The sequence below is a fragment of the Megascapheus bottae genome, chromosome 13, assembly GCF_031878675.1.
Source record: "Megascapheus bottae isolate mThoBot1 chromosome 13, mThoBot2.hap1, whole genome shotgun sequence".
In the NCBI taxonomy this organism is placed as follows: domain Eukaryota; kingdom Metazoa; phylum Chordata; class Mammalia; order Rodentia; family Geomyidae; genus Megascapheus; species Megascapheus bottae.
In genome coordinates, this window is record NC_143521.1 from 46,821,935 (window position 1) to 46,893,229 (window position 71,295).

The following is a 71,295-nucleotide window of genomic DNA, read 5'->3' on the forward strand; positions in this document are numbered from 1 at the left end:
GTCCTGGACACAATCACCCCGGCCCTGAACCAGGGCAATCCAGATCTGGGAGCTAACCTGGACCTAATTTTTATTAAAAACAGAATAGGATTGTTTCTAAAATTGTAGCACCATATACATAACAGCAGCTTTACGACTCTAAGCATTCCTGGGTGTAGAGCTCAGAGGCCTGGAATGAATTCCCAGTATGCGCCTATGGTTAGACAGTCATCACCACCACCATCTGCCTGCCTTGCCTTTTATCCTTCAGCGCTGAAACACTGTCTTCTTCTCCAGTCCATGGACCCTCCATCCCCCTTTTGTCCCCATGAATGTTGCCTACAACCCAGACCTGATTTTATGACAGATTAATTATACCTGTGTCAGCTCAACATCAAACCACAGTAAGTACCCTTGAACAAGCAAGTAAGGACACAGCCATGGTCCCGTAGGTACTGTCACATTCCCCCTTCGAACTGAGGCCCCAGATACCACAGCAGAGACAATGCTCTGTCACGCCTGAAGACTGACTTCCTTTCTCACTATGGTCTAAGGTGGGGGCCCACCACTGCATTCAATCTATAGGAAAGTGGCACAGCAGTGGTGAATGGTATTTCCAGGCCTGGCCATTCCTGCTTTCTCCTACATTATTTCCCAAGTCACAGGTGCAAGGTAGCTGTGTCAAAAGATGAGAAGAGCCACACTTTTCAAGTCCCTGCTTGGATAGGGACTAGAAAATGGGTACCCAACCTTCATCAAACTGGAGCATGAGCATGAAACTCAACTGAGATAGATGTTCGGGCAGCTTTGTTAGTGCAGCTCAACCTGTCCGACCCTGTCTAACACAGAGAGGTGAAGGGAATAATCAAACACACAGGTAATAGCCATGGGAGTCAGGAGGCAGGTCCAGCTCCCTGACAGCAAATCTGGTAGTCTTAGGCTTTGTTCCTATTATCATCCTATAATTTGTATTGCTCTCAAACTATTTATTAGAGGTTAAAGATATAATTCAAAGAAAAAGAGAGACAACTCCAACTTCTGTAAAAGCAATTTTAGATGTTTTAATGTCTCCTTCTTTCTGCATATAATCAGATTCCCCCCTTCCCCCTCAAGAAAACGAACAGACACTTCTGCTTCAATTCAACCTCCCAAATGACAAAAATCCTAAAGAGCCTCCGGTACTCACACGAGGCAGATGTTGAAACCTATTCTTCAAGAGATGCTTCACCAGCGATTTATTTTCTGTCACAGTCTGCATTTTCTGTCCAGGAAGGGTGATATTTGGTTCACCTTTGCTGACTTTGCCCATTGACTTTTGCAGTAAACGTTTTCTGACAATTCTGGAAGTATCTGTTAGGGATCCCCTGATGCCCTCCCAGCAAAGCTGCTTTCAGCATGGTGACATTTCTCCTCAGCACATCACTCTCTCTCCCCTCTTCCTCCTCCTCACATGTCCTCTAGAGTGAGTGTGTGTGTGTGTGTGTGTGTTTGTGTGTGTGCCTCTTAAATGTGTTTTAACCAAATCCTTATTCTCTCCTCCCTCTCAGTTCACATGCATTATGCCATTCAGAGCAAGCCTTGCGCTGTGCTGAAGAATGTTTGTAAAACTTTGAAGAGGAAGAGAAAAAAAATTGTCTACTACTCAGGAGGCTGAGATCTGAAGATTGCCGATCAAGATCAAAGCCAGCTTGGGCACAAAAGAACCTGAGACTCTTATCTCCAATTAACTACTAGAAAATGGGGCTATGGCTCAAGGTAGGGCAGTAGCTGAAGAGCTCAGGGACAGCGCCCAGGCACGGAGTTCCCACGATCCACACACACACACACAAATGGTCCAGAGATAGAACATGACTCTGGGGACCTGGAAGCAGTCAAATAACGTTGAATATAGAGCAGAAAGCCAGGCATTGGTGCTCATACCTGTAATCTTAGCTAGATCTGAAAATCGTTGTTTGAAGCCATCCTGGGCAGATAAATCTAAGAGACTTTTTTTTCTAGTCCTACGTCTAATCTCTGTCCCTGAGCCTCTCTGTGCACTAGGCCAGTGCTCTACCACTTGAGCCACAGCCCCACTTCCAGCATTTTTCTGTTTATGTGGTACTGAGGAATCAAACCCAGGGTTTCATGCATGCTAGGTAAGCACTCAACCACTAAGCCACATCCCCAGCTCTCTATAAGATTCTTCTCTCCATTAAACTACCAAGAACTAGAAATGAAGTTGTGGCTCAAGAAGCTGAGAGACAGTGCCTTGGCCTTTGATTCAAGCCCCAGGACCAACACACACAAAATATACATATATACTACTTAATAAATTATATATGTGATTAATACATATGAATTCATTAATATTTACTAACATTATATAATAAAACATATACTTAACACATTATATACAATTTATTAATTATATAATTAATATATGCAGTATATTATAAGCAGTAACTGTGTATTGGTAATTGTAATACTATAATATAAAATATTAATACTGATTGATGATATAATATATATTAATAAGTTATATAATTATGAAGAACTAATATATATTAATATAATTTATCAAGTAGTTGGTTTTGTTAATTAAGTAGTTGAATTTTTTTTACATAAATATGTGTCATGCGATGTTGGGATATACTTACGTTGAAAAGTATTTCTTGCTCCTCTGAAGTGCATACATAACTAAACAGCCTGTATTGTCCAGTAACCTTATGGAGAGTAGCAGAAAAGGACCAAGGCCTAGGCTCAGAATGTTTGCCTGTTAGCCTTGCTCTGTCCCTTGTTGATGGGGAGAGAATGTTTTACCTCCCAGTCTAGTCTTCATTTCCCCATCTGTCCAATAAGAATGGACAAAGGCCTAATTGGAGAAGCACAAAAGGCCCGCATGTGTGCCTGATGTGCTGGAAGTGTTGGAGTAGACACAAACCAGGAGAGGGGTAGGCTTCCAGCTGCTTCAGATCATCTAATGCTGTCACATCTCTGGGAGTGCTGTGTTCTACTGGTGCTCTCTCAGGTTTCCTCATCTGGAAAATGCAGCTAATGACACTGCCTTTGAGCATTCCTAAAGCATTCCTAAAGACTGTGCCAAGCATGCAGTGCATGCGACCAGCGTAGAGATGGCCCAACCCACTTGAGCTCACGAGAGGCTTCTGAGAGGAGGTGCTACGTCTCCAGGTCTTGAATATGGGGCCTTCAAGAAGTAAAAAGAACAAAGGAGAAAATCTATCAGCTTCTACTGCAACGACCCCCTAAATAAAACCCACCCAACAACAGCAGAATGTCAATCAACATCGCTGACTATGGGAATGCTAAGTATTTTATAGGTCTGATTCAGTGGAATCAGATGCTTAGGCTAGTTCTTGGAGAGAGGTGTTCAGAATTTCCCCTTCCTCCAGATAAGGCCATTGAATCCCAGAGGAGTTGGGATCCTTGCCCAGGGCTTGAACTCAGGGCCTGGACACTGTCCCTTAGCTTTTTCCCTCGAAGCTGCCACTCTACCACTTGAGCGACACCTCCACTTCAGCATTTTGTGACTCATTGGAAATAAAGGTCTCAAGGACTTTCCTGCCCCAGCTGGAAAAATCCTAAGATCTTCAGACCTCTGCCCTTTGAGTAGCTACAGGTATAAGCCACTGTCCGTCCTGCCATCTAGTAACCTGCCTTCTCCAACAGAGCAAACACTCCGTCTGAATTGAGTTAAATTGAGTCACTGCCTTGAACTGAATTGCACCAAATCATATTAGATAGTATGACTAATAGTTTTAATAGACTGGGCTGCAATCTGGATGTCTTTATCTAGCAAATTAGTTTTCTTTCTGGGCTAGTTAGACCCCTGCCAGGTAACAGAAAAATCTTTCGTAGTACTGCAATCAGAAGGAATTTAGTCATTCAAGGCACTGTTTGCCCTGATGCTAAAGGAACCAAGCAGACAAATTTATGGTGAGATATTTTGTAAGGGATTGTGTGTTCATTAATCCTTTGGCTGGAAAGAGCCAAGTACGATACCATAGAAAAGATGCAAGAGATGGGCTGGGAGTTTGGCCTAGTGGTAGATTGCTTGCTTAGCATGCACAAAGAACCTGGGTTTGATTCCTTGGTACCATATACATAGAAAAAGCTGGAAATGGTGCTGTGGCTCAAGTGGTAGAGCTCTGGCCTTGAGAAAAAATCCAAGGACAGTGCTCAAGCCCTAAGTTCAAGCCCCAGGACTGGCAAGAAAGAAAGAAAAAAAGAAAATCCAAGAAAGGACAAGAGCAGCCAGTTATTTGCCTACTTCCTGTCCTCCAGCCTTCACTATTGCCTTCTCCCAGCCAAACATGTCCAAGATCAACTGCACTAGAGGCCAGACAGTCTACACCACAGCGGCAGAACCCTCTCACCATGGAGACACTGTAGAGCCAATGAATTCCAGAACACTGGACCATTTCCCTTTTTCTTTTGTTTCAACTTGGGGAAAACAACGTGGACATCAAGAAATGCTTGCCAAGGAGTTGGCCCTGTAGGGTTACAGATGGTCAAGAAAGGCCAGTGTCTGCTATTCTGTCAGTGGGTGTTAGAGGTGGTTCCTGCAGAGGGCATCTCGACAGAGCCCCATATTAATAGAGACTATAGAAAAGCTAACAAGGAGCCAGGCGCAGTGGCTCACACCAGTAATCCTAGCTACTCAGGAGGCTGAGATCTGAAAATCACAGTTCAAAGCCAGTCCGGGGAACTAAAGAACTTAAGACTCTTATCTCCAATTAATCACTAGAAAACAAGAAGTTGGACTATGACTCAAGGGGTAGGGTGGTAGCCTTGAGCTGAAGAGCTCAGGGACAGCGCCCAGGTCCAGAGTTCAAGCCCCATGACTGCAAAAAAAAAAAAGGGAAAAAAAAAAGAGAGAAGCTAAAAAGGGCTAGGCAGGGAACTAACACCGGGCAGCCCCAGTACGACGCATAGCTCTAGTATGACCTGCCACCGCTGGCATCTAACAGAGAATTTTAGATGATTGTGGTGTAGAGTCTGGCCTTGAAACCAGACAGGCCTTGAACTTGTATCCTCAGACAGATGTACTGCCATGTTGCTAAGGATGCTAGATGGTCTTTTTTCTTTTCAAATGTTAATGCTTTGAAGAGCCAAATCCATCTTCAAACAGAGCCGTACATTTAATGAAGTGTACTTTTTTGTTGGTCCCAGAGAAGCAGTTAGGAGATCAATGGTGAGTCCAATAGTCAATGGCATTTCAGAACTGAGAAATTCCATTTGTGGCCTTGAGTAAATTCTTTACTTTTCAGAATCCTAATTTTCTTATCTAACAAAGCACAGGAGAGCTGTAAATAGTGGAGATCTATATGTGGCTGTAGCACAGGCTGCTTGCTTGCTTTCATTCCTGCATAGAAAGTCAATTCTGAGTTTCAAATATGTGATCTGTCCGGTTGGTGTTTTGCTACAATGATCTATACACTGTGCTTGCATGGTCAGATGTACATTTTGGTTTCGGTTTCTCATGGTTTCACAGGAGAAACAAGAGAGAGAAAATGTAGAGGTTCTCTCTTCGTGTGTGTGTGTGTGTGTGTGTGTGTGTGTGTGTGTGTGTGTGTGTGTGGTGTGTACACTGGACTTAAACTCAGGGCCTAGGTACTGTCCCTTAGCATTTTTTTCCTCTTTTTTAAAGAATTTATTAACGTTGATTTTTACATCATATTTTCAATGACAAGTTTAACATACAAGTGTTCAAGGAGGGAATCTCTATTTACAATCACTGGGATTTAGTATTTAGTACTTAATCACAATCCCTTAGCATTTTTTACTCAACCACTTGAATCACAGTCCAGCTTCCAGCTTTTTGGTAGTTAATTAGAAGTAAGAGTCTCATAGACATTTCTGCCTTGGCTGGTTTCAAACCATAATCCTCAGCTCTCAGCTACCTGAGTATCTAGGATTACACTAGCATGTGTCTCTTCTGAATATATATATATATATATCTGTTGCCAATCCTGGGTCTTGAACTCAGGGCCTGAGCACTGTCCTTGGGCTTTCTCAAGGCTAGTGCTTTATCACTTGAGCCACAGCACCACTTCCAGCTTTTTTCTGTGTATGTGGTACTGAGGAATCGAACCCAGGTCTTTGTACATGCTAGGCAAGCACTCTACCACTAGGCTAAACTCCTGGCTCTCTTCTGTATATTTTAATTAATGCTGCACAAAACCTCTATCTTATATCTCTGCTTTCTGATAAATGCTGAACCATGGAGAGAGAGGCGCCATGCAGCCGCCACCAGGGTACACTCTTAAAGCCTAGACTTGTCTCCCATTTGCTAGACGACTTCTCTACATTAAAAAATGATAAGGAATTTGACTCATCTATGAAGTACATTTGTGACAGTTACTTGTTCTATTTTGACATCGACTGCTCTTTCCAGTTTATTCTTGGTGAGTATTCGTCAGCACGGCTATATTTCAGGAAAATATTCTGCTGCCTCTGAACCAATAGCTGGAATATCACTGGGCAAAACTATCCGAAGGCTCCATTCACATCACTCTTTGCTCTTTCTTTGACTCAAGCCAGGCCATGAGCAATGGTATAAAGTAAGCATTTGGATGATTCCGTGAATATGCATGCATTTAGGAATGGCCTTCCTGCACCCTCAGAAACATCACAAGGCCATTAGTTGTCTTAATCATATTTAACCTGACAGGCTAATGTGGACTAAGAATAAACGGGAAAACATGTTTGGATGAAAGACTTCAAAGGCAATGGCTGAGGGGGGGGCAGAGCTATATGAAATAGGCGATGACATCTTTTCAATAGAGATGTTCCCAGCACTTTTTGATGGGGGAGGAGGCAGCCATAGGGGAAGACAGAGTCTTTTCGGTAGACCATTTCTCTTTTGTTTATGCCACTGTGATTAGGGTTTTTCCATTGTTTGCTATGGAGGTTTTGGGTATATTTTAAGAGTTGATTAAACCTTTGGGAACAGAACAAAGCAAATCACTGAGAATGAAGATGGGGAGGATGAAGTGGAGTAATGGAGTAGGTGTGTGTGTGTGTGTGTGTGTGTGTGTGTGTGTGTGTGTGTGTGTGTGTGCGCGCGTGTGGAGGGAGGGGAGGGAGGGAGGAAACTGAGGTTTCTAATTGGCTTTAAAACAACAGAACCAATTGTAGTGGGTTGAATGTTGCCTTTTTTCAAAGGCTATGGAGGCTGTGAAGGTGACCTTATTTTGGAAAAGGGACTTTGGAGATATAATTAAACAAAAGATCTTAAGGTGACATGATTCTGGATTGGGTTGTGGCCTTATATCCATCCAGTGGCAAATGAAGAAAATAGCAAGGGGAGTTTTGAGAGAGAAAGCCATATGAAGATGGAAACAGACATTGAAGTGATGCTACCACAAGCTAAAGGATGCCTGCCAACACTAGATACTGGACAAGGGAGTGAAAAATTCTTTCGTGAAACTAAGGGAAGGATTACAACTTTATTTAATGACATCTTGATTTTAGACTTTTGCCCTATAGAACTTAGCTTCACAATCTAAGTGTGTGATTAGCTAGCTCAAGAAGGATAAAAGTTTACCAGATTACTCAACCAAAAACCAGGACACCTAACCAAAGCAGCTGGTGAACTTGAGCCGTGCCTCCAGCCCCTAGAAAAACAATTTTTATAGCAGGATGTGGCTTAATTAAAACAACTTCTTGTAAGATTGGTGGCTGCATTTAAAATGGTCGTCCTGATGTGACGCAATCACTTGGACAGAAAAGATTCTAACTCCTGCAAAGGAGAGGAAAAACACAGAAAGTCAGATCCTCTGGACACCAAGGAATAGCAGACTAAGTAACAGAACCATTACAATATGTCACTTAACGGTTTAGCACCTATATTGAAAGTGCTTTTGTAACTTCTCATTTGGTTCTCAGGACCTAATAACAGAGGCCTGATTCACCCTGTTTTGCAGTGGAGGCACGTGAATCTCTGCAGGTCAAGTCTACCCAGATGGTAAGTGATTGGGCTGGAACCCTCCAGTCAATTTTCTTTCTTTCTTTTTTTTTTTTTTGCCAGTCCTGGGCTTAAGCTTAGGGCTTGAGCAATGTCCTTGGATTTTTTTCTCAAGGCTAGAGCTCTACCACTTGAGCTTCAGCACCACTTCTGGCTTTTTCTAAGTATGTGGTACCAAGGAATCAAACCCCGGTCTTCGTGCATGCTAGGCAAGCACTCTACCACTAGGCCAAACTCCCGGCCCCGTCCAGTCAAATATTTTAAGTGCTATTTTATCACTGCTGTTTCCACAGCTGACAGCTTGGTTCACTGTCATGTGGACACTGGAGAACACCTGAACTCAATCATAGCAAATGCATGGTATGCAGTTGTTTAGGCACATAGTCTACCCATGTGTAAGTAAATGAGTGACCTGTCTGCCTAGGTACTGCACCCCGTTAGGGCAGGTTCCCTCTGTTCTGTATTTGAGCAACCCATTGTTTAACAAAAGGTAAAGCCAATTGTGGTTTAGAAAAGAATGAATGGCTTAAATGTATTCATTCACTTATTCATTCAGACTGTCTGTGGAAGACTTACCATGGCTAGGTGCTATGATGGGGAGTGAGAGAAAGGGAAACACAGTTCTTTCTCTTAGAGACATTCACATGGCCAGGAAACCCGGCCCATTTTGATGGCTGAGAGAAGACCTGGGACTCACAAGATCTAGAACCAAGAGGTACCTAGGGGGCAGCGTCTTCATGGGAAGGGGTCAGCTGTTAAGAGACTCAGGAGCCTGCTTACTGCTTACCCTTCACTTGTGAGGTTGGGGATGACATTAGTCTTACTTGGAAAATGAGATAAACCTGTTATCAAACAGAAAAACCCAGTTTACCCTCATGAGCCCCAAGTGGCTGTTACTTTCAGCGCATCCTTTTCTTGCAAAACAATAGGGTCACTTTTATTCATCATCAGAGATCACCGCTTTGCCAGAATTACAATACAGGACCCATTGGAATCTAATCTCTGTGCCCCAAAAAAGAGGCCCCCCCTTCTCCACGTGACACAGGTGTGTAGCTGTGTTGTGAGCTGGGAACAGGGAGGGACCAGAATGCTGATGATAAGTTAAGGAAATGGGGTGGGGGAGGTGAGGAAGATTCATGGATTTATTTTCACACTACACCCTACTGCCTTTAAATATACACACCCTAGGGCTTTTCGCTGGGGGAGAAAATTCCCTCTACACATTGAAGAATGGAAATGAGAATAACTGTAAGGGAACTAAGTTTGCAAGTAAGGTAAGCTCCTCTATACCTATGTGTGTTCTAAGTCCCCACAACATGGGGTTTGCATTCATTCATTCATCTTGTAAACGTTTGGGGGCACAGAGAGGGTGTGTGGTGGAAGACAGTAGTGGCATGAGCTATCCATCATGGCTGGAGTCTCATCCCTCTGCTGGAAGCTGAATTTGCAATGCCACCTTTCTCACCAGATCAGTAATATATTTGCCTTAGACTAGAGCTTTTGCACACACTCCCCCCTCCCTAGCTTTCCCTTGTTCTTAGCATTTATTCCAGCTTTCTCCCGGCCCAGCCTGTGCAGGACACTTTCCATTCACTCTGGGGTGATGGGATAGATGTGGTCTTCCCTCCCTCTGTCCCTCCCTTCTTCCTCCCTCCCTTCCTTCCTTCCTTCCTTCCTTCCTTCCTTCCTTCCTTCCTTCCTTCCTTCCTTCCGTGTGTGTGTGTGCTCTTATTTGCCTTTTTTTTTTTTAAACTCAAGGCTGGTGTTCCGCCACTTAAACCATACTTCTATTTTTGGTGTTTTTTTTTCTTTTTGTTATTCAATCAGAGATAAAAAGACTCACGGATTTGTTTTCCAGAGCTGGCTTTGAACCTTGAGCCTCAGATTGCAGCCTCCTGAGTAGCTAGTGTTACCAGCATGAGCCACCAGCACCTGGCCCTGAATTTCTTCTATCATTGATTCATCCAACACACAGCTGAGAGGCTGTGATGTCGTGGACCTGTGGAGCCCACTGGACTATGACAGTTAGTGGGGCATCGGAGGCCATGAAATGGGCCCCTTTAGGACCATATAGTCTCAGGGCCTTCCACACACTCCTTCCGGGGTCTCAGCACCAGTCAAACGTCCTCTGCAAGGCCTTGAAGACTAAACAGAGCACAGCATGGCGAGGTCACTGTGTCCAATGAGTGTCACAAACATTACACAAATCCGTGTGCAAAGGAGGGCACACTGTGTCCTCAGGAACAGCATGGGGGGTGTGGTGGGGTACCATTTTTGATAGCGCAGGGACTGGAGGGACAGGCAAGGCCTCGTTAGAAACCAGGCCTTGGAGAGACAATGAGGATTTAAAAAGGGGTGAACTGTGGCTGTGTAAAGGTGAGTGACAGATCATTCCCTGCTCCTACCAGGGCATGGAATCCCATGAGGTCTCAGTCGCCAGGGGCCTGAGAGAACCAGAAGCTGACTGGATATGTGGGCATGTTCCCGGCTTCTCAGCCTACCCACGGCTACAAAGTTGTCTCTGAAGTGCTCAATGCCCTCTTCAGCTTGAGACAGTTCTGGCAAGGGAGCTTGGAGAGCCAGCCGGGACAGTGATGGCCAGGGTGTGCTCCTGTGTCTCTCCTGTCTCCCGGGAGTTGGTCATCTGTGTGGGGGAGAGGACAGCCTTTCCCAGAAATGGCTGGATTGCAACCTAATTATCCCTGGAGCCATGAGTGTGATTCCTGTCACCAGGAGCTGGGAAACAGGTCAATGGCCAGGACAGAATGTCAGAATGTGCCGCCCTAGACAAGCAGCCAGCCTTTCAGGCTGCATTTTTCCCTACTTCAGGAGCCACTCGCCTTTGGGCACAGAGACTCTGGTACACTGTGCACAGCATAACCAGTCTCCTAGGCAGGAGAACAGGATGTGGTCCTGGTTCATGTACTCACACCTCCTCTCCCTCCCAGAGACTGTCCTCCCCAGACGTGGTGATCACTCAATCCCCAGCCTTCTCCATCTCAGCTCTGAGTTACCCTGGCTGCTTCCTCTCCTCTTACATCCCGGCTAGTAGGCCTTTTTCTCTGCAACACCATCACCCTCCTTCTCCTCCAGAGAGTCTATAGCCTCCATTCCCAGCTTGTTGAGATGGTATCTCTCTAACTTTTTGTCCTGAGCTGGTCTTCAACATGGATGGATCATCTTGCTCTCCAGAGAAGCTGGGATCACAAGCATGCAGCGCTGCAGTCATTACTACATTTGTTTCAGGGACTTCTATGCTGTCTGTATTAATCTGTTGGTGTAGTACATGCTCTCTACTGGAACCAGAACTGAATGCTCTGCAGTCTTTGCACCCTGTCTTCACCCAGAGCTCACCACATTCAAGGAACTGAACAGAAACATATTGGAAGTATTCAATAAATAAATACTGAATTATGCAACCAACAGTAAGTGATGTAATTCTATGAGAACAAATGCTATCAACTCCTGTTGAGTATCAAATTCCCTGGAAGAATTACTGCCACTGTACTCATGATGGGTCCAAAAAGTCCTGGACTCCTCCCCTTTAATGCCCACCCATCAAGGCCAAATGTCCCCTGCTGTTGGCCACGTACTGGAAAAATCCCAGCTCAGATGGCTTCTTAAGGATGGACTGGCTATGCAGCACTTGTAGTTGAGTCCCTCGTTGGTTATCCGCAGGAGTCTATTCTCTCAGGGGACTGGGGAGAACTATGACTGAGCATGAGGCTCGACTATTTCCATCAGCCTTCTAACTTTGGGCTGCATGGGAGGGATTTGTGGTTTGCCTTGCTATCAGATGGCTCCCATCCAACTTGCTTTCTCTTCTCTTTTTTCTGTGGGTGCTACTCCTTATAACCTTTCACTCTTACTCCTGGCTCAGAGTCTGCTTCCAAGAAATTGTAAACATGTCTCCACTGTTTGCTAGTGGACAGAAGCAGTCCAGAAAAGAGCCAGCAGTTGGAGGGGTCGTCTTTGTAGAAGCCACATTCACTTGGGGGGGTAAAGAAACGGAGCATCCTATTGTCCAATGACATCAGCGTTGGCCTAGGGCCATCAGAAGCCATTGCTAGCAGCCTGTCCTTAACCTGAAAGGGATACAGAGAGTCACTGGTTGTTTTCTAGGGAATTCAGCTGTAATTACATTGTCCAAAATACTATAGTAAAATCGATCAGAGAGCATGCTATTCTTGTGGCAAACTTTCTGATTTCCCAAATGAGTCTAAATCCAAGACATTATTGATGAATCCTATTATTCCTCTCAAAAGATGAAACATAAAAATAAATAGTACTGTCTTCGATGGCACCCCTCGGGGAGCTAGAAGAGCGAGGGCTTTGGAGGGCATCTAGGGTTGGGGGAAGAGATTCTCCAGCTGGCCTTTTTCTGAGCTCCGATATCCAAGAGTGATCCTAACTTTTCCTCTCTGTCCTTTGTAACCTCTAACAACTCTCTTGGTTCCTGGGGACTCTTGCCTCCAGCCACTTCTCATTTGTGCCATGAGGAAATGTATACCCAGCCTCCATTGTGCCACCTTCTCCTCTCACACTCAGCTGGAGCCTTCTGGGGCATGGCAGTTCAGGTATGTCTGAGTCTTCGAGACCCATATTCTGAGGGCATAAAGAATAGTCACATCAAATACTGCTTTTGGCAATTTTTTTGGTTATTGTTTTCAGTACTAAGATTTGAACTCAGGACCTTTGGCTTGCTAGGCGAGTGATCTATCACTTGAGTTACCCCTACAGCACCTTCCCTTTCTCCTTTTTTTTTCTTTAGTTTGTTTGCAGAGCCTCATGCTTTTGCCTGGGCTAGCCTCAGACCTTGACCTTCTTTCTTCTATTTCCTATGTGGCTGGGAGTCACTATGCTGGGCTTTTGTTTTGTCTTCTTTTGGGTCTCACTATACAGGCCCACCTAACTCAGTTCTCTGCCACCACCTTTCAAGTTCTGAGATTCCATAGTAGCATCATGTCTGATTACTCTTGGGTAAACTCTAACATCAAAGATATGTCTTCAAAAAGACTTGGAGGTGAGATAGGTGAGAATGGCTGGATTTCTGCCCTCTAGAACCTTCAGGAGGCATTGACACCTCTCCCTCCCTATCAACTTTGTTGATAGAATGGGAGAACTCTGTCTCCCATGGTCGTTGGCACTTTAACATTAGCTGCTGTGTCCCAGGATTATTGTGAGCTGCAGTTGAGGTTCCCGGGGGTGTGGGGGAGGCCTTGTAAACTGTTCAACTGCTGTGTGACTGTCAGACACAACCACTGAGCTTCTCTTCTCCCTTCATGGAGGGTTATACGCTCAGCCCTGTTCACTGATTGGAAAAGAAACACACGGAACTTTATAACAGTGAACAAGCTTTATATGGTCTGAGGCAAGATAGTCAGCTGGGGCCAAATAGAATTCATGACTGACTGTCCTCTCTTTGGATGGATTATACCTGGGTGACAAGTTTCAGGCCAATGGACAGACACATCGTTGCACTTCCTTAGATGATGGGTTATCCATTCTCCTGCCAAATTAATGGTCTTCAGGAGTCACATAAATTCGAAACTCCAAGGTCATTGCAAAGATGGAGAAGGAGGAGTCCTGAGGTATGTCGTGGGCCTCTGTTGTGCAGAGTGTAGAGCAGTGGTTGGGGGGCACACAGTCATGTCTCCTCCTTCCTGTTCTCTGGTGGCTCCTGAGGTTCTGCCCAGTTGTGGGGTATTATGAATGGAAGGGTACAAGATGCCCATCTGGAAGGCTGAAGGTGGCGGGTGACACATTGTCCTCAGGGCATTCCAAATCTCAGCAGAGGGCGGGCCCCATAGGCCCCAGAGGGAGACTGCCTGTTGAGCCATTAAACAAGGCTGTTCAGATGGTTCCTTTCAGATGGAAAGTCCCGTTCTTGGGGCTGTGGAAGGGAGAAAAAACGGAGAGCCTTGTGTGCTGGGCACAGATGAGTCTGATTTCCGTGGGTATGCCTTAAGCTTCTTGAAGAAGATCACTTCTATCCATGCCAAAATTTATATCTATCCATTACAACATCCATTAACACTACTAATTTAGGGCTCTCAACAAACCAACTAGCTAGCTTACTTAATCAATGTCTTCAATTTATTTTATTCTAGCTAACCGTGTAGAGTGATGAGAATTGCTCTCTCTCGTCTGTAGATGGGCATTTCCAGATGCACAATGGAACTGGGGTTCAAGCACGGACCCTTTATTACACACCCCCTTGCCAGCAGTAGATTCTGAAGGGAAAAATGGGGGTGGGGAGACTGGGAGATAAGCTCTACCATTTTCCTGTAAGACTCAGGTGAAGAGGTAATCCACAGAGCCAGGCCTGCTGGGGGCCATGGAAACCTTGATCCGTTTTCTGATTCCAGGAACTTCTGTTTGCCCTACCTGCATGGTGTTTGGTTCTATGTTCAAACACTGTACCTAGGAAGGGGGAGTCCACCATGTAAGCTGGCATTAGAATTGAGCGTGAATGCATATCATACACTCCCCTCAATGCATCATTGGATGGAGTTCTGGTAGGCTGAACAGATAGTGTAAGATCATAGGAATTCTCAGATGCCAAGAGACAAAAAAAAAAAAAAAAAGTCCCCAGCATCAGCCTTGAGTAATGAAGAGGAGAATAAAAGCTAATGTCTTCAACAGTGAGCAAGAGGGTGTAAGATGATTTCTAATGGAAACCACTGGATTCATTGTGGTTTGTGCTGAGGAAAAGAGCTAAGAGGATGGTCATGAGCCTGCTAGAAGTTTGTGGCCAATCTCTGTTTATGCTATAACATCTCTTAAAGTGGGCTTCTTGCTAAGACTATTCACAAAGAAAAGCAATGTAACTTTCCACCAAATTATTACATCAACCTCTAAATGTGAGCCTGTCAACAACACATTTTATGCAGAAACCTGTGTTTCCTCTGCGAGATGGACATTGCTCACAGGCCACTGTCTGTAGCGTCACCGATGTCTTTCTATCCATACAACTGAATGAAAAAGTCAAGTATGTTCTCCCAGAAGAAAGAACACAGCTAAGGGCATTGTCTTAGAATAATGAAGAAAGGAGATACAGTGATTCATAAAATAAACTGGCAGCTCATGCCTGAAATCTTAGCTCTGCAGGAGGCTGAGATCTGAGGACACAGGTTCAGACAACTTTGGCAGAAAAATCTGAGACTCTCATCTCCAATTAACCAGTAAAAAGCTGAAAGGGAAGGTGTGGCTCAAGTGGCAGAATGCCAACTTTGAGGCAGAAAAGAAAGCGAAGGGAGAGCCTGGGCCCTTCCTTCAGTTAAGCCTTAATGCTGGCACCAAAAAAGTGACTCACAGAATGATTTGTATATTAAAGTAATGCTAACAGATTAGCTACTTTAACAAAGTGCAGCATTTCAAAATAAGTACAAGAAGAGAGACAATAAGGCTAACAATCTATAGCAAGTCCAGATTGAACGGTGAAAATAAGTCAAGACAAACACAACATGGAAACTCAGGGTGGAGAAAACCAGCAAAGACGTATCTTGGCTCCTTGAGAAAACAAGTGGAATAGACACAACTCTGCTAGGGTTGTTCCATAGAGGAATAGAAGGGACATACAAAGAGAATGGGGATCAGGGCTTCAAAATCTCTTTAACAAAGGGAGTGGAAAGAGCGTCACAGAAGAGGGGAGAGAGGGAAAAAGATGTGGAAGTAAATGTGGAGACCCTGAGGTCTGGCTGTGGGTCTCATTGTTCTATACAATCTCTGCCTGTGGGGATGGCCGAGCAGACGAGTTAGGATTCCTTTGGGTGCAATTGACTAAAACCCAGATTTGGACTAGTCAAGCAAAAAACCAAAACAACACAAAAATAAGAAAAAAAAAAACCAAGAGCATGCATTATCTGGCATAACTAAAGAGTGGAATTGGTGGCTTGATTTGGTGCTGAAACAATCCCATCAGTATCCTCTCTTGGGTATAGTCCTGTCTCTATATGCACTGCCCCTCAAGCTCACAGCAACACAACCATATATATATTGAGAGAGAGAGAGAGAGATTGCCCCTCACTAGTCCAAGATAAAGCACTATCAAGAAATTTTGTAGACTTGCACATTTGCTAGTTAAGTGGATAAGGCTTCACCATGGTTAGGAGAATGGAATGTTCTGGAAAGCTCTAGTTTTAATAACATGCAAGAGAAGATGAAGGTGGTCACCTACTGAGCCACATGAACTGAACCATGTCCTGCTATCATGATGTGGAGAAAAATCCCACAGGGTTCCACTACCCCGGGGTGGGGATGAGGCGGAAAAGGTTACCAGGGCCTGAAGGTCTTTGGTGTGACTTGGGAACGTGAGTGAGACATCTACAGGCAACCCTGCAAGAACTCAATTGAATTTGAGAGGTGAATTAGAAGCAGCTTCAGAACGAGTGCCAGCCTGTGGTACTCACTGAGTTTCTGAAGGAATCAGTGACAGGAAGCCAGAAGCAGCATCTAACCAACCACAGGAGTGACATATTGAGGTGATGTGGTCAAAGAGAGATTGGCAAACACTCTGGGGAGGGAAGAAAAGGCCAACCTCTAGGGAATCCAATTTGTAGTCATTCAAACCAAGTGCCTTTGAGGTTTGGATGAATAACTTTCCTTCAGTGGTTACAGTGAAGCCGCAGAGCCAGAAGTGTGAGATGAAAGAAAAGCTTTCAGAGCTTATGGCTCTGACCAGAAGGTGGGGCTGGGGTGAGAGCTGAGCTGAAAAGTTGGGAGAGAAAAATTAATAACATGATGATACCTCTGAGATTCTCACAAGATTCAGAGTTCAGCTTAAAGATGTGAAAATTACTTGTGGTCTAAAAATAGGTCCTCAACTCACAGTATTCTGAGAATCACAGTCTGGAAAGATTTATAATGTTCTTTGCATCTGACAGGTATTTTTTCTCTAATGTTAGGATTCCTAAAATGTCAATCAAGCAACATTGCGTTGAGAGCTTAGGGGAGAGATTCAAGGCATCACTCAGGCTGGGAAGATCTCCCATAGTACCATCCTCATATCATGCTCCTTTAGCAGCTGGCCCAACATGTGCACGTGGATGTCTCAAGGTCATTTGAAAGGCAATATCTCCAGCTCTTCTGCCACACCTTTTTCTCTTCTAGACTTTCTCATCTTGAAAAATGGTGCCATCATTCACTTTACTAGCTTTAACCAAACCCTGGAAGGCAGTCTAGAGACTCTATTCAACCCCCCCTCCCCAACCCAACCCAACCCACTAGTGAGTCCCACGGTCTCTTCTTTAGGATGAATCTTGAGGTCTCACCAGTTGGGTCTGGCTGGTGTCCAGCGTCTCTCTCCAGGACTGGTTCAACTCATGTTCAATTTGGTAATCAGAAACAAGTGATTAAACAGGCCACTTCTCTGACTCACATCCTTCTGTGGCTCCCTACAGCATTTTGCACATGTTGGACAGGCTCCTTGCCTTAGCTTGTTAAATTCTGCATGATTCTACACCTTTTCTCCCCCCCACTCTCATCTTCCTCTTCCTCCTTTCTTTTTCCCTCCTTCCCTATACCTTACTCTCTCTCTCTCTCTCTCTCTCCCTGTCTGTCTCTGTCTGTCTGTCTCTCTCATTTCTCCAACCCAGCCCTCAGCCATTTCTCATCCCCAGCCTTTTCCTGTGCTATGCTTTCTGCCTACCCTACTCCTACTTTGGCCTTTGACTACTTGTTTAGTCTCCTCTTGATTGGCTGGTTCCTTCTCTTCCAAGAACTCTCAGTGAAGTTCTCATGCTGTTCTTCCCTTCTTTTCATGGCCTCTGTCATCATTTCTGATTGGACATTCATCTGGTCATCCTTTCTATGGAATGTATGTCTCCCATGAACGTGGGGACCATGCCCGTTTTTGTCACTGCTTTATGGGTGCCTCACACCTGACCCATGAGTAGCCAGCTTGGTATTCTGAGCTAGAAGCACGTGTTCTTGTATCAGGTCGAGGTGGACTGAGACCTCAGAGAAAGCCTACTCTGTCCCACCCATAGCAAGACATCTCCAGACTTAGCTAGAGCATCTGAATGAAGACCTGCTTATGTTCAAAAACTACTCTGATTTCCTGGAAACAGATTGTATCTCTGATGGTCTATTAAGGGCTTTTTTTCCCCTTTTTCTTTTTAAGCTGCTGAAGATCTTGGAACCAAACCAATCTGCATTTCCACTTTTACATCTTAATTTATAAACTGCATTTTATAATTTACAAGCACTCACTTACTTAGTGTCACTAACAGAGGCGAAACAAATAGCAACCTTGCCAGTTCGGCTACTCCTGCCTGCCCCCTCCTCCCCCCTACTCTAGGACCAGCTCAGTTGGTCCTGGCTGGGAGACATAAGGACACAATTATGCTGATAACCCTCCATAAGGACACAATAATGCTGATAACCCTCGGTTACAGGGAGTGAGAGAATGCTTGTGAAGGTGCACTTGTAACACGTGGAGGTGGACCTGCATCTGCCCCTCTGAGAGTCTTATGCCAGGGACTTCTGCAGGATGCCAGGCCAGGGGCTAGTGACATTGGGGTGATGTCACTCTTGGTTGTACACTCTGGAATGTAGCAGCATGCCTACCTCTACCATGAAATGCCAGTAGTTCTACCCGCACTGTGACAACCACAACTATCTTCACCATGGCCAAGTATCCTTTGCATTCCCTTACATGGAGGATCTGTACCCCCAACCTTGGTTAAAATAAGGTATAGGAAGCTAGGGATCAGAGGCCCAAGTCTGTAATCTTACCTACTCAGGAAGCTGAGATGTGAGGATCACAGTTCAAAGCCCCCCCCCCCAAAGTCTATCAGACATTTATCTCCAATGAACCATCAAAAAGTGGAGGTAGGACCCAAGAGGCAGAGCACCAGCCTTGAGCAAAATAATAGTAATCAGAACAATCATAAGGTCAAGCAAGAGGGTAAAGCCCTGAGCTCAAGTCCTGCCACCTACACAAGATAAAAGAAATACAAATAAAAAAAAAAACAAAAACAAAGGGAGGCCAGGTGTGGCTTATGTGGTAAAGGTACATGGATCATCCAGCAAGCAGGAGGCCCTGAGCCTGTTACCACCACCCAAAAGAGATTTTCTTTGATGTGCTATTAGTCCTTGCTTGGTTCTACTTAGGTGAACTCCTTGGGTCAAGGGCGGTACAAACTCAGGGAATAGAAAAGGACTAGAGTCCCCACTCCAGCTTGCAGCCCTCTCCTGCCACACCATTTACTACTTAAACCCCAGGCAGGGACGGAAGCCCCCTGGGCCTCTGGGTCTCCATCAGTAAGTTGCAGGCCTTCCTAGAGGCTGCCTCCACAGCTTTCATGGGAAGATGAGCAGTGTCCTCCCCAGGCGTGCGTACTCGCAGTCTGTGTCTCCCGTGGTTCCGTGGGGTGGGTGGCTTGGCTGAGTGTGGGGAAACTTTCAGTCAGCAGTGGCAGCCGTGGGCAGGGCCCAGCGCCGTGGCATGGAGAGGGGCGGCCTGGGCGCTGTGGACTCTTGGCTGGACCCCAAAGCCCTGACAAATGCCAGCCAGAAGGTCCCGGTGGGGACCCTGGTATGTATGGGGGGGGGGCACAGCCACATCATTTCTCCTCTCAAAACGAATAAAGACTGCCCAAATAAATAAATAGACATAATCAATAAATGAAGTCGTGGGGATGAAGCTAGTTCTCCCTTGTCCCTACTTTTTTTCTGGGGGGGGGGAGTCACGTTGGGGACCCCATGGCAGGGAGTCCAAGGGTAAATCACAGATCCCTGCGGACCTGCGCGCCCCCCGCCCTCCCCAGGGTCGCCCTGCCCTCGGGCCCCTCCCCCAAGGTCACCCAACTTTTCCCTCTCCGCCTCCCCCGCGGGCGGGGCGGGCTCCCCGCACGCCTCCTCCATTGGCCAGAGCCGGCTGCGGGCCCGAGTGCTGATGTCAGGCCGGCGCGGGCGCGGCGGGCGCAGCGGCCCAGCAGCCCGGGCGCGGGTGGGGGGGCGCCGCGTGGGGGTGGCGGCCAGCATGCGCTCGGCTGCGGCGGCTCGGCCTCCCACACCCGCGGCGCCCGCGTCCGAGCCAGCGGCGGCCGAGCGGAGCGGCGAGTGGCGCGGCAGCGGCGGCCCCGGGTGGGAGCGGCGGGGGTCGGGACCCGGCGGGGACCGGGGGCCCCGGCATGGCGCTGCGGACGGGCGGCGGCGGCGGCGGCGGGGCGCTGGGGCTGCTGCTGCTGCTGCTGGGCGCCGCGTGCCTGGTCCCCAGGAGCGCGCAGGTGAGGCGGCTGGCGCGCTGCCCCGCCACTTGCAGCTGCACGAAGGAGTCCATCATCTGCGTGGGCTCCTCCTGGGTGCCCAGGATCGTGCCCGGCGCCATCAGCTCCCTGTGAGTGGGGCCCCGGCCCGCCCCGCGCCCCCACCCCCTTCCCCACTCCAGCTCCCCGCTTCCTCTCCTGGGCGTCGGGGTGGAGGAGGGAGGGACTCCCGGCCCCGGGGAGTCTCGGTCCGCAGTCGGGGTTCCCATCACAGTGTTTCTCCGTGTGGTCCGCGGGCCACCTGCATTGGGCACTCCCTCCCGGGGGAGCGTGCGGCGAGGGAGTCTCCGCGCCCCAGGCAGCGTTTGGCACCCCGCGTGTGCGTGCGTGTGTGCGCGTGTGTCTGTGTGTGTGGAGGGGGGTTCTGGCGTGCGTTAAAGTTTGGTGTGTGGGAACAGACCGACGTGTCCGGGTGGAGAGCGGAGCCGAGGCGGGGGAGGCCCGGAGGCCGGCCTCCACTGTGCGCCCCGGGCCTCCTCTCTCCACCCTGCGGGGCGGGCCAGGGGCAGGCCAGCCTGGCCGCACATGGCTCGGAAGAGGGCGACACAGAGGGGCTTGGCCGAGCCCTGGGACTTCCCCGGAGTCCGGCTCATCCCAAGTGTGGGAAGTCCCCCCGACTTCCTGCCCCGAGTTCAAGCAGCTTTCTGCGCCCCCCCCCCCACCCCTTCCCACAGGACTTCGGCTGTTTTTTTTTTTTTTTGCTGCTGCTGGAGGAGCTGACCCGAAAGGCCTCCATTAGTATTTGGTGATGTTCTAAGGCCATTTCTTTACCCCTAGGGATGAGGTTCCTGCTAGATGGTTCTGATGTCCTGGAGAAGTGCTGCCCCCCCCCCCCACTCCCAGCTATCTGGTTAGGATCCCTCACCGCCCCCCCCTCCATGACATTGCTTGTGCTTTCTCTGGGAAACATCAGGCCTGTTTGATTCTCACTATTGTCAAGTCTAATGACATGGAAGAATCCAGAAATTCTATTTCCCCTTATTAACTTCTTAAGATCAGCAGCGGTTGGATGAATCTACACGTTCATGGAAATAAAAGTGTTGAGGTCCTGCAGTGGTCAGAAAGGGTAAGGGAGCCCGTCCCCTCCTCCCTGCCAGAAATCTCACACAGCCAAACTTCTTGACCCACGTTGACCATCTTACCTCGCAGATGGCACCACTTCTTACCGCGCACAGTTCAGGTTCAGGTGTCTGAGTTTCTCCCCCAAGGCTTTCACGGTGCATTTAATCAGAAGTGCTTCGAATGTCTTTCAGAGATGTGTTCCCAAAGGGGAATGTCTATCCTACCCTAGAGTTTCATTGGCCAACATTATCGTTGTGTCTGCACACACAGAATCTTGGGCAGAGGTGAGGCAATTGTCCTCCTGTAGTGAAGCTCCCGGGATGGATTTAAGCTGACTGAGCTAGTCTGTGGAAGGAGCCAGACTGACCATACAGGTTTCCGTTAGCTAGACTAGTTTTTATATCGATTAGGTGCATTGGAGAGTGGCTGGTCTCTTCCCCTCCCCGAGCCGTGTGGGCCTCAGACCAGCCAGGAAGAGAGTGAAGTTCCAGGTGGAAGGTAAGGCTGCTGCCCACCTCACCTGGAGCTTCCTGAGAGAAACCAGGGCCTTGTTTTCTCCCTGTAGGAGCCTAGTCAATGGAACGTTTTCGGAAATCAAGGACCGCATGTTTTCCCATCTGCCTTCCTTGCAGCTTCTGTGAGTATGAGGAGGTCTGTCTGTAAAATGGGGGTCCTGAAAGGTGGTCCTCAGAGGGTGGGCTCTGCCCCTCTTTTGTCCACACAACCCCTCTTTTGTCCCCCCAGTCAGTTGCTGGTTTGCCTCATGTTGTCCTGGACAAAAGGTTAAGGCTCATCTTGGGACACTTTTTCTTCCAGGACTTTGCTGTAGATCCCAGTTTTCATTGGGAAGTGATTGAATTAATCACATCCAGGATGTTACCTCAACGAACTCTTGCTCAAGCATTTCACTTTAAAAGAAACTTACATTTTAAAATGTTAATATTACTTTGGAGACAGGAGTGTTTCTGGTTTACTGAGTACTTAAACAAGCAGCCTACTATTCATTGATTTGCATAATTTTAGTCATTAGCATATCACCCCCTCCAGGACATATTTTTATTCTCTCATTGATAGGAAACTGGTGCTCAGGAAAGTTAGGTTATTTGCTCAAAACCACAGAGGCAGGATTTGAGACCTAGGGCCAACAGCCACACTCTAAACTACTCTGTTCCAGTAGTTTACATTTGCTGACAAAAAGAGATCTCTAACTGGGCACCGGTGTAATCCTAGATACTCAAGAGGCTGAGATCTGAGGAACTTTGTTTGAATCCAGCCCAGGCAGGAAACTCTGAAAGACTCTTTAACCAGCAGCAAACCTAAACTGGAGGCATGGCTCAAGTGGTACAGCTCCAGCTGTGAGTGAGAAAGCTACTTCAAGCCCTAGTACTCGCACACATAGGAAAGAAGGAAGGAAAGAAGGGAGGATAAAAAAGTCCCAAAGCACTTTTCAAAACCCAATCAGTGACAGGTGGTCTTGAGTATATATCAAAGTCTGTTTGTTATGTTGGTTTAAAATATTTGATATGAAATCATAATGACAGCAAGCAGTGAGCTACAGAAAAATGTAGAGACATACAGATCACTACTTTTCAAAAACTTTCTGTAGATAGTTTTGTTACTGAGGTATTGCATGCATACTTGTAACATCACGCTTACCATTTTAAAATCAGAATTGTCTTAGAATTGGAATGATATTAAAATATACTTTCTATATAGTGGTAGGAAAGAATTTTAGGTAATATTTTAAAATACTTTGGTGAAGCAGAGTTTTGTTGCATAGCTCATCCTGGCCTAGAACTCTCTTATGTAGAACAGGTAGCCTTGAACTTGATATTTCAGCTTCCAGAGTGATGGGATTAATTATAGGAATACAGGACTACAATTTTGTCTTAAGTGATGTCTACAGAGATTACATTGAGTTTTACCAAAGGAACTTAAATGATAGATAGAGAGCTGCAGTGATAAACGGTCTTTGGAAGCGCTCTAGCATTTGAACCATACCTCCAACCCTTATCAAACTTTTATTGCTTTCCTTATCAAACTTTTACTGCTATTTCTAATGAGAATATGAAGTGTGATAGAAAGGATTAAAAAAATTTTGTTTCTGCCCTAGCTATGCGACTTTGTTTCAGTTACTTCATTTGTCTGGGCTTAACTTTCTATAAAGATAGAGCTGGATTCAATCATTGTGATCGTTGATTCCATGCTTGTTTGTGTCAGAATGCACACACTGGCTGTTTAATTTTGCCTAGCATGAAAATGTTTCCAAATAACAGTTATCAGTTCATATTTACCAAGACCCTCAAGTGAGAAAGAAGTAGAACATGGAAAATGAGCAGAAAATCTATCTCAAAGGAATTCACTCCCTGTGGCCTCTATCCATAGTAGTTTGACTCTGTGGGATCCTGCTGACTTGTCCTTGGGTTGAGAAGGGTCCACTGCTGCCCAGAGTCTGAACATAGCAAAGAAAGAAAACAGCTTCATGGGAAAACTCCACCTTACAGCTCGGCATTGAACTCTTGTCTTATTTTCAGGTTGCTAAATTCAAACTCATTCACGGTGATCCGGGATGATGCCTTTGCTGGACTTTTTCATCTCGAATACCTGTGAGTGGTGTGGTTTGTGTGTGGGGTGGGGGGAGGGGAGTGTGGGTTCATAGTCTCTCGTTCCTTTTGCCTCTTTTGAGGGAGCCAATTGAGAAAAAAACCTTTAAGTGGTACTGACCTTCGGTAGTCTATTTGCTTATAAACACATTGGGACAGGAGAAGGCTGGAGACAAATTGGGAGAAAGGAAACAAAGAAGAAAATGTGCTCATTCATTCTCCACTGACACTTAATTTGTCATGTAGTGAGCAGAATTGGAAATTGCATTGGGTATTTTTACCTCTCCTAACTACGATGGATTTGCTGATCATCCAGAAATAGAGAAGGAAGGTTCTGAGGGTTACTTATTTTTAAATGAAGTTTCCTATTTAGGGATGAAACCATGTGTTTTTAATTCAGCTATCTCACATCCTGCTTGTGATTTCTGCTGAGGGTCTAATCAGATTTTTTTTTTTCTTTAAAAAGAGGGGAAAGGCTGTGTGCAGCTGGGGGTTCAAAATCCCAATTTAATTACATTATTGGATATTTGCTATTTGTTTACTTAATTAGAGTCATCTTTACAGGTAAAGCAATTAGTATTTCATTTTCTAGAATCAATCCTTCGGTGATTTTCTTTGCCTGCTACTTCAGGGGTTCAGACAGCAGGTAGCTTCTGCGAGAGTTTATTTGTGAAATACTACCTTAAGATGTTGTCGCTCAAAGACTTGGAGACTTGTTTTTATAAGCTGATTTGAAAAACAGATGTCTTTAAAATGTATTTGTTGGTTAAAAAAAAAGGAAAAAAGGAGGAGAAAGGAGGATGGCGTTGTGGCTTAGTGGTTGCCTAGCACATACAAGGTTCGGGGTTCCATCTCCAGCACACACCACACACACACACACACACACACACACACACACACACACACACACACACACACACACACACACGTGTGTGCGTGCGCGCGAGTGTGCCCGTGCATGCACACAGATATGGGTAAAATATCATTGTCCTGTCTTAGATGTGGAATCCCCACCCTCCCCAGCATTGATTAGCCTTGCTCTTGTTTTCACGTCAGTCTGTCTCACTTTGCTGTCTTTTCCCCCCTCCAGCAGCCCTTCCACCTTTGTACTAGTAAGTTTGTAATTATGCTAATCCTGAGATCAGATAGGATTTCCTTCCTTAACATTCAGAGGGCTTTGAAAGCCTTGTCTCTGCTTTTCTTATCTGAAGTCAACAGGTAGAGGTAGGAATTCTAGACACATCCTTGGCAGAAGAAAGCTCTCTGCTGATTTGGGGCCTTGGGGATGGATGTCTCTGCAGGATGTCTTTCTCCACAGTAGACATAAATATGCACGTTCTCATAATCCAGTACTGTGACGTGGGCTTGATGTGCAAAAAATACTACAGCTGCAGGGGCTAAAGCTACTAGCATCTCCCAAAGCCCGTGCATGGCCACAGTGGTAACAGAGCAGAGCTGTGCATTTTCCTTTGTAGGAAGGTCAATCCTACAGGCCAGGGTATAGGTGGTTACCAGTTTATACTGAAGTCTAGTTCCTGAGACACCATGTGCCAGAAAGCATTCAGTGCAAGAGTTGCTCCACTAATGGTGTCTGTAGATGTGGCCCAGATGCTCCTTTAGGTCATCTCATCATAGGCTGCCTTACCTTTGGTTTAACCCTCTGTGACTCTAGGGAGAATTTGGGTGCATTTGCATCTTATCTCATGTTCCTAATTTGTAGTTTGGCAGTGCGATTGATGTAAGATTCAGTGTTCAAGCTGTATGCCATTTTAGTCCAGAGAAAAGAAAGCCAGCGCCTGCTCAACTTTCCTGGTGGCATGGAGGTTTTCAGATCCTTGGTGCCTCATTATCATCTGCTCAAAAATCAGGCTGTGTGGGATAGGGATTCTGTGAGGGTAAGGTTGCTGGAAGCCAAGTTTATTGGAATTCTCCTTCATCAGAACTGTAGTATAGCTGGGCACTGATGGCTCATGTCTGTGAACCTAGCAACTCAGGAGGCTGAGAGCTGAGGATCGCAGTTGGGAGCCCACTGTGCTTACAAGTGTGTGAGACTCTTATTAACCACCAAAATGCCTGGTGGGGGAGTCTTTTGCCTCTGTGTGGCACATCCTGTTCTCCCCAGATGTTTGTCCCCATGTGACAGCTCTGAATTTGCATATGACCATGCTGCTGCTAGTGGTGGGGAGGGGAGGCAGATCAAGGCACACACATATGCAGGTATCTTGCACACACATCAGTTCTTTTGTGGAATTCGTTGTGGCTTAGTCTTCCAAGACTCTCTAATTCCCCGTTGCTTTTACATGTCACTCTCAAAGCATGCCAGGCTCATTTTGAGAGCTATTAAGCAGGGGACATTCTGTTGAATTATTCTGCTTTCCTCCTCAGGTTCATTGAAGGGAACAAAATAGAAACTATTTCCAGAAATGCCTTCCGTGGCCTGCGGGACCTGACTCACCTGTAAGTCCTGTCAACACCCTTGTAAGTCCTTTCATGTGAGGGGCAAGAGCTAGCTGCCTCCTTATGATTGTTTTCCTTGATATTTCCATATGGGGAGCATTCCTTGAAGGAAACTCACATCCCAGAGGTTCTAGATCTTTCTACATAGTTCGAAGCAGTATTGCAATCCTCACACTGTTGGTGTTCTTCTATCTCTGTCATACTGCTTTGAGCTGGGACCCAAGGGGCCTGGCTCCAGGAGAAAGTGGGAAGGAAGCGTAGGTCTCATGCCCCCTTGGTACCCACTTGGTACCAGATGTGGGGCTGGGTGTGTGGAGTTCCTTCTCTACCTTGTGTGATCGTCTGTGAGTTCCATCTCACAGATTTGGGAACTGAGGGTTAACTGACTTCCTGAAGAATGTCAGCTAGAGGATCACAATCAGGAAAAGGTAGAATAGAGATGTCTTTGTGCTTTTTCTCATTTGAATGCAAATCACTTTTTCTTTTATGTTGGATTAATCTTTGGCTTCAGCTAAGCTCTCTGGTTCTTTAATAGCTTTCCGGAGACAAAAAAATTTAAACAAATTGATTTGAATTGACATATCAGAACAAAGCAAGTACACACATTGAGCAAATTTAGAAAACTGGAAGAAATTGTGGCTGTGTTTATGAAAATGCAAAAATAGTTACTGTCTCGGTGGGAGTAATTTATTAGCTAGGATGCGGGCTCAATTTGCATGATAGATATTTTGAGTCTGAGTCAGATAACATGGCTCCTCTCCGTGGCTGTCCTGTCTGCAGTAAAGAGAGAACTGGCAATTGATCTGCTTTGAAGGTGGGTGCTAGGCAGGGGCTGTGGCATCTTTGGGCATCAGCCTGACTATACAATGTGGACAGAGTCCCTTGGTCAACCTGGCACAGGTGTCTGCCACTGTGCATAGCTACATTGGGTCCTGGATGGCCACCAGACAGAGGCTCTGTCTGAGTTGGAGCCTGGAGTTTGGAGTGTGAGGAGGTATCAGAATGATGGAAGAAGCCCAGGCACTCTCACCAATACCGTCCATGTGGGAGAATCTTAGTCCCCCTGATAGTCCTGCTCTGGGTTTTCTTTTCTTCCTATAGAAACTTTTCTTCACAACCTGGAGTTTTCTTCACCAAATCCCCACATTCTTGGGAGGCTGAGATTGTTAAATTTCGAGTCCCTTAGACTTGAGTTCAAAGCCCTAGGGCCATCATTTATGAATCTCGTATAGCTTTTCTGAGCTCTAGTTTCCTTACCCTTAACATAAGGATGGTTCTACTGACTGTACAGACTTCCTGTGCAGACGGGTTGGTAATGCTGGTTTGAGAAGTGTCTGCCCACATCCTGCCGTACGTGCTCAAGGTGTGGTTATTCTCTCCCGCTGCTCACTAAGGAGTCTGAGCTTTCTCTCCTGGGCTGCTGAGTAAGTGTAAACCACTTGGCAGTTGGGGAGGCCAGACAGTGGCTGCTGAAAGGACAGCTGGGGGTGTCTGGAGAGGAACAGCTGAGGCCCAGTAAGTCTGTTTCCCAGAAGTCAGGAAGAAGAAGGGGCTTTGTTTGTGAGCAAAAGCACTGAGCAACCTGTGAACCTAAAGCAAAGTCCACATGCCTGGCTGAGCTAGTCCTTTGGTAGGAGAGTATGAACGTGCAGGTATTGCGCATGTTCGTGGAACCCCTCTCTGCCCCCTGGCTCCTGGCAGCACATCGCCATCTGCACTAGACACATGGGTTGATCTTGTTTCCTGGATATTAGATTTCTCTCCCAAGAGTGTGGAGTGCTCCATGGTGGCCAGAAGGGCCTTTGCACCCTCCCCTTAGTGCTGTTCTCCTCCTGGGTCCAGCCCAGGTCAGGTCAGCAAGACCTGCTGTGATTCTCTGTAGATCAGAAGCTTCCTTCTTAAGCGGGTTTCCTAGATGTGCTCCACTTTTCCAGAAAAATTAGCAACTTTCAAACCTGTCCCCTTTAGACCAGAGATGTGTTTAGTAATGGAAATGTTTATTGCGTTTGCTTAAAGTGTTCATTGTCCCCCTCCTTTTATTAAAGTCATAGTCAGAGAAAGCCTCAGTTCTAAACTTCATTCCTATTCTTACCTGGAATGAAGTATCTGACTTTTATGAACTTTCCCAACATTGACAGAACCCATTGCACTCTGTAAGGAGACAGATCTGTGTCTGGGCATTCAGGGAAGGAACCATGCCATTCAGAAACTAAGATGTAGGACATTTGTTTTCTAGCGGCAGGGAGCTAGCTGTTAAGTAGTTTTAGAAATGAAGTAAGTGCCATGAATTTGTGGACAAAGTGAAGTCAAAGGGGCGATGGTGAGCACTTAGTGGGAGGGCAGGCAGCCATCTAAAAAGTGTGGTTCTCTCAACTCTGAATTGTAAACTTGGAGTGACTGCTCGGCCTCCTGCCTTTGGCTCTTCAGTGTATTTTCTCCAATGAGCCCCCATTTTAAGCTAGATTGTGTGTTGGGGGCGAGGAGGGGATGTGTGGTTTCTGATACTGGAGCTGGAACTTAGCATTTTTCATTCAAGGCTGGTATGCTACTACTAGAGCCACAGCATCATTCCTGGCTTTTTCTATATATGTGGCACTGAGGAATCGAACCTAGGGCTTTGTGCATGCTAGGTGAGCATTCTACCATTAGGCCACACTCCTGGCCCTACTAAATATTTCTAACCGCTAATTAGCCACAACCTTTTATTGTACTTTGCTTTTGAAAGTACAAAAAAAAAGTGTCACCATCAACCAGAAAATGTTTCTAAAAGCTACTCTGAATATGTTCAGACTGATTTCATTTTCAAGTTATTATTATTATTTTATTTTATTTGCCAGTCCTGGAGCTTGAACTCAGGGTCTGGGCTTTTTCAAGGCTAGAATTCTACCACTTAAGCCACAGCACCACTTCTGGCATTTTCTGTGCATGTGACACAGAGGTATCAAACTCAGGGCTTTGTGCATGCCAGGTGAGCACTCTACCACTAGGCCACGTTCGCAGTCCTTCAAGTTATTTTCAAATACATAAAAATATACCATTTAACATGAGAAAGAGAATCAATATATGTGAAGTAATGCATCTTCTATGTGGTGAATATAATGTAACCCTTCTATTAATTACAATAAAAATATATGGAAAAAAGGATATCATTTAAGCTGGGCACTGGTGGCTCACACCTGTAATCCTAGCTACTCAGGAGGCTGAGATCTGAGGACTACAGTTCAAAACCAGCCTGGGCACGAAAGTCCATGAGATTCTTATTTCCAATTAATCATCAGAAAACTGGAAGTGGTGTTGTCGCTCGAGTGCTAGAGCACTAGCCTTGAGCTGAAGAGCTCAGGGATAGTGCTCAGACCCAGAGTTCAAGCCCCACAACAGACCCTGCCCCCCCAAATATGTAACATTTAGAAAAGAAAGTAAAAAAGTACATAGAATTCCATTTTTATCCACTTGTGATCACCCAGATAAGAACGTATCTAACTCAAAAACGGAATTTCTCCATACCCAGTTGATAACCTTGAAGCAAGAATACTTGAATAACAAATAGGCTCAAAGACCATGTCTAGCTAGCTGACTCCTTACCACTTCCATGGTCCTCCTTGTGAGATTACATCTGAGGACACTGTAGACCACTACATTCACACATATTTGTTCTCTTTTGCTGCTGATACCCATGCAAATAGAAGGAAACAAGCAGATGTCAGTTTCTGGGGTAACGCACATGGGCACGAGGTGCCAGGGGAAATTACAGACCTGCTGTACATTGTTTTGGTACTTAGCCTCTCTCTACTTCAGCCCTGCACTGGGGCTTCCTCCCATCTCAGCAGAATGATGACAGGCAATGCAGAATCCCCACTCATCACACAGAGGAGCCGCTTCTTGGAGGTGGGGAGTGGACTGACGTCTCAGAAAGGCCTTCCACACCGAAAACAGCCATGCAAAATGGCTTCTCATTGAGCTTCACTCATGGACAGAGGAAACTGATCATAACCAGTGGTTGTCTGAACATTTGTTTCATTATGTCATCTCTAGAGGTTAGATTCGAGCGTCTGTGTAAAGAAGAGTCCACAGAGTCATGAGGCCTAGCTAAGAGAATTCACTTAGATGGAACACTAGGGAATGACTTGGCACCAGACTGCATCTTCTGCTCTCACTGTTGGTGCTTCATTCTCCTGTCCTACAAAGGTTGACTGAGAACTTGTTGTGTGCTGGCACTGACTTGTCACACGTTGTGGACAGACCATCGTCTCTGTCCTTCTTTGGCCCATATCTAGAGAGAATCCACAAGAAACAAACACAGCCTACACTGGCGGCTCACTCCTAAATCCTACTTACTAAGAAGACTGAGATCTGAGGATCCAGGTTCAAATCCAGACTCTTTCTCTCCACCTAATCCCTACAAGTCGGAAGTGGAGGTGTGGCTTATGGGAGAGTACTAGCGTTGAGTGAAAAAGCTAAGGGACAGTGCCTGTGTGCTGAGTTCAAGCCCTGGTACTGGTGTGCACACATGTGTGTGTGCTCACACGAAGATAAGCAAATAGAAAAGTCCGATGTGCATGTGTCCTCTAATGAAGATCAACAGAACAGGGAATAGGAGAGAGGCGCAGAGGTCAGGAAAGGGTAATGCATGACGGAGGGTGCTGTTGTCTCTCTAGGAGAAGAGCTGAGGCAGAGGAGCAGGACAAGGCATTGAGACTGTCTGAGGTGGAACCAGGAGGGTCGTGTGGCTGGATATGAGTTGTGGGCGATGAGCCATGGTAGAGTTAGAGCAGTAGCCGAAGGATCTAGACAGCATCCATCACCAAAAAGACTTGGACTTTTGTTTGAAGAAACCTAGGAAGCCATTTGCAGTTTCACAGATGGACACAGAGTATGTAATGAACACTGCTTTAAGAACAAAACCAATCAGCCAGGCACCAGATACTCCTAGATACTCAGGAGGCTGAGATCTGAGAATCACAGTTCAAAGCCAACCTGGGTAGGAAAGTCTGTGAGATTCTTCTTTCCAATGAACCAACAATGACGCAGGAGTAGAGCTGGATAGAGCACCAGCCTTGAGTGAAAAAGCAAAGGGACAGTGCCCAGGGCCTAAGGTTACGCCCCAGTGTACCCATATTGGGGGCAACACACAATCAGAAAGCTTACAGAGTAATCCAGTATCTATGTTATCTTTTCCTAGCTCAAATCATGTTTTACAGGACTGATGAGCAAAGCCAGGAGCTGAACTCCACTGGGATCAGGATGTTTAGAGCTCCATTTAAGCTATTAGCTGTATTTAAAGGGACTTCAGAGTGACCAGGCATGAAGATAATAATCACATTAAAATGTGACTTTCTTTTTCTAGTTCTTTGGCCAATAACCACATTAAAGCACTACCAAGGGATGTCTTCAGTGACTTAGACTCTCTGATTGAGCTGTAAGTAATGAAATTAAGTTTGCTTGTGCTGTCACTGGGCCCCAGTTAATCATATATTTCAACCCCCTTGGCTTCTGTACTTCAATAAAAATCAATAAAGTAATGTACCCTGGGAAGCGGCTGCGTAGGTTTTGTTGGGTTGGATTTGGCTATTTGATGCTTAGCATCACGAGTCCAGTAGCAAATCAAGCTCTCTTGGATGGGAAGTCCCACACTCCTAAACACTGTGTTTCTTCACTTTAGCATCTGTTGTTTACTTCCAGCTGGACATAGTTTATGGAGATCTCAAAAGGTGCACTTGTGAACACTGTCTCCCTGTAATTTCCTATTTTTAGGAGGACCACCTGGAAGGGACTGACGTTCTCTTGTCCCTCCCAATTTTTACTATAGCATGGGAACAATTTCAAGAGAGTTTGGAAAGGTATTGACAAGCCATTTCCGAGAGCGCTGTGTATGCCATGCAGTTCAAATCAATGAGAAGCGGTTGGGCAGGAAAATCTGAGACTCTTATGGCCAATACATTTTTTAAAAAAGGCTGGAAGTGGAGCTATAGAAAGCTAACCTTGAACAAAAGAAGCTAAAGGATAGAGTCCAGGTCTTCAGTTCAAGCCCCAAGACCCACGAAACAAACCCCAAACTCCCAAAAAGCTGCAAGTAGGGCTGTGGCTCAAGTAATAGAGTGGTAGCCTTGAGCAATAAGTCTTAGAGACAGTGCCCAGGCCCCAAGTTGAAGCCGTATGTCTGGCGTGAACATACACACACACATTCCACTTTTAAGAAGTTTTAAATGAAACAGGATATAACTTCTCGTAGTGTTTCATCGCACTAGCTGTGTCTTATTTCCCTGTGTACATATTTCTGTTTTGTTTTCTTTTTTTTTTTTTAGAGATTTGAGGGGTAATAAATTTGAATGTGACTGCAAGGCCAAATGGTTGTATCTGTGGCTGAAGATGACCAACTCCACAGTATCTGATGTGTTGTGCATTGGTCCGCCAGAGTATCAGGAGAAGAAACTGAATGATGTGAGCAGCTTTGATTACGAATGTACAACTACAGGTAGGCAGAGCCTATGGGATCTAAGAAGGCTATTTATTTAGTTGGTACTGGGTATTGGACTGAAGGCCTGGTACTTGCCAACCACGTAGAGTGTGAGCTCTTTGTGAAGTCCTCTTTGATTCTCTCCGCTACCTTCTTTTGCTGGGATTTACATGCAGTTCCCTTGTCTGACCCCAAAATGGGTGTTTAGAATAAAGATTTTGTTTTTCTTGTGGGGGAAAGTGAGCGGAGATGTATTGTTTTCTTCTCTTTTTTAAATTTTTATTTATTTTTGCCAGTCCTGGGGCTTAAACTTAGGGCCTGGTCGTTGTTCTGAGCTTCTTTTTGTTCAAGGCTAGTCTCTACCACTGAGCCACATTCCCAACCTGGCAGAAATGTTTACTACACTAACAGGAATGAATCAGTGTGGTTAGGAAAACAGCTCAACCATTTTTGATAACAACCCTGACTTTTGTTTTGACTGTATCAAATTCAAATTCCTTAGAGCTTTGTTTGTTTGTTTTTATGATTTTTTTTAAGATCATAGCATAAACATGTGGATTTGACAGAACATCTTCAAATCAGTAGGCATCATGGAAAGGCAGTGCCAAGAAATCTGAATTGTTTTGTTGCCAATGTTCTCTGGATTCAGTAAGATGTTATTTATTGGAAGTTTAATGCAGATTTTTCCATCTATAAATTACTTTCATTGTGCCCTGTAAGAAGAGCTAACTAGATAGATTATAACCCATGACAAACTAGGAAGTATAAGTTGGAAGGTAGTTGTTAAAGAAAAAAATCCACACCAAGGAAAAACTACAAAGGAAATTTGACTTTGTTTTCCTAGTGACTGCCTCAGGGTTTTAGTTCAAAATATATCCATTTTTGGGCTGGGAGTTTGGCCTAGTGGTAGAATCGCACAGAGGCCTGGGTTCGATTCCTCGGTACTATATACATAGAAAAAAGCTGGAAGTGGAGCTAAAGCTCAAGTGGTAGAGCTCTAGCCTTGAGAAAGTCCAAGGACAGTGCTCAGGCCCTGAGCTCAAGCCCAGGACTGGCAAAAAAAAATATCCATTTTTTCCAGTTTATAGAATAAAATTAAAATATTAACCACTTCAGTGTCCCAGCAGGTGGAGAGGTGGCAAGGGTCTCTATATGAAAGGCTCAGGCCAGTTTCTATAGCTTCTAAAGCCAGATGTTAAAGAAGACAGGATCAGTCCACAGTCTGAAGCCTACCTTCTAGAAGTTTCTGCAAATAAACATTTATGCTGAGAGCTCATATTTCTAGAGCCTTAAGGCACAAGAGAAGCAAAGGGAATGAAAACTCAGATACTCAGAAATTCCAAAATATTACTTTGAAGCTAGACCAGCTACTACCCCCCTCCCTATAATAAAATGAAATTACAAAAAAAACCCACAAGGTGAAAATTATTTCTAGATGGCTTTGCTTGCAGAGAAGGGACTCTAACCAATTCTGTTCCCCCCACCTCAGGAAACCTGAGGTTTCTAGCATGTGCCCTTGTCACTCTGGAGGGGCTCATTCAGCTGTGTAATTGGCATTGGTCCTCTAGCCAGCTGAGGCCACGTAAAGTTATTTATTGTACCAAAGAGCTGCTCCAATAAATCAGAGGTCATAGCCAATGTCAGTTGCACCAAAAGGTGGCATTTGAGACCATTTGGTATGAAGTGCTAAACTGGCATTCTTCAGTAACTTTTCTTGGCCTTTTCTCCATTTTTTTCTAGAATGTTCTCTTTAGCCTCGGGGAAGGTTGGTGTTTCCTATTGCTATGTTCTCATTTGACTACAGTGTGTAAATTCAGTCTCTGTGAGCACTAACATGGGAGGGTCTTAGGCACAGAGGATCATTTTTATAAGAAGACATGGCTTCTCATCTTAGGGCCTTTTGGATGGTTATAAAAATGGCTTAGCTTTTGGGAATTGTTCATCAGAAAGGTGAGGGTTTGGAAGCAAGTTAGCCAAGACCTGAACACGAGGATCTGTGAGCTACTGGACATATACTTTAAGGCTTCTCTTGTCTTACATACATAGATTCGTTGTTATTAGCTAGTCTCATGTTTGGAAGTCAACACAGACTTTGTGGTCACGGGGAGTTGGCCATTCTGTCTTGACATCCCTTGATGGAAATGTTAGCTTTTCCATCAAATAAAAATGGTGGAACAAAGAATGAGCCACCCCAAAGAAGGTTTCTGGTTTGTAAGAATGAGATCTGTATGTTATGAACATTTGGGGTTCCCCTGACCAAGCTTGGACTGTGGTGCTTTATCAAGGGCTGGGGATGAAGGAGTGAGGGTTAATGGAACTCAGGGGAACCTGCTTATCTCCTTTGCTCAAGGTTTGGGAAAAAGCACATTTTCCCAGTGTGTTTTTTCTCTTTTAGCTCAGATTTTCAGGAACGTCCTCACTCTCCATTTTGCCTAGAGAGAAGAAGGCATCATTATCATCTGATTCCTCAAGAAAAAGGAATAATTAATTCCATATAGCCACGACTGGGCTGCTGGAGCTTTTCAGATTAATCACACTTCTTCTATCCCTCCCTTTGAGTCTATTTTTAACCACTCAAAAATCCCTGTTACCTAACAATGATTCCCTGTGTTCGGTGGATAATTCACTATATTCCTTAGAGGGGGTGAATTTTGCATCCTAATTGTCCTGTTAGCTTCCCCATTTCGGGGTTGATGAAAATGCAAAGAGAAATAATGCATTAATGTGCATTTTCTCTCCCCATAGGCTCAGCATCATGTATAATTTATTTTCTTCCAGTGCTATAAATAGTTAGGTAAAAAAAAAAATCTGTGAATTCCAGTGAGACAAGCCTACATTGTCAAAGACCCAGTGGTATCATGAACTCAATCCTGTGTCAATGGGAGTGGTGGCTTTTCTGCCTGAAAGTGCCATTAATATTTTGACACTAGTAAAGGGATGTTATAGCAGTATGTGTGTTCTCTGAGATCTTTCCACAGTGGTCATGCTTTTGAAACTGGGTTTTAGATTTCAAGCTCTAAGTCCAGGAGTCCCATATTAGGTCTTGACATTTGTCCCCAGAGAAAGAAGAGTTATTTCATGACAGCCACGGGAAGGCATTCATCTTCAGAGGTACAGACATTAGCTTTAGATTAAATAGGGAAAAATGACCTGGTACTAATGGCTCACACTTGTAATCTTAGCTACTCAGGAGTTGAGATCTGAGGATAGTGGCTCGAAGCAGCTCAGGCAGTTTGCCTTGAGCGAGAATTAGAGGCCAGGGGCGATTAAGGTATGCAAAGTTAAAATACTTCCAAATTGCAGGTATGGCCTTATTGACCATCAGCTCAGTCTTTGTCCCAGGAGAAATTCCAGAGAGGTCGTCATTACTATATGACTGGAACAAGATAGGAGCAAGGTGGTCTCCCAGGCCTTTTAAGAAGACAGGACCTGCTTGAGGACAGTTTGCCTTCCGCACAGATGGTTATTGCTGAATCTGGTCTTTCTTGGAGATTGCGAAGTTGATGGCAGCAGAGATTAAAAGCACACAGATTCGAAGTGGGGGGACTTTTACTTAATTCACAGCAAATGCATCTTTTAAGTTACCTCCTAGTCACTTCTGGTGTTTGGGACAGGTAAACTGAGTTGAGGATTAGAAGAAGGGATGTAAATTCGTCTGCCCCTCCTACAAGAGCCATAAACATATACACATCAATTGGTGGCTTTAGGTCCTTTTCTTTCTTCTGTGTATCTTCTTTTCAGTCCTGGGGCTTAAACTTAGGCCTGAGCACTGTCCTTGAGCTTTCTCAAGGCTAGAGCTCTACCACTAGAGCCATTCCCCATTTCTAGCTTTTTTTATGTATGTGGTACCGAGGAATCAAACCTGGGTCTTTGTGCATGCTAGGCAAGCACTCTACCATTAAGCCAAACTCCTGGCCCCTTCTTTTCTTTTCATGATTCTGTTAGGATTTATATTTGTCACTGAGTATGGCGGCTCATGCCTGTAACGCTCATTATTCAAAGGACTGAGATCTGGAAGACCAGGCTGGCATGGACAAGAAAGTTTGCTAAGCTCCTAGTTCCAAAGTAGCCAATAAAAAGCGAGGCTGGAGGTATGGCTCAAGTGATAGAGCAGCAGGCTAGCAAGCAAGTCAAGTAATTATAAGGGACGGCTTGAAGCCCTAGTACTACTCCCCGCCCCCCCCAAAAACTCCTCCCAAACTAACCAAATAACACCCCTCAAAGATTTACTATTCAAGTGATTTAACAGTTTGTGTTGTGCCAGATAGTTGGTATATATAAAAAAATGTTAGGAAATCACTGTTGAGGAAAATAAATTTAAATGTGCAAATCTAGCAAAATGCTCTCTATTCGGACAGCTCTTTCTCCTCCTGGAATCCCTCAATAAAAATGGAAAATTTTTGCTCTGCACTTTAAACAGCCGCCGTTTATGTAAGCACTGGTGTTGTGCGGCTTTGACAATTAAGGAGTCTAAAGAATTAGGAGACTAAAGAATCCAAGGGACTTGAGAGCTGTGGGCACCAGGGAGGGAGGGCTGAAAGCCTTGCAGGCCCATCAGCAATTCTTTCAGGTCCTTGGAAAGGTGGCACATTGTGCCAGAGTCATCCCCTGCTCTGCCATCTGCCTGTGAACTCAGCAGTAGAGCAGCCAACTCAACTCCATTTCTGGCTTTTTGGTGGTTAACTGGAGATAAAAGTCCCATGGTTTTCCTGCCCTGACTGGCAATGAACCTTGAACTTCAGATCTCAACCTCTGAGTGGCTAGGATTACAGGCATGAGCCACTGGTGCCTGCCAGCTTATGGCTTATGCATTGGCTCTGCCAGTGTGTGTGTGGGGGGCAGGGACACAAAGGGGCTATTTTCCCCTCCTTTTTAAAACTTATTTTTATTGTAAAAATGATGTACGGAGGGGTTCAGTGACATAGGTCAAGTCCTGAGTACATTTCACTTTGAACAGGGTTACCGCCTCTCTGGTCTTGTTGGTCTCTGCCCAGCCACACTGGGTGGGAAGAGCGGTGGGAGGGCTGTCAGCCCCTGGAGTGCCTTCCTGTCTCCAGCAGGTGCCTTGCTGCAAGCGCTGCTGCACATACCAAGCTGCAGCGCATCTGCACAGGCAGACACAACGTTCTCAGCTTCCATTCCCCGCCTCAGGAGCCGTTCCTCTTACCCATCTGGAACTTTAGGCTCCATTTTCTGCCCCAGGTCACAGCCTTCCAGGCCCTACTTGCTCTCCCCCTCTGCCCCCCCTCACAGCAATTCCCTTCGCTCCTCTTTGTCACCCTATGCCTGGTGGGTTGCAAAGGCCACTTTTCTGGGTTTCCTCCTCCCTCCCCCGACTCAGCCTGTAGCATTCAGCTAGACTGCCATATGCTACAACCTTCAAAGTAGGCCTGGGACCAGACAGACCATGGCCACAATGGAAGCCAAAAGGCGTTTAATAAGCCCCTTTAGTGCCCCCCAAGGAGAAGCCCTTGTGTAAAGTTAGCATGTTTGGAGTGTCATATTGCCCATACTGAGTGCTGCCAAAGCCACCAGGAGATGAGAGAAGGGAGGTTATGATCCAAGGTCACTCAGTAAGAAGGTGGTGGCTCAGCTCCGTTGAGGTACTACTGAAATGGACACTCTCCCAGACCGGGCCAGGAAGAGGGGGGCTGTCTTTTTGGACATCATGTCTGTTTTCATTAATGAGTCCAGCCCTGAGTTAGGCATCGCCACCTCCATCACCTGTCAACTTCTTCCCCCATGTTGGCGCCAGACAATTAAATCTGGAGAAGTGGCCAGTCTTGGGTTTGCGGGGTGGGCGGTGGCTTCAGGCCATCAGTGTCCAGGTACTGTTGACTTTGGAGCCACTCAGCCCTAACGCCCTCCTCCCTATCACCTATCACCTCCCTGCCACCACCACCTATCTTGCCTCTGCTCAGTGTGTGTGTGTGTCTATCTATAGTCCTGGGATTTGAACTCAGAACCTGGTACTTGCTCGCAGATGCTCTACCACGTATGCTTTCAGCCTCCTTTTTGCTTGAGTTATTTTTCAGACTTTTTGCCTGGGGCTGACCTCAAACCTCAGTCCTCCTACCTGTGGGCCTCCTGCTTAGTGTAGTTGGGATGACAGACATAGACCACTACACTTGGCTTGATGATTAAGACAGGATCTTATCAGTTCCCCACAGCCTGGACTGACCTGGAACTGAGGTTCCCCCACCTGTACCTTGAGAGTGGCTGGGATTTGGGGCCTCGCTTCTGGACTTTCTCTGCTCATGTTCCTTTTGCATTTCCCTCCTTTAATCACCCTGAGCAGCCGCCTGGGTTTTGGTCTCATGGAACATCTTTGATGAGCCTTCCCGACCAGCAGTTATTTCTTGAGTGGCTACTGTGGGCTTGAGCCGTGAGAGGCCTGGAGAAGCGGGAGACCCAGATGTAGGGAGTTCATTCACAGCCCGCTGCTGTGTGATCCTCGTCTGGTCCTCAGGATCTCCGGGCGCTGGCGCATGGCTCTAAGATACCTAGCTTACTATGATGTCGTTGTCGCCATGGTACCTGCTCAGAGTTAGAGTGTGTGTCCTAATGCTAAGCTAGACAGGTCATAGAAGGCCTTGGAGAAGACAAGGGGTACTGGGGTTGGGTAAGGGCGACATGAAACAGAGGTGGGCAATGCCAGTGTTTGTTCCTTAGCCAGGCATCCCCTGTGATTCCATGTGGCAGACTGGCTGCATCACCAAGGAACAACACACCTTGACCTTGAACCATCTCTAGACAACAACAAACTCTGCTTCATAATCCTTAGTTGTGTGGTTTAAAAAAAAAAAAGGATGCCACCATCTCTAGCTTCATCTGGTTCTTCCCACACCCACCAAGCCTGCTCACATTGTGTCTTGTCATATGATACCACCTGGTTTTCCATAGCAGGGGGGCGTAGTATGGATGTACACATAGACCCCCACCATGTGCAAGGAGAATGTGGGCCCCCACGCAGGTGGCTTTGGTTTCTAGACACACAGTGTACCCTGGGGCCGGAGTGCAGTTCTTGCTCTGAACCTGCAGGGGCGCTGTGCCCGGGGAGGGGTGGGGGACAGACAGTCATAGGCAACCACAGGGTTGTGTAAGTGAGGTGAGTTACACAAATCTAAGTAGGCTACTTTCTCACTGGGGTTGTTCTGAGAGCTGGGGTCTAGCATCTCCTCAACTCATTAGTCCCTGGCACCCCTTGGTCTCAGAGGTGCTCGCATGACAGCTTCTAGAATGTCTCTGTAGCCTCCTTTCTGCCAGGCTGTTTGGAAAGCCGGACATCACCAAATGTGCTTGAAGCTTTGGAGTTCCTATTACTATGCTGTGAAGCTGTTTATCCCCAGGAAGCTGTTCATTTGGTCTGAAGACTCTGTTGCCAGGAGTCTTCCACAATAAAATGTGCTTGTGTGTGTGTGCGCGTGCGTGTGTGTGTGCGTGTGCTGCTTTCCCACAGAAGAGTTTAATGACCATTTCTTTTAAAATACCCATCCCTAGACTTCGTTGTCCATCAGACTCTGCCCTACCAGTCGGTGTCAGTGGATACGTTCAACTCCAAGAACGATGTGTACGTGGCCATTGCGCAGCCCAGCATGGAGAACTGCATGGTGTTGGAGTGGGACCACATTGAAATGAACTTCCGGAGCTATGACAACATCACAGGTGTGTTGTGACTTTCCAGAGACAGTGGCTGTGCTTGCAGGATGGCCTCAGGGAGGAAGCACCCTGCACCACGTGGAAGGAAGGCTTGGCATTCTAGCTGGGTTGAGGAGTAGGGTACCACATTCTAGCCATGGGACGCTTCCATGCTATCTATGTCTCCTCCTCCTCTCCTCCCAAGCAGAGCTGGAGCCTGGGTGGGGCTTTGACCCTGCTTGTGGTTGAGGATCATTTTTACTTTTTTTTGGTCAGGATTCTTGTGAGAATGGGAGAATATTTCTAGTATTGCTTATAAATTATACATGAGCTCTCAAGTTCCTGTGTGGGTCTGTACCAGCCTTGACCAGAGATGTCACGGCCATGGCTTTTATTAGTCTGATTGATAACTAGTGTACCGACACGTGTGTGTGCACACACACACACACACACACACATACAAGATTCATGACTCACATACCCTTTAGTTTGCTCCTTGTGTCACCTTGACAAGTTTCAGTGATCACTGCTTTCATTTAAGAAGTTTATATAAAATAAGAATAAACAGGTCCCTAATTGGAGGCCTTTGGAACAGAACTTAATAAAGTTTCTTCTGGTAGAGTCACATGTCACAGTGTCTTAGCAAATCTAAGACTGGACTCCTGTCCAGTTGCTTTAAAAGTAACTAAATGAAGTCAAGTCAAAGTCACCTTTGAAAGACTTTTCAGTTACCTAAGTGTCATATGAGAGCAGTACTTGATATCCAGTGCCCTGAAAGCCTAATTATTTCCTTCTGAGACTCCTGTTTAGTTCAAGGCGAAGTCTAATCATTAGGTTAAAGTGTATCTTGATGGGATTTCTGGGCAGGAAGGTCCTGAGGATTGTCTTAGGCACAAGTGGCTTCACAGCAGGTGCAGGAATGTAGAGAGGCTGTGACATAGCTTTTCACCCCTGGGGGAAAAGCAGCTAATAAAGCTAATGTCACAGCCGGAAGAGATCTGGATACCTGTGTCCTGAAGCGTGGAAGCTATCACTTCCGATGAATGGGAGGCCATCTGGTGTGGAGCTTCAGCCTGGGACAGCTGCAGAAAGTGCAGACTCAGCCACCAGAACAGCCAGGAGGCCCTGCCAGAGGAGAGGGGAACTTAACACCCCAGTGGGTGTGGCTTTACTTGGTTTTCTCCTTTCTTGCAAAATAGTGAAGGGACCAGAAGGCTGGCTTCTGTCCCTTCCCTCCTTCCATCCTAGGCTAGGTGAACTCAGGTGAAAGCTTTGCTGGGGCGAGAGTAGCTGCAGGGCGTGCCTGCTGGCTGGGGATACTGTCTTAAGATGTACAGAAGTTCCCCGATGTACAGACTGTGGGTGTACTGTGTCTGTACACCTCCTTGCGGTCTTTAGACTGTGAGAGGCTCAGGCTTTGATCACCCAGGAGCTCTCACAGTGCTCCCAGCTCTGCCAACTACTGGGAAGACAGTGGCCTCCCAGGCTTGCTTCCCTGCATGAGAGAGGGGGAGGTGACCTGGGGGAAGGGTTCCCTGAGCTCAGTGCAGACCAGCACAAGCCTGCAAGGTCCAAGCATGAGGAGTCACTCACTGGAGAATCTGTCCTTGCGATATTCCACCCCCTGTCTGTTCCAGGTGGATGTTGATAGGAAGAGATGGTCCTGTCCTTGAACTGCCCTTGTGATCTCTACCAGCTGGTAGTATGGCTTAATGGGTTTTCTTTCTGGATCCTGTCTGTAACCAAGCTTGAACAGGAAGGGACAACCATGATCTTTCTATGAGGGAGATGTGCACCAGGCTGGTTTAGGATTATCCTGACTCAAGCTCTTACTAGCTGGAGACCTTAGCCAAATCTTTCCTTCCTTCCTTCCTTCCTTCCTTCCTTCCTTCCTTCCTTCCTTCCTTCCTTCCTTCCTTTCTTCCTTCCTTCCTTCCTTCCTTCCTTCCTTCCTTTCTTCTTTCCTTCCTTCCTTCCTTCCTTTCTTCTTTTCTTCCTTCCCTCCCTCCCTCCTTCCCTCTCTCCCTCCCTCCTTCTTTCCTTCCTTTCTTTCTTTCTTTCTTTCTTTCTTTCTTTCTTTCTTTCTTTCTTTCTTTCTTTCTTTCTTTCTTTCTTTCTTTCTTTCTTTCTTTCTTTCTTTCTTTCTTTATTTATTTTTGTAAAATAGAATCGTCCCAGAACTGGAGTCAGGGAATCTGGTAAGGATTTGAGGGAGGTAGAGTGTATTTAACAGTACAGGACCTGAAGTGAATGGTTAGCTTTACCTGCTGGGGGTAAAATAGGACCAGCTGTTCTTGTTTCCCCAAAGACCCTGACTTTTCATCTTTAGCCAGGACCTCTGCAACTTTCCTGAGCACCAGGTAGTCGGGGACAGGATGTCCCAAGGATGCTGGGGCCATGGCTGGTTATAGATTCAGGGTGGGTTGCTCAGAGGATGAGGGAGTGTGGCTGGAGCTTGGCATAAAAGAAAACCTTGAAGCTTAGTTGACCCAGGAAGGGTTCAGCCCTCGGAGCCTCTTGCCTTGAACAGGAGAGGGTGCGTGTGAATGGCTCTTCGTGCTTATTCCATCCTCTCCTGCCATAGCTCTTTTGCTTTGTTTGTTTGTTTTTTTCACATGCTATGGATGATTCAACCTGTAATCCTTCTCCCTACATTAACACACACACACACACACACACACACACACACACACACACACACACACACACCTCACACCTCCCTACCCCTACCCCCCCCCACAACAATTTCACAGGCTGAGAATATTTACCTGGACAGAGTTGCAGTGAGCATCTCCAGGAGAAGGAATTATTTGCCTCACATAGCCTGTTGGCTATGATAGGCAGACTTCTAGAACCTCCTGGGTCTCCTAGTCAAGCTGATCAGAGGAGGAGGAGCTGAACTCTGAAGTGTTTTGTGTGTTTGCAGGGTAAAAAAAAAATCCATGCAGCTTTTGAAGAGTAGTCTGACAGTTTACATTAAAAAAAAAAACAACCCTTAAAAATAGACACATTTGCCTCAGTGACTCTTACATTTAAAAATCCTACCAGATGGCTTCAAAACATGTTGTTGAACAATATGTTACAGGAAACATGTTATTTAACAATAATGAATAACTAGGAATGACTGCTCTGTCCAGCATTTGAGGATTAATTAAATAAATGATGTATGCTGTTTAGCATTGGAAGAGTGAAGCTACACAACAATTAACATAGAAACCAAGTGAGGAAAAAGCACCTTTAAAAAGCATGTGTATGGTATAAACAATATATATATATATATATATTTGGGAGGGAGTGCTTCCATTGGTGTTTGATCTCAGAGCCTTACATTCTCGTTCAGCTTGCTTGGGTTCTTTGCTTCTGGCTGGTATTCTACCACTTGAGCTGTCCCTCTACTTCATGCCATTTTTGAGTCTCAGTCTCTTTCCTTAATCCTCAGATCTTAGCCTCCTGGGTAGCTAGGCTTATAGATAAGTGCCACGGATGCTCACTTAAGTTCTTTTAAAAGCATATTTAAGTTTATGAATAAAGCTGAGCTAATGGCCTTGGACAACTGGAAGCTGATGGTATCTGGCCTGTGTGGCTGGCGTGTTCTACTTGCCGGTGTCTGTTTTCAAGATCACCTGAACTGAAGCACATGTCAGCCTTTCCTTCCTTTGTGAGGCTGCTTCCCCATTGTTGGTGCGGGCTACATTTGGCTTATCCATTGGCTTCCTTCCACAGTGGCTACTGCAAAGGATGTTGCTTTGAATATGAGTGTCATAGTTACTGTGGAGGGGAGCTTATAAACAACAGAAATTTATTTGCTACAGTTATAGGGTCTTTCAAGTTCAAGATCAAGGCACCAACACATTCAGTGTCTGTCTCAAGGGTCCTCTTGCTAGCAGGCCGTAATTTGACTGAGTCTGCATAGGCTGGAGGGACACAAGAAGCTTTGTGAGGGATCTTCTTTATAAGGGGACTGCTATTTCTATTCATGGCAGCTCTTTCCTAATCACCTCCCCCAAACCCTACTTCCTCATACTACCACCTGGAGAAGGGGTTTTAATATACGGATTTGGGGGTTACACAAGTATTCTCCATGTAGCTCTTGGTGTGCAGGAATCTTCCAGAGTCCCTGCATATATGGATATTATACATTTTCCCATAGTAAGAAATGTTTTACGGTGCTGTCTGCACACCTGCTCACAGTGTACTTGGGACAAATTCTCCTCTCCATCAGATTCCCATTCTTCCCTAGTCCTGTTTTTAATTCTTTCGTGCATCTCAAGCAGTGGAATTGGGTTGAGGGGGAGGGGGGCTATGGCAATTCTGTGCTTAGTTTTTCAAAGAACTTCTGTACTGGACCACTCCACCCTCCCGCTTCCCCACAGCCGCAGGTGCCAGCGTTAGGAGGGATGTGCACTGTGGCCACACTAATCCCCTCCTTTCCCACCCCCTCTCGGAGCACAGGCCAATCCATTGTGGGCTGCAAGGCCATCCTCATTGATGAGCAGGTGTTCGTGGTGGTGGCTCAGCTCTTCGGCGGCTCTCACATTTACAAATACGATGACAGCTGGACCAAGTTCGTCAAATTCCAGGACATAGAAGTCTCACGCATCTCCAAGCCCAACGACATCGAGCTCTTTCAGATCGACGACGAGACATTCTTCATCATCGCCGACAGCTCTAAAGCCGGCCTGTCCACAGTGTACAAATGGAATGGCAAAGGCTTCTACTCGTACCAGTCTCTGCATGAGTGGTTCAGGGACACGGATGCCGAGTTTGTGGATATTGAAGGGAAGTCGCATCTCATCTTGTCCAGCCGCTCTCAGGTCCCCATCATCCTGCAGTGGAATAAAAGCGCTAAGAAGTTTGTCCCTCACGGTGACATCCCCAACATGGAGGATGTGCTGGCTGTAAAAAGCTTCCGGATGCAGGACGCCCTGTACCTTTCTCTCACTCGCTTCATTGGGGACTCTCGAGTTATGCGGTGGAACAGTAAGCAATTTGTGGAAGTCCAGGCGCTTCCCTCCCGGGGTGCCATGACACTGCAGCCCTTTTCTTTTAAAGATAACCATTACCTGGCCCTGGGGAGTGACTACACCTTCTCACAGATCTACCAGTGGGATAAAGAGAAGCAGCTCTTCAAAAAGTTTAAAGAAATCTATGTGCAGGCACCCCGTTCCTTCACGGCTGTCTCTACCGACAGGAGAGATTTCTTTTTTGCATCCAGTTTTAAAGGGAAAACAAAGATTTTTGAACATATCATTGTTGACTTAAGTTTGTGAAGGTGTAATTGGTGCATTTCCATGACATGTAGCATCAGCTGTCACAAGTGAGAGGACCAAGAGGAAATACAGGAAGATAAGGAAATAAAACAAGACAAGCTCAACAGCTCTGAAATTAACATTTTTTAAAAAAAATGTCACTGAGGGGGGATATAGTTAGAAGTTTGCAAACTTTTAGATCTCATATTTTAATCAGGGACTGCATTTATTGGCTTAACTGCATGACGTGTTCCTACCATTTTGCAAAGACATCTTCAAGCCTGTAAAGTTGTGAGGTAAGAGGACAGTGTTAATTCTTCTCACCATCTAGGAAGTAACGGGGAAGGAGAACCTTTGGATAAGATGGGACAGTTCTCCTAGTGAAAAATTAAAAAAATAAAAAACCAGACCCCAAATCTCCCAAACCTATGGGCCCTTCCCATTCTGTTTTCAAAGTCTTATTGGTAAGAACTGTTAAAGTCAGCCAAACACATTTACTGATGATTCGTTGAAAAGTTTTAGGACATTCAGCAATGCTATTTTCAGCCTTCTTAGTTTCCTGTGAGTAGCACCCAGTCTTCCAGAATCATCTTTAAAACAGGACCTCAGTTGTTTCATTGGTTCCTGGATGGATGCTCGCTAAGGGCATGCTAACAGTTTGATATGAATGCCTCTGTCACAGAGAAAATATTCTGTCCATACATGTCAAGGGCAGCCTGGGCTATGGGCCCAGCAGTGAGACAAAAGACCTTTTCCCTGTTCTCTGGGGCTCAAAGCTGACCTTGTGGTGGGCAGAGCAATAATGTTTGTTTGATGCGCTCCATGACTCATCTGCTTTTCCGAACTCATCCTTTGAGTTTGTAGGTAACCAGCAGACAGGCCAAAGGCTGAATGGTGCTTTTTATCTATCCTTTGGAGGAATGGAACAGGTGTTTTTATCAGATGTGTATTGGGTAGGGTTTTTGAAGTGAGATTTTAGAATCGAAGGGGACCTTACTCAGATCTCCATGTGCTTTGAAACCCAGAGGGGGCCCTTTGATGGATGCATGCCTTTGCCCTCTGAACAACTTAATATATCAAGTAATTGAACAGCAACCTGCCTACCTGCCCATCTGTCAACCTCCCGCCTCCTAGAACAGCCCTGCTTTGTAGAGCTGCTGGTGTGAGGCGGCTCGGGCAGCCTCTGTGGAAGTTGCTCTGCACAGAATCACAGCTGGGGATACTCCCAACAGGAACACACCTTCCCTTCCCAGCACTTTAGCAAAGGATGCCCAGGGCACACACACAGAGGGCCAGCTGATGGTGGCATACCAACCCAGTAGAGGCAGACTTCACCAGGAGCCACCAACTGGAGCCAGATCAGTTTCATCCACTAGAGCAGCTCTATACCATGGAGCAGGTGACCTCTTAACAAAGTGGGTCCTGAGTGCAGATGACAGGGAAGTCACGGAAGTCACAGAACCTGGCTTGGTGGATGGTTCTTCAGTAGTCATTCTGCCTGGGTAGCTGGTTCTCAGTACGAAGTGACTGTGTTAGGGGTGGAGTTTTACAGGGTATTCCATCAAATACCTTCTAGCCATGGGATCAGCATAGGGACATTAGACTGCAGAATAGTGTTTCTATAATAATGTTATGTGCTTGGCAGATGTACTCCAAATGTGAATGTGTTTGTCATGTCCTGACTTGAAGCAAAGCAGACAGAGCAGCTGAGACATTGCCATGGCATCCACACTCTTGCAAACTGTAGGCTGAGGCTTTCAGCCTTGGGACCAAGGAGTTGAATGGATTCCCTCACTCACATTTAGACATGTGGCTGTTTAGAACTTTACCACTAAATACTAAGCAAATGGAGAATGTGATTTGTTGGCATTTTGTCATCACCCTTTGCATCCTTTTGGCTTCTTGGTTCATTTGTACTGATTGTCAATGCCTGCCTAGAGTCAGAGATCAAAGGTCAAAGGTGAGATGTTTTGCTGTTCTTACAGCCGCAGGCAAGCAATGCTATCTGGCACATGGAACCCTTCAGACAGGCCTGAATGGAGAAGGGCACTGGGCGGACAGTATACAAGACATTGAGACAATCCTAGTTCTTGTGCCTGGTTGAAATAACTACCCAATGCCTGTTGTGTGCAGAGTTGCCAGTGGTGGCATCTGGAAAACCAGGAAGCTCAGAGTACCAGGTTTGGGAAGGGAGATCTGTTGCACCCAATAAAGTATTAAGGTGAATGAAAGACATGGAATAGGCTGTGGGGACAGGAGGTGAGAGGACTAGAAATCCATTCCACTGCAAACAAAAGCTTTATTTTTATTTTTATTTTTAAAAGGAGTTTATTCAAGGCTAGCATCTGAGATCTACTGAGTTGGTTCTGTGTGATGAGAGGAGATCATTTATTCTGGCTAGCTTACCAAAGGAATGTGGGCATGCCTGGCATGAGGCAGCCAGAGTTTTGCTTCATTCTTCTCCCGGCTCCATTGCAAGATCTCTGCAGCATTAGGCAGTTTCTGCTGGAAGCTTCCATTCTGCTATAATGTAAACCAAAAAGCCAACCATGCAACATGAGAAAAAAAACATGGCAGAGAAATCTGAGGCCTTCCCCTGTAGAGTTCCACAGACTCCAGCTGCTCTTGCTTTTTCCTTCCCATCAGTCCCTGATGTCACCTGCTCTGCATGTCTGTTAAAGCTTTTTCATCCCTGTATCTGTTCTTTCTCATCTCAAAAGTCCATGTAGCTTTATGTGTTTTACATCGAAGTGAGGAATTGTCCCCAGACTTCAAGGAATTGGGAGATTGTCTCTAGAAAGACTAAAAAAAAAAACACCTTTGACTTGAAGATTAGTACTGTGTTTTTTTTTTGTTTTTTGGGTTTTTTTTTTTTTTTGCCAGTGCTGGGCCTCAAACTCAGGGTCTAGACATTGTCCTTGGACACTTTTTGCTCAAGGCTCTGCCATTTGAGCCACAGCGCCACCTCCGGGTTTTTCTGTGTTTGTGGCACCAAACCCCCAGGGCTTCGTGCAGGCTAGGTGAGCACATTACCACTAGGCTACACTCCTGGCCTTAGTACTATGTTCTTGAGTGGTGCTACCATCACCTTGTACCTGGAGTTGGTGGCCCACGCCTGTAATCCCAGGTACTCAGGACGCTGAGATCTGAGGATTGTGGTTTGAAGCCAGCTAAGGCAGGAATCTGGGAGACTCTTATCTCCAATATATTACCACAAAAGCTGGAAATGGAGTTGTGGCCCAAGTGGTAGAGCCACTTGCCTTGAGCACAACAAGCTCAGGAACTATGCCTAAGCCCTGAGTGTAAGCTGTAGGACCCACACAACGATCACCTTGTACTTTTGCAAAACTTGATTTTTTTTCCCCCTCTGTGCACCTGAGCTCTCATTTCTCATACCTACTTCTTTAATTCACCAGAGGGCACATATTGCTCTAATTTCACACAGAAGGAAATAGATACAGTGGATTCCCTGCCTATGGCCACCCAGTAGTAAGTGGAAAAGCTAGAACATTTCCCCTGAAGGGCAGGCATTGTATTTTCTTTGTATGACCCTGGGCTCTCTGCCTTTCCAAAGAAAGACTTCTATTGTTATCACGACTGTGGTTACCTCAGTCATGATAAAACAAAAAAAGGTAAAAATAAAGAGATAAAACAACAACCAAAGACAAGAAAATATGCAGAGGCAGAAAGAAAACCATGAGTAATAGACACTCTCCTCAGCCAGTTTAATCTAACAACAAGCAAACACCGTGGAACCGCAGGGCTATGCAGCACCCACCTCAGAGAGTCTTCCAGAAATTTCAGATTGCTCCGTCTTGTTCTACACAGGATGCTGAGGTTTTGATGAAGCTGGGTCTTGTCAGTCTGTTTACCAGATAAAAAAGATGAGTTCTGAGAGCAAGAAATGAAAAGCCCATATTCACAAGCGATGATGAATGGCTGGGGACTTCTTCAGCCTCTGGGGAGCCCACTGACATTGATCGTGTCCCCTTTGTCTTCCCAGCCAGTGAGAGAGAGGCTGGGCATTTTCAGGAAAGAAATTGGTGTGGGATACCAGAGGTTTGGCTCTCAGGAATGCTCAGGATGGAAACTCCTGGAAGGCATAAGGAAACAAGAAATAAACAGGAAGTCAGGAAAAAGGGGGAATGTGGGTGTGCATTTGGGAATTGATTTGCATGTCTCCTAAAGAACATTTCCAATATACTTCCCAATTTCACTTCAGGTACATTTGTTCCTTGTTTGTAGGTTTGGAAAAAAGTTTGTAGACAGTGGTCAAAAATACTCCATTTAGCATTGCCCTGGAGTGGAAGGCTAAGACACAGGTATAATGACAAAGGTGGTCCCGAGTTTGGAGACCATGGCGGGGTGGGGGACTCTTTTATTAAAGTAGAAATGAAATGGCAGGAAAAAGAGTGCTGGCAATCTCCTTTGTCTCAGTTGCCTCAAGTAGAGGGAAGATGTCGCAGTCTAGATTGTAGCATGATGCTAATTCTAACAAGGGTGGCATTGAAAGGCTGCTGAGTGGGAGACGGGGCCCCTCCGCCTGAACACCATTGTCCAATCTGCTGCTCAGATCCACTGTGTCAGAATCTACCTTTCCTTAGTAGGACACTATGCATTCAGCCTCCATCCCGCTATCAAGAATGTATACCAACGGGGATAAAATAGGCCAATGCTCCATTTGGTACTGTTTTTATGTATTTTAAATGCGTAACTTAGGTAAAATAAGAATAGTTTACATGTTTATGAAAGTACATTTTGCAGTAGGCAGGCAACAATGAATGCATTTTAAAGATAGATATGGATATCTATATAGATTATATATATACAGATATCGATATCACTCTCTCCCTCTCTCTTTTTTTTTTTTTTTGGTAAACTGTGTTGACATGTGTGTGATATGCCCTTTAATTCAATATATTCTGTAAGCCTATGAATAAAAACTAGTTCATGCCTCACTAAGCCCTGCTCTCTGGTCTGCTTGAATGGGGTGTATCACCGAGTGAGAGTGGAGGCCCCCACTGGCCTAGGCGGGTTGGGGGATGAGAGTCCACTTTGGGGCTTCTGTGTCTCAGTGGTGGCGTTAGGCTTCTTCTGTTGGAAACTAAACATTCATTTCAAAGTCATGGAAAACTCACCGAAGGATGCCACAGGATGCACATTCCCACCTGATCTCTGGACTCACAATCCCGACAGATTGGCCAAGCAGGGTAGGAATCTGAGAATCTTCAGGAGATGAGAGGGGGTTGGGCACTGAACTTTGTCCTGCCCTCTGCAGGTCTGGAGTCACATAGCAGGTTGGTAAGTACATCTTTGCTATACATATGGGTTTTTTGTTGTTGTTATTGTTTTTTGGTCGGTCATATTGGCTTGAACTCTGGGCCTGGGTGCTGTCCTTGAACTCTTAGGTCAAGTCTAGCACTTTTCTACTTTGAGCCACAGTGCCACTTCAGGTTTCTGGTGGTTAATTGGAAATAAGAGTCTTGTGGACTTTCACATCTGGGCTGGCTTTGAACTGAGATCCTCAGATCTCAGCCTCCTGAGTAGTTAGGGCTATAGGCATGAGCCACTGGTACCTGGCCAAGCTACATATACCTTTTTTTTTTTTTTTGGTGGGTCATGGGGCTTGAACACGGCCTAGGTGCTGGCCCTGAGCTCTTCAACTCAAGGGTACCACCCTCCTCTTGAGCCAAGCCCCACTTCGCCTTTTCTAGAGGTGAATTGGAGATAAGAGTCTCAGGTCCTTTTATGCCCGGGCTGGCTTTGAACCTTGATCTTCAGATCTCAGCCTCCTGAGATCTGATTACAGGCGTGAGCCACTGTGCCCAGCCCATGCAACATATATCTTTTTTTTTGTTAAAGAATTTATTAACATTGATTTTTACCTCATATTTCAAATGACATATTTAACCAACAAGTATTCAAGAAGGGAATCTCTAGATACTGACATTTAGATTTTGGAACATAATTGAAATTAGGCTGAGGGTTTATATGTCATAGATACATATTAATCTATGTATTAAAACATTATGTCTATAGAGTCACAAATTTTTATGTCTATGTAGTTGTATTTATATTTTCAATACCATGCCCATAGCATTGGGTATGTGAATAATGAGTCCTCGCTCTTGTACTGTGTGGATCTAATAGACACATATTAAGGATAACATGCAAGCTACATATATCTTAATCTAAGACCAATGAGTTAAGTGGGCAAAGAAGGACCAGAACCCCAAATTACATGTGACTGTGTACCTACTGTATGTCAATACTTTGATATGCCATGAGCTTTTTTAAGTGCAAGAACAGTTGAACACTGGTGGTTTATGTTTATAATCCTAGCTACAGGAAGATGAGATCAGAGGATCATAGTTCCAAGCCAGTCTACAGACTCTTGTTTCCAATTAACTCAGCAAAAAAAAAAAAAAAAAAAATCAGAGACTAGAGGTATGGCACATGTGGTAGAGCACTAGCCATGAATAAGAAAGCAGAGTGAAAAGTACTGGGCTTCTAATCTAGTCCAGAAAGTCATAATAACATGACCTTGTTGTCCACCATGCAAAGTATAGATACAATTCGATGTTTTAAAGCCCCGAGACTAATTGAGCAATGAACGAGACCTTTAGATGTGATGACCAAATAGTGACTAGTTTGGCATGGCACGGTACTTGGGTTCGATTGCTATGTAAGAAGGTATCACAAAGACAAGGGCTTAAAACAGCATCCATGCATTAGGTCCCGGTTCCCAGGGCAGGACTTAGATACTCTTTCAGGTCAGCTGCCATGTCCAGGTCCTTGCTGTGTAGCCTTCTCCACCAATCCTTGAGCCACTTCACTGTTGGTTTTCTCTGGCTATCTGGAGCTCCTGCAGTGATACCTTTGTCTTTTCCTGTTGGTTTGAAGCAGATTGCAGATTCTGCAAGGACACAATTGATGGGGGTGGGGGCTGGAGGTCACTTTAGGAGTGCCCCTGCAGACACCCACCCAATAGATCCACACCAGCGGATGACGATAGGCCTCATCCATCAACAGCCTTGGGCTCGCGGGAACCCAAAGCATGAGTGCCGGTAATGACTTCCAGGAGAGAAGGCCATCCCCAGCCATGGGGGGTGGGGGGGGGAAAGAGAGAGAGGTACAAAGAGAGAGACAGACAGACAATACAGAGTCACACACACACACACAGAAACAGCCAGAGAGAGAGAGAAAGAGAGAGAGAGAGAGAGAGAGAGAGAGAGAGAGAGAGAGAGAGAGAGAGAGAGAGACAGACAGACAGACAGACAGACAGACAGACAGACAGAAGGGCCTAGTCCTTTTCCTTCTTGTTTTTACTATTCAATCCTTGTTTTTCATTTGCAGGAAGGAACTAAAAGTTTCCAAACCTGAATGGGAAAAGCTTATTAAGGCAGAGATAGGGTCCTCACCTTTCCTCGTGGAACTCAAGTGCTTTGTGTGGGTGGCCCATCCAGAATAAGGGGGGCTTCCCTCTTTCTCTATTTCCAAGAGAGGTAATTGAGGCCTAAGTGTCTGAGAAGAATTGGGGTACAAGTCATGTGTCACACTCATTGCTCACTATCCTTGCAATTGGCTTCTTACCTACCTTCCAGGCCAGGCAGCCCTCTACCAACCATGGTCTAATTGGCACAAATGACTTTATTTTTTCCCCAACAAATTGGTAACAGAGGTGATCCTGGAGGCCTCGGACAAACCCCACCTCCTGGCCTCTGCTCCAGGCAGCCGCTTGTTAGATGTGAACTTTTGTTCCTGCTGGCAGCCAGACAGAAACTCAAGGCAAGAGAGGCAGATGGGGAAAGGAAATACTGCCCCTGTCACCCCACCACTGGCTGTACCTCTGGGTTCTCCCAGAGTCCAAGAAATGATGGGTAACACAGTAAGAAAACAAAGCCAGCACTCTGCACCCTGTTGCCTGCCACCCAATGCCCCCCACAATGGCTCTGGACTCCAAGCTGAGTCTCCAGTTGTGTGCCAGGCCAGGGAGTCTTGCCAGCTCTCTACCAGCTCTGAATGGCAATATGGGACAAGGGGTGTGGAAGAGTTGGGGAAGGGCCTCGGGAGTTGACACCTGCCCTGCATTCTGCTGGGATTCACCCCAAGTATCCAGATTTGGTTCTCCTCACCTCCCTAGGAATTTAGGGTCGTGGCAACTCCAAAATCTTTAAGTTTATATCCTTTTTCTGTCCCATTGGGTTACGGCATAATGGCTCATAAATTTGAACGTCTAAATCAACTCTTTTTTTTGGGGGGGGGGAGACAAGGTCTTTCTATGGATCCCATGTTTGGCTTTGAACCCACACTCCTCCTGCCTCAGCCTCCTGAATGCTGGAATTCCAGGCATGGACCATTATGCTCAGCTCTAGTTAACCTTTTCATTTGAGTCTTTTTAGTTGATTCTGAGTACCTACTGTGAAATGAGTACCACGAGAGTATGAGAGATTTAAAAAAAAAGTCTTAAGAAATGTATACAGCATTTAAGGAGCTTGAACTACAGTATGTTCTGAATGTTTTGCTTGTGGTGGAAATTCTTGAGGAAGTGAGGCAAGTGGAGTCCACAGTAAGGCTTGTGGGCTCTAGGCTTGCCAGATCCCACACTTAATGAAAGGGCCACCAAACCAAGTCGTAAACACACGTCATCTTGACCTGACCTTGTTGTATATCTTAGAAAGAAGAGCCTAATCGTCCAGGAAGTCTCAACCTCATGCAATCCTCTGCTCTTGAGACCAGGATAACATCTGTTTGTGTATATGCCAGTCCTAGGGCTTGAACTCAGTGCCTGAGCACTGCCCCTGAGCTTTTGTACTCAAGGCTAGTGCTCTACTAATTGAGCCACATCTCCATTTCTGGCTTTTTGGTGAATAATTAGAAGAGTCGCATAGACTTTCCTGCCCGGTCTACCTTTGAGCTCTGATCCCCAGATGTCAGCTTCTTGAAAAGGTAGGAAGACAGGGGTGAGCCACCAGCGCCTGGCAAGGATAATGTATCTTTTGACAACTTGAAAAAGCTCTTGTTGATAGGAGGCAGGCCAGAACAAAAGAACTGGGCAGCGCCAAGAGAGGCCACTCAGGTGCTGGGGAAGAAGCTGGCTGTGCGGGATGTGTGGGGCCTCCCTTTCCCCATTCACTTGCTGCTTTCTCAGTCTTTTACATCGCATCGCCTCAGCGCTCAGTCCCTACAGTGCCATTTTGGGATCCCCAAAGGAGAAACAGGTCAATGTAACATTTCTTACAGTAACACAGAGAAGCAGGAAATTTTTTTTTTCCCGGTGTTTTGTATTTTCAGCCATGTGGAGTAGCTGCTCCACTTACTAAAAATGACAGTCCTCCCCCCCACCCCTTCCATCTGCACTTTCTGCTGAGATGGCTTTTCCTCCTCTATATGAAGGCAAAGCATTTGCATTTTCTGTCACAATAAATAACCCCATAGAAACTTCTAGGGAGGAGGTTCTCAGCCTGGCTGCTTCCCAGCGTGAAATTCCAGGTTGTGATTTACAGTCACTGTGGCTCAGAGGAAGGAAGAACGGACAGTTGTCCAAGGAAAAGAAATGATTTCAAATGGAGGAAAATGAAAGATGGGAAAAAGTTGTGGAATTTTCTATGAGATTCAAGTTGTGGCTGGGGCGGGAGGTCAGGGAGGAAGGAAGGTCTTGTTCCAGAGGCTGCTATCTAAGGTTCTCCAACAGTCTAGCCACAGAAATCCTCAGTTCAGAATTACAGCACGATGCTGATGCACGGATGGTGGCATAGAAAGTATAGATGACTTGCAAAAATCTGAATTTCAGATACATGGTGATATATTTGTGGTTTGGCTCTAAATAGTGCCTGGGTCATTCATACACCAAGCTGGATTTTTTTTCCTGAAATTTAAATGTGGCCAAATATCATTTCTCCTCTCCAATCTGTCATCTGTCATAATGGCCATGGCACAAAATACACTCTCTCCAACACGCTCAAAGTCAGGGTATAAGTACAGTGCCACCCCTTCCTTCTCTCTCCCCAGTTTTCTCCCTCTTATCCCTACCCACAAGTTACATAGTTTATTTTTTATACAATGATTGTATCTGCCCACCTGTCCTCCACTCCTGTACACTCTTCTCGTTGCCTCCCCGCCTGGTAAGCACGTTTCCACTTTCTGGTCTTCGTCTTGGTAAAGAGTCCATTAGCTGTTCAGAGGAGTTAGGCCTTTGCATGTCTCCCCGAATATTCCCTCCCTTGGTCAGTTTGTGCACAAATGCACTGGGCACTGTGCCTGTTATTCACAGTTGTGTTTTAGATCTAGCTTCCATGTATGAGGGAACATGTGTCATTTGTCTCTCTGAGCCTGTCTGATATCACTTAACGTGATTTGCTCTAGGTCCATCCATTTCCTTACAAGTGGCATGATACTGTTCTCTCTAACGGATGAGTCAAATTCCATTGCGTATATGTACCACATTTTGTTGATCCACTCATGCGTTATAGAGCATCTGCAGTCTCATCTCTTAGGCCATACCCCCTGCATGTGTGGCTGTAGCTGCTCTGGCTTCATCCTAGCTCTTTTTTGACTTTTCCTTTTATATATATTTATATTTTAAAAATTTTTTCCGGTCTGGGGGCTGGATCCTAGGGCCTGAGCACTGTCCTTGGGCTTTCTCAAGGTTAGTGCTTTACCACTTGAGCCACGGCACCACTTCTGGCTTTTTTCTATGTATGTGACACTGAGGAATCAAACTTGGGCCTTTATGCATGCTAGGCCAGCACTCTACCACTAGGCCAAACTCCCAGACCCTTGTCTGACTTTTTCTTAGGGTGGTAAAGGCAAGCAATGGACTCAGACTAGATCCTGAATGACCTCAGGGGACAGAGGTGTCCTCCAGTCTAGGTGGACCCGCTCCAGACTGTCAACGCAGGATGCCTTCATTAAGTCATGGTATTGTGGAGACTTTGTATAGCTTTTACCATACTCAGTGCAGGGGGTGGCAAACTAAATCTGCTGTCTATGTGCTTTTATAAATAAAGTGTTATTGGAACACGGCCTCACTGGGCATTTTGGGGCTGCTTCCAGTGGAGAGGTTAAAACAGAGGCTCTGTGACCTTTGAGGCCTTCAATATTTACTCTAGCCTGTCATAGAAAATGCTTGCTTATCTCTTTTCTAGACAGAATATGCTTGTTCCTAGCATTCGTCCTTCATGGGAAGAAAATGAAGACCCGAAGAGTAAGTAAGTGGTTCAAATCGCAAGTGAACAGCTCAGCTGGCTCAACCCTGGATTCAATCCCAGCACCAAGGTCAGACCCAATATCACCTTGGGTAGGCCAGGCTGAGCAAGGAAGCACACGGTTGCTTTACCTAAGCATGCCCATAAGGAGGCTTCTGGATTTTCTCTCTAGTGGCCAGACTTTTAAGATTGGGTCCTGCTGTACAACCCAGACCGACCTCAAACTCATGATTTCTCCTGTTTCATCTTTGTGGGTGCTAGGATAAAGCTAGGCACCACCATGCCTGGCTTGATGTAATATTCTTTATAAACCCCACCTCACAGAGTAAATCCTACTCCTTCCCAGGGTACTCAGTGTAACCCCAGTATAGCAAGCTCTTCAGATCGAGCAGGCCATTGTGACATAGTGCTGGGTTCTGGAATTCCATCTGCTTCAGCATCTTCTCTGGCAAGGCTTCAGGGTTCTCGTGGCACTGGAGGTGGGTTAGAAAAGGTCTCCCTCCCTGCTTATAAAACCTTCTGGCTACTCTTAGACTCTTGTTCTGGTTTGGTCAGAGAGACCACTGACCCAGGTCATGTGTTTCAATCTGCAAAAGCAATATGATCATGGTCCCTCCCTTCAACCCAGTGACAAAGAAGAATGTGAATGGATCCAGTCAGAGCAGATGTTCAGTCTGGGTCAAAGGCCATGGTCATTGCTGGGTCCAGGCCCTTTCCTGGCAGGCCCCTCTCCATGTCCTCAGTCTCTCCAGTCACCTCTCCAGGGCTGTGTTCCCATGGGCCTATTGTGCTTGCTCCTCATGCTGGGCCATGCTGACAGAGGCCACGTGGTAGGTTCTACCTGGACGCGAGGGACTTCAATCGGGCTGTGGGAGGGTATGTCACGCCTGAGCATGCCTCCTATCCAGGACTGTAGCCCACTCCTCCACTTCCCCTGCTTCTCCTCCCTTCTTCCCATAATCCCCTGGGCCTCCCAAGTCCTCTGTATCACTTGACTCCGTGCAGCTCTGTATGATGGTCAAGCTCTATGCATCCCAGCTAGGCTTGGGGAATTTAGAGAACCTGCTGTGGACAGTGTCTGGTGGTCAAGGCTATTGTGCCTCTTAAAGAGGTCAGGGCGGACAGCTTAGAGCCTACAGCCCATCCTCGGCCTCTTTCTTCTGGACAGAACCTGCCCCCTTCCCAGGGGGCAACTGGGAAGTCTTCTTCTCCCCGTGCAGAAGCACACTGGCACATCCACTAGGTGGAGATATTGCAGAAGGCAACTGTCTGCTGGGTCTGCGTGTCTTCAAGGGCCTCCCTTAGGGAGGGAGAGCTGAGGGCCCCTCTGGCTCTGCAGTCTGGTTTTCTGGGGGGAAGGGGGGTTCAGGGCCTTCTTAGAGCAGATACATCCCTGAGAACTAGCTGGGGCCCAGGGTCCCAGGGCACCTTCCTTCACCACACCTGAGCTTCCAGGACCCGCCCCGTGGGACCAGCATCAGGAATAGGCTCACAGGAGTACAGGGGGTGAAGACTAATGGGAGAAAACACAAGAAGAGTAACTAAGATGCCGTAGACACAGAAAGCCAACTCAGTTTAAATATGAGCTACAAATTAAAATTCAATTATGCAGGTGTCATTTGGCCACAGCAATACCTCCATCCTGATGTGCTCGTCTGGGTGGCTTGTCGGCTCACTTGTAATCAACAAAACACTGGTGACACAGTGCTGTGACTTCCAAGATATATTCCGTGTCCAAGAAGCATGACAGAGAGCCCTAAGCTTGGTAGCTTGGGGTGACACTGGTCCCACACTTTCCGAGGGTCACAAGATCCTTCGGTTTCACTGGAGTCTGTGCTCAGGATCTTTTCTGGGAAGAACCAGGCTGCTGTGGAGCTGTGTTCTTAGCCAAGGGTGGGCCTGGGGAGGAATCCACTTCCTGATCCCCAGAGTTCATTTCCTCGTGATGATGCAATTCGTGGTACCTTGAAGATAAGTGTACCAGTGTACAAATGTACAGCGGAGCGGCAACAGACCACTCCCCAAAGCCACAGACAAACAGACATTCCTTCTCTTGCCAGCTTGTGGAGTCTAGAAATCTGAGATGACCATACCACCAGGTTTGAATTCCTTTAAGGGCTTGAATCGTGGCTCGAAGATGGCTGCTTTCTTTCTTTGGCCTTTTTTTCTGTCTCTTTCTCTTCTTATGAGGATGGTGGCCATACCGTGTAAGGATTGGGGCATACCCGTACTGTCTCATTTGAACTTTAATCATCTCTTGGAAGGGGTGATTAAGGTTGCTGAGGTCCTGGGAGCCTGTGTGAACAGTCTCCCTGACGTGGCCTCCAAACGACAAGGAGGTCCACACCCAGTGGAGACATAGGACCAGAACTTGGAGCTCTAAGAGATGAGCCATGCTGGGCGCCTCTGCTCTGCCACTGCTCCAGCCACCATCCTGCCTGAGATTGTAAGCCAGAGCCACTTCTGCTGGCCACTTCCGCAACTCCTGGCCATAGAAAGGACAGAATGCAGAGTGATGATTACTTCACACCACAGACTTCCAGGGCCACTTAGTTGCAGGGAGGTGGCAGGGATGAGCATCACAGGAATGGGTTGCTGAACTTCTTAGCTGTTCCATTTGCCTGCATTTCTTGACAAAGCTGGCCAGCTCTACACAGTCCATGCCTGATGTCTGCTCCTACCTTTCAATTCTCCAAAGGAAACCTCCTGTGGGAATGGCAGTTGCCTCTGTTTCCTCATGCTGGTAGGTGTGGAAGTGAAAAAATAGAAGCTTTATTCATTTTGCTATGGCTGGCTGGCCTGACTGTGAGGAAGGCCAGGGGGAGAGCCAGAGGTGTGAAGGTTAGAAAGTCAGACAGAAATAGAACCAAGTTTAATACCACACGACATCCTTCAGGGATTGGATGCATGCCCCAGAGGACACAGGTCCAGTGCTGCAAAAGGGTGAAGGCCAGACTGGCTCTTTCAGCCAGGTCAGGGCATAGGTCAGGGTCGAGAGCCAACCCAGGGTCACCACAGGGCAATCCTTCAAGGAAGTGTCCACACCCAATTGCCACACTCCCTTGGAAAGTCATGTACAAATGGAAAAACCTTTTTATTTTATTTTGTTATAGATTACTTCGCTTTTATTTTCCTATTACAATGCAGCTAAAGCATCCTATTGATTCTTTAAAAAACAATGTGTGGAGATGGTGTATGTTATGTTATAAATGAATACTTTTTTTTTCCAGGACAGTCAACAGAGCTGTTAGCTTGGGATCTCCAAAGTGATGCACAGAGCCAAAATTCCAGGAGTACCTACTGATTTGAATGAGGGCTGGCAAGAAGAAGCAATCTGGTTGGTGCTGGGGACTGTACTTTGTCCCCAAACCTTCTAAATAGTCTTGTGTGACACATTTGCAAGTTGTAAGCCGTGGCCTGGAAAAGGGGCCTGATCCACACATCCTTGCTGGCTAAGGGTGGCTTTCAACCCATTTCCCCCATGTCTGATTGGTGACCCCAGACGGGATGTCCTTCCGTAACAGAGGACAGTGATGAAGGTAGATCTTGGAAGTCTAGGTGGGTGTGGTCACTGCAGGAGTGGCCAAAGAAAGAGGCAGGACCCAGGGGACTTTTCATGTGCAGGAGAGATCTGTGTGTCCCCTGGTTTCCCACTGCATTGTCATTATAATCAGCCAGGCCCACACCTCATCCCCTGGCAGAGAACTCCTTCAGGATCACACCTCATTTCTGAGAAGCTAGACACACACATGCCTCTTATATGTCACACCCAGTGGGTGCATTGTAGGTGTGCACGTGTGTGAGTGTGTGAACAGATCCATCTCCAGGGTGTTCGCTCAATGCATTCATTTTCTTCTCAATGCATTGCTCCTCAAATCTTCCTTGAGAGAAAGGAAGCCATGATTACAGTCCCATTACACAGAAGGGAAAAACTGAGGCCAGAGCGGCTGAGCGATATCTCCATCCAGCCACCTACCCTTTAGAGAGTGGCATATACAGCTGTTCCTCAAGTGATGTGGCTCAAGCCACACCTGCCACAGCCTTCTTCGACCCTGGAGGGTGGTTTGGATGCATCCCCTCCACCCCTCAGCTGGTCTGTGGCCACCCAGCTTCATTCCTGTCCTAGAAATGAGCTGCAGAAGGCAGCAAGGAGAAGGCCAGGGTGCAGCAACTACAGCCTCAACAATGACAACTGATGAAGGTTGCTTCAGTGGCAGGCTGGGCCTGTAATCAGTTTCTGCTATACTTAGCCACTCATGGCCATTCTGCCTGCTGCACCGGGCTCAGAGAGCAGGCAAAGTATGCCATGTGGTGAAGGACCCATTTGTACCAGCACTAGAAATTACAGCCTGGGCAATCCCAGCGCTAGTGGCAGACCCTTCTCTCTCTTAGGAGAAAAAAAATCTGCTTTAAGATTAATTACAGCAATCACATAATGATCCCAACTCCCTGGCATAATAATAATAATAACATAATGATCCCAACTCCCTGGCATAATAATAATAATAATAATAATAATAACAATAATACAAGAATGAAAGAGGGAGAGCACTAGAATCTATTTTAATATGAATGGAAAAGATCCAGACAAATTCAGGGAAGGGAGGTGACAGCCAGATCTTCACAAACAATTGGGAGGTGATGGCTCTTTCTTCAGGAGGATCAGAAATTCAGACTGGTAAATAGTTGTTCTGGCTTCATTGTCAATTATGGGTCCTCAGGGCTCGGTGTTAACTTTCCTGAGTTTTCTGAATCTTTAATCATGTTGCTCTGAAACTCACCTTGGAAATCATAGGAGCAGCTCCCTGGGCACACTGAAGCCCCAAACCAAACGACCCAGTTTTAAAAGGACAATGCTTCTTGGATCCCCACAGGATGTACAGGGCAGACCCAAAGTGTGGGGTGACTGCACTTAGCATGAGAACAAGGAGGAGGTGAGGAGGAGTTGAAAACACCTTTTATAATCAAGTTTTATCAGTTTTCACCACAGGAATGTAGCTTCCTTTTCGGGTAGGGCTGACTGTTGGGGCGCCCTCTTGTGGCCATATCAGGAATGGACGCGATCTCCTGGCTCTGCCCCCAACAACTCCTGACCCAGCAAAAACTGCAATATGAAGGACAGAGGGAATCACCTTCTTTCCTGCTCACGTTCACAGATTCTTTATGGAGGCTAGTAGTGCATATTTTGGATAAAACACAGAGTATTTCTAAGTTATTTTCTTACCTGTACAAATTCCTTAAATCTGGAGAAAACCTTTAGAGCCGCTTTCCACAGCCACTTTCTCCGTATAGATTCAGTGTTATGGAATAAACACTGATGCACTGTTTGTGCAGTGCTGGGAGCGTGTTCTGAGAAAGCTGAGGGAGCCTAGAACAGCCCAGAACAGCCATCAAGAACTGAGCCTCACGGGAGCCCCTTGCAGAACACTCGAGAAGGAAGTGTCAGGAAAAGGACAATTTAGACTTCTTCCTAAGTGCATTGGTAGGTGACCAGAGGTGCAAAGTGGAGGGCAGGGTGCCCTATCTGTGCAGTACTGACATCGGGGTATCCAGTGGGCACCCAGAAATGCAGGTACCTGCCCCAGCTAGTACAGACCACCTGCTCAACATGACCTTCCAATAGGGGAGACTTCACTGACATTTGCAGTGTATAGATGTTGGGGTGCAGAATATGGGGGTGAGCTAGTGATGAAAAATGACTTCAAACAGCCACAAAGGCAGCCATAAAACTGTCCTTGCTGTAGACCTTGCTGAATCTGAATCAGATCTCACTGCCCTTTCCCCTCTCCCCAAGCATACTTCTTGAGATTATCTGTGAGTTGAGGGCCTGATCATTTGTTGACATGGCTACTACAAACAGATGTTTCCCTAGAACTCAGATAAGATGCAATCTCTGCACAGAGAGCCCCTTCCCTTGTTCTCATCCTGCCACCCTTCCATGACAAACTATCCCAGACCCCTGCTCTGGCTGACTTCCCTCTGTCTGCCTAATAAAAGGAGACCTCGTCTGTAAGAGAGCTGCCCTTGTCTCTGCAGCCTGGCTACAAGACTATGGTCCCTCTTGGGTTTTTACCCGAAATAAAAGTCTGTTGGTCTGTTGAGTTCGCTCTCTGCCCTTCCCTTATTCAGATACCTTCATGACTCAGTTTCCTTACAACTAGCACACACATCCTCACTTCAGAAGACTGGATCTCCAAAAGCAGAAAAGCCCAGCTGGTGATGGGAGAGTTGCAAGTGTCAGGGATGGAAGCAGCTAAAGTGCTAGGGCGGAGCCTTATCTGGATGTCACAGCACATTTGGAGTGGGGGGGCACCTAGGTCGCCAGGATACATGGCATTTGCTGTGCCCACTTCCACCCCATGCCAGCTTCTGGATGCAAGGCCCAGAGGCCCCAGGAGACCCAAGAGTGGATGGACCCCATGCCTGGTCATCTTCCACCACCCCAGAAAGCTGTGGCCAGTGGAGCCCCGGGCTGACCTAGTTTGGCAATGGGCTGTGCACATGGTTGGTCCTTTCCAGAATTTGTTCTTGGCATTTGCTTATCTTCAAACTGCCCTGTGTGTGGCTAAAAATATGTCTCTTAGGAATAGCAACTCACCGTGAATCTGCCCAACACAGCCTAATGCACACACACTGAAAAGTTCTCTCGGTCTCAGGGCCCACACCTTCGGGGAGGCAGGGCAAGGCCTACCCTAGTCTCCAGTCATCAGCTCCAGCCCATCCCGCTAGCCAACACCGATCTCAGACAGCTGGAGGCCCCTCCAGCACAACAGTGACACCTCCACTTCTAACAGGGCAATCACCCTGTACTGTCTCAATGACTAAAGGCGGGCGCAGGCACAGCTGGATCCAGGTGTCTGTGGATCACCAGAAGAGCCTGGTGATGTGTATTCTGACCTCTTTCTGTTTTTCTTTAGCTATTTTTTCTTCTGGGTTGGTTGCTTCTCAAGCAGGTTTTCTCCTTGCAATGTCAGGATGACAGCCAGTAGCCTCAGGCTTCAGCCTTCACAGCTCTGAGTTCAACACAAAGGAGAGCTCCTTTTCCCTTCAGAGGCGTTCTAACAGTGTTACTGAGCTATAGGTGATATCCAATAAACTCTACATATTTGAAGTGTCCACATTGGTTCGGTTTTGTCATAGACATACTTCCATGGAAGCATCAATATAGCAAATCAGCCAGAACGTCTGTGAACCCCAAAAGTTTCATTGTGTTCTCTGGAAATCCTTCTCTCTCCTCCTCTCCCAGCTCCTTGGGTGACTATTGCATTGCTTATGGCAGATGCAGATTAATTTGCATACTCTAGAATTATTCTATGCCCATTGAGCTAGACAGTACATATGGCTTTAGGGGATCATCCTGGATTACTTTGAGTTAATTGTGTCTTATTTTTCTAGGCTGCAGCCACTGGTTTGAGACTCATCTTTTTGTCTAATACAGGTACTGAGCCCTGTTTCAGGGACACCTCACAAATTTGGGTAAGTTGCGTCTCCAGTAGTTTTCAGCTCAAAATACCTTCTAATTTAATTGTTAATGTCTTCTTTAACCATGTCCTTTATAAAGAAAGATTTGGACAGACAGTCCCTCCCCCCTCTCCCCACACCCCAAGACATGTATGTAAAAGGCCTGGTCCACAGCCCATGGGAGTATTGAGAGGAAACAACAACAACAACAAAAAGGCAGATGGGTGGTGACTCTTTTAGTTTCTCTGGAGGTCACTTCTGCTGGAGGGGAGAAATCGGCATCAGTGTGCTCTCTTAGACAGTGTTTAGAAACTAGAACAGACAAAAAGCTCCACATTCCAAATACTAGAACTCTGTGACTGCTGGCCAGCGCTGCATGGGAACGTCTGTCTTCCCTGTAAGGTGCTACAGGACAGGTCTGGTTCTGTCCTCAGATGCCATCTCCCTGTCAGTCTTCTCCAGGGCTACCAGGCAGGAGACAGAAGGAGGTGAATCAAGTGGCCTCAGAGAAAAGCCCAGGGTTATCCTCATGACTTCCTCCTGACAGAGGCTCTCAAGTCCAACCTTCATTTGGGTCACAGATTTGGGTAAGAAATCATTCAGGTAGCAAAGCAGTCAAGTTCATAGAAACAGAGGTTGGGATGGGAGGATAAAGAAAGATACACAGGCAATAGTGCAAAGCGATGGAGATCTAGAGTTGAATGGATCGTGTGGATGTGCTCAATACCCCAAACCCAGCAGAGTACAGAAAACCAAACTGGGAGCTTATGTGGTGGATGGAGCAAGGCCTTGTCCTCACACAATTGTCTTGTCCATCCTCTGAGACCTGAGGTGACACGTGGCAGACAGCTCACCCATCCTGCAGAGTCCTGTGAAGGCTTGGATTATTAAGATGGGAATGAATGATCACAGTTCCTGGCCCTTAAACACCACCTTTCCTGGAAGGTCTCCAAGGCTCCACTATTTACTGTTCCATACAAAGCCCTGTGTCTTCCCTAACCCCAAGAGGTATGAAGAGCCACAGAGCAGATCTGAAAAGAAAGCATTTAAAATACGATCACAGGGACATTGGGGATGGGAAATGAGCATGGTCAGATAAATTGTTACCAGCTAGAATTTCCCTTCTTTTCTCCCATTTTTTTAGTCACCATAAAAACCCAGAATATGTTATCACCAAAGGCTATAATAATGCTAATTTTGTTCCCATTTCTTAGCTTTTTCCACTAGACTCAAAGGCTCTTTAATACGACTTAAAATTTTTCCCCCTCCATTAATAACACCCTTTCTTTTGGACTCTGCCCTTTTGAAGTTGTGTCATTATGTCCCCTTGAGACTGACAGCACCAGATTTGGTGTTTAAACTCAACTCTGATTGCATAAAAGCACACTCCCCAGGGCTGTGCTGTTCACCCTCAAGTTTTGAAGCTTCCGACAATGATAGGGATGATGCATCCTTCTGATTGGAGACATCCGGACCAGCTTGCCTCGAAACCTCCCTGAAAGCAAGCAGATCTGGAAGGGGAGATTGCATTTCAATACTAATCACACTCAGGTGTGTGATCTATCACATGATGCCCACAGTATGAGGAACTAATCAAGGCATAGGTATTACCCTCACATGTAATGGACCCATGTGCAATTTGCTGCATGCCCTAGCCTGCAGCCTCCTGCCCTACTCCTGAACACGGGGGAAAGGCCTTCCTCTGGTTTCCTTCTTGTGTCTCCCACAATTTATGTGTCTCCCACAATTCATGGCTGCAAAGTTGGGAGCGGAGCCTGATGGGAGGTGTTTATGTCATTGGGGCAGGGTCTTTCTCAAGAGAATAAATGAGCTATGGCTGGGATTTAGTTCCAGTTCTTCTTTTCCTCACCCATCCATCTGCTTGCCTTCCATTTTCCTTTCTGTCTTGAAACAGAATCAGATGTGGAAGTCCATTTTCCAGCCTCCAGAATCATGAGCCCAAATGTTTTTTCTTCCTTTAAAAATTACTCATTCTTGGATAATCTGTGATAGCAAAAAGGTGACAGGCTCCATCTGTCTTCCTTTTCTGCTTTCTGCCCTCTTTCCTCAGAGGGAGCTGGGTCCTAATTCCACACTGTGCTGTTCTTCCTGGAGGGTGAGGTGACCCTCTTCAACTACAGGTAATGACAGAGCTATACTCTCTTTCTCTCCGCTTCAGTGCATTGGGAATGAGCAGGGTCTTGGGGCCCTGTTCCAGAAGCTGAATGCTTAGTACTTGGCTTGTGTGTTTGTGGGATGCAAGTGAGTCTCTCAAGAGAAGGAATCATGTCTCCTTTATCATTTAGCCATAGAACCTAGCACAGTATCTGCTTACCAGAGGTATCTACTTATGTTAGTTTGACAAGTAAGTAAATGATTTCAATATTTGTGATTTCCATGGAGGGTCCCTTCCCAAAATTTCTGTACAAGTGGTGATTTGGAAAGTTTCTTCCAAGAAAAAGAAAAGAAAACTGCTGTTGGCAGTGTTGCCATGCCTGCTCCCGGTACCAGAAGAGTAGCCTCTCCCAGATCCGTTCCCCAGAAAGAAGGAGATGCTGGGTGTCCATGGAGTAGCAGAGGAGGTGATTTTTCAGAGGTAGATAGGATTAAAGAAATCCCAAAAGGGCCTAACGCCAGTGGCTCACACCTGTAATCTTAGACCCTTAGGAAGCTGGTATCTGAGGATTGTGATTTGAAGCCAGTCTGAGAAGGAAAGTATGAGGCTCTTTATAGCCAATTAATCATCAAACAGCAATGGAGCTGTAGCTGAAGTGGTAGAGCGAAAAACAAGTTCAAGGACAGGACCCAGGCCCTGAGTTCAAGCCATAGGATTAGCAAAAAAGAAAAAAAAAGAGAGAGAGAGAGAGAAAGAGAAAGAAAGAAGGAAAGAAGGAAGGGAGGACAAAACCAGAAAGGATGATGAAACTTTGGAAAAATAACAATATTGACTGCAGGGATGAAATAAGTTTCTAGAACCTGAAGAAGAGGGTGTGAGCTGGAGAAGAGGGACTGGAAACAGAGTTACTGCTAAGCAGTAGCCTAGTGTTATGGAAACCTGAGAGAATGGACTCTGAACTCTCAGCCTCTCGGGCCCTGCTCCTGGATAAGCATGCCAGTCAGCCAAGGAGGTAATGACGTGATTTTTGCAGTCTTGCAGCGTGTTGTGGGGTAGAAAGGCTGTTAGTGGGGGTTCTGGAGTGGGTGAAGCCAATACCCAGCACAAGCCAACAAAATTCCCTGCTGAAAAGACTTCCGCTAGAGGAAAGGCCAAGTGGCAGAAACCGATGAAAACCATGGGTGTGGCCCAAGTCTTTCAGAAATGTGGCAACTGAGATAGAAAATAAGGATGTGAATAGATCCAAATTGCAAACCCTGTCTCCTGGCTGCAAACCCCCAATCCACTTTGAAGAAGTCCTTTGAATATCCCTCACCGTCACACATTCCCAGTGTCTGCCACCATTTGCTGATTCGTTGCTAGAGGATTCTTCAATCACCCGCTGGAACCCACGGCTGGCCACTGCCCATGCCTTGGGATTTACAGGTCTAGTTAAAGCCACATCCATGAAGAGAGAGGGAACGGAGGCTCCCCAGCCCTTCCAGCCCCTAAATTGATGGGGTACACGAAGCCACTGTTATATTTTATATTGAGTCTCTTGCATCAGTTCATTGAATTTTAGCTGTAGCTATATAAAACCCTCTCCAGTGAAATTATTTGGCCATATTGTGGATGACTCCGCCATGATCCATCAATGCCACTAACTATCAGCAATAATAATAAAAAAAGCTTTTTTTTTCTTTCTTTCCATTCTAAACCCCGAATGAACTTAGGAAGGCATTTCACTGTTTTTTTTAAAAAAATTTTAAAGGGTAGCATCGCCTGTTTTTATGAGGCCTACAGATGCATAATAGCACATTTAGGTGATCTCATGTGTAGTAGAAAGCTTTTGGAAGGGGTTCAGGAATTCCAGTTTGGGGTTCATGGAGGGGAGGATGGCTTGGGGAGGATTTCTGGAGATCTGGCTTGACTTAAATGATGTATATAGTCATACATCTAGCAAGCGTCCATCCTTTGTTATAACATTTGCATTAGGACTGGGAGAAGATGCCTGAAAGAAATCAACTTAAAAGAGGTTTACTTTTCATTTTTTTTAAAATTGGGGCTGCTGGGGTTTGAACTTGGGGTCTCACGTTGCTAGGCAACTGCTCTTACCACTTGAGCTCATATCCCTAGCCATGATTTTGCTTTAGCTATATTGGGTCTCACTTTTTTTTTTCTTTTAGCTGTCCTGGACTCAAATCCTCCTCTTTATCCTTCCTACCATAGCTGAGATGACAGTGCTACCTCACCAAACATTTTCATCTGTGACCATCTCATCATCTCATGAGCTATGGCTCTGCTGATGTCAGCTTCCTTATGTAACCAGCTAAGAGAGTTGATTGGGTTTCATAGTTGTTTTGCACCGTTCCTTTAGGGCCGTGAGGAGGTAGAGCATCGTGAGAATGTGGAGAAGAGCAAAACAAAGACAGCTCAGTTTTATAACCAAGCCTCTGTCCTGAGCCTCATCAATCGATGAATGCATAAATGGAGCAATTCTTTCATGAGCCAGCCTCCCGGCAATGCCCCAGCCTTTTAGCACTGGGGATCAAGCCTTCAGGGAAGAGTCTGAAGATCCAGACATAACAGTGTTTTGGTTGTCTAGGTGGTGGAAGCCTTGAAATAATGAAAAGTTTTGAGATAAAGTTCTCATTCTTCTTTATCCTTTCTAAGTGGCTCCCACTGGAAACGTACACAGGAGGTAGGTGCTGTGCTAGGTTAGGTTCTTTGCGTGCAAGCCATGGAAATCGACTTGCCTGTTTAATAAGAATAAAGTACTGGAGACTCAAAGAATCTCTGGGAAGCTATGGTGTGAAAACGAGGTTCAGGAGAAGTATGACTATGACATCCATCTCATTGAGGTGTCTGGTCACAGCACTGGGTAGAGCAAATGCACTCTGTGTGTCTTCACTTCTCATTTAAGCTCCCAAGACACAAAAGACAGTGTCATTGGCCAAATTAGAGGGATGTGGGCTAAGGCTATGAGGGTGATATATATGGGCCAAGCCCACCTCTCACTGTTTCAGGTCAGGAAAAGAAGGACCCAGAGGCCCGGTAGTCTACAGAATGACCGTTTTAATGACGTCTCTAGGAACAACCGGGGATACTTTGGGGTGAAGACTTTGAAGAATGCATGTCCACTATAGAACCCAATAGTAAGAAAAATAGAACCTACTTAGAACTTCCCTTTTCTCAGTACTTTATCAACTGACCTCTTCAATATTTTCCAACAGGAAGATGTCTGGCTTTTTCTTGTCTAGACCAGGTGGTTCTCAGAGGTGGTTCCTTGATGAACAGCTTCAGCACAACATGGTATGTCTGTCTCTTAGGCTGTTGGAATAAATTTTCAGAGGGGGCTGAGCACAATGCAACTGTGCTTATAGTTCCTACACAGGAAATCAGAAATCAAGGCATCAGCCTAGCCTTGCCCCACTAAAGATACGAGGAAGGACCCTCCCTGGCCTCTTTCTGGTCTCTGGTGGTGTCAGTTGTCTGAGGTGCCCCTTGGCCCGTAGCTGCACCTTGGTTTCCATCATCCCCTGAAGTTCTTCATCGGGTGCCACTGTGGACCCCCTCCGGCTTTCTTCACCAGTCATGTTGGATTGGGGGCCACCTTTATCCAGAGTAATCTCATCTTAATGAATCGTACCTACAAAGGTCCCATGTCCAGTGGGACAATTCTGGTGGGCATGGATTCACTTGAGTATAAATAGCAAATACAAATTCTCTGAGAGGCAAATTCTTCAGGTCCTACACGAGCCCTACTGAGCCTTGAAGTCTGGAGGGGGGCAGCCCTGCCAGTTATGTTTAAAGAAGACTCACATGGAAGAGTGAGCAGCAAAGTCCTGGAATTAGCAGGTCTCAACTTCAGCATCCTGTTGTCACAACATACATCCAGAAAGCTGGTATTTGCTGGAGAAGGGAGGGATGGGGGGAAGGCAATATGACTGGATGAGGCGGGACTCTGGAACAAGAGGGGCTCTGCATTTGAGCTCTAGTGACTCTGCCTAGGGCCACGTACTTATGCTCGCCAGAAAGGGCCATTGTCACTGTCATCACAATTGTTATCCATTCAAGCTATGTCATTGGCAAAAATTCATGGCATAAGAGCTCTCAAAGTTGGATTGAGTTAAAGGATGGCACCTCTCACCTTTGGAAAGAGATCAGGTATCTTTCAAGTAGCTATTTTACTATTTAATGTTGTTTCTTCTTCTGGAGATATTAAATCTTATATTAATAATCCAAGGAAAAATAAATGATGTTCTCTTTTAAGATTCACAAACCCAGATTCTTCCTGTTTAGTGCTCTCTGTTATATTTTCAAAGCCAATAACTGGTGTGTGTGTGTGTGTGTGTGTGTGTGTGTGTGTGTGTGTGTGTGTGTGTTAGAGATTCATTCTGAGGGCCTGGCTAAATTGATTGTGGTCTAGAAGAACTATGGCTATTTCATTGTCATTAAACACCAACTTACTGGTGAAGCCATTGGGGTGTGGGATTTGAATGTGTCATTGCAGCACAGCCTTGGTCTGTCCTGACTAACAGAGCTGCTGTTGTAAATCTGATCCATAGGATGTGCTCCCAGCCGACCTTGGAGTCTTGAGCAAGGGCTTCTGGGCATGCGTCAATCCTTCTTGCTCCAAAACACATACAACAGCACCTCTTGTCCAGACCTCCTGAACTCCGTTGACCCAGTCAGGGTCTACAGGGTTTTTTTTTTAGTCAGGTATGTGGTTACCATGATCTTCTGATAAATTCACTTTGGCTTAATTTAGACCAGTGTCTGTTACTGTGGACCTCAATAAAACATTCTTCCTCTTAGCTCTGGCATCTCAGATAATGGATGCACACTTGGG

At 46.0% G+C, this 71,295-nt stretch overlaps 1 protein-coding gene and 1 long non-coding RNA gene across 2 annotated transcripts; one reads left to right on the forward strand and one right to left on the reverse strand.

Moving 5' to 3' along the window:
• The first annotated feature begins 20,082 nt into the window (after positions 1-20,082).
• Positions 20,083-48,535, forward strand: Lgi2 (leucine rich repeat LGI family member 2). Its single transcript, XM_090343756.1, has 8 exons — positions 20,083-20,288; positions 21,845-21,916; positions 23,814-23,885; positions 26,268-26,339; positions 31,684-31,755; positions 32,642-32,811; positions 40,294-40,458; positions 44,884-48,535. Exons 1-8 carry the CDS (start codon positions 20,083-20,085, stop codon positions 45,699-45,701), a joined length of 1,647 nt encoding a protein of 548 aa, XP_090199882.1. The 3' UTR covers positions 45,702-48,535.
• A 3,964-nt stretch (positions 48,536-52,499) lies between these two features.
• On the reverse strand, positions 52,500-57,227 carry LOC150055920 (uncharacterized). Its single transcript, XR_016537477.1, has 3 exons — positions 57,106-57,227; positions 55,761-55,854; positions 52,500-52,596 (listed from the first exon to the last, which is right to left on the reverse strand). It is a non-coding gene; the product is annotated as an uncharacterized LOC150055920 (long non-coding RNA).
• Positions 57,228-71,295: the final 14,068 nt, after the last annotated feature.

What these genes read in the sequence shown, in the direction of transcription:
- Lgi2 (XM_090343756.1), top strand. Translation starts at nt 20,083, where the DNA reads ATGGCGCTGCGGACGGGCGGCGGCGGCGGCGGCGGGGCGCTGGGGCTG. An exon ending in CCCGGCGCCATCAGCTCCCT is followed by an intron (nt 20,289 to 21,844) that starts GTGAGTGGGGCC and finishes TTCTCCCTGTAG; the next exon opens with GAGCCTAGTCAATGGAACGT. An exon ending in GAGCTATGACAACATCACAG is followed by an intron (nt 40,459 to 44,883) that starts GTGTGTTGTGAC and finishes CTCGGAGCACAG; the next exon opens with GCCAATCCATTGTGGGCTGC.